This window comes from Cetorhinus maximus, chromosome 32 (assembly GCF_964194155.1).
Source record: "Cetorhinus maximus chromosome 32, sCetMax3.hap1.1, whole genome shotgun sequence".
In the NCBI taxonomy this organism is placed as follows: domain Eukaryota; kingdom Metazoa; phylum Chordata; class Chondrichthyes; order Lamniformes; family Cetorhinidae; genus Cetorhinus; species Cetorhinus maximus.
The window spans coordinates 2,415,754-2,487,842 of record NC_135910.1 but is presented as its reverse complement, the minus strand read 5'-3'; the positions used below and the strand labels follow the sequence as shown (position 1 = coordinate 2,487,842).

Below are 72,089 nucleotides of genomic sequence, written 5' to 3'. Positions count from 1 at the left end.
ACTCAGTACCTGCCTGCTGCTGTCTGTGGTGTACATCACATTGTCCCACCTGTCAACATCTGCAGGAGAGGAATGGCAGGTTGCGGTGGGGGAGTATCTGCTGATTTTAAATGTTCAGATACTGGTTTCAGTGTTTATGGGAGTTGTGGGTGGGGTGGGTTGGGGTGGGAACCAATTCAAGCTCACTTCTGTAGTAAGCAGTGCCACCTTGTTGGGTTTTACATGAATAACACTCCACTGATTGTACCTGAGAATCAGACCATGTCTGGCTTGTCAACCGACCTGTCCGAAATCAGTCTGGAGATGCTTGAATAATCATCCCTCTGAACTCTCCTAATCGGCAACGCTAAAACAGTGACAATATTTTTCCCAACAGATACACTGACCTCTACTATATTAAAAAATCAATGTAATTTAGTTGATAGCAGAACAGGGGATGCAAAAACTTGAATAATGGTTTCCCCACATGGTATATTCTATTGCATATTTACTTCCTTTAGTTAATGGAATATGTCATATCAATTTGAATCATAAATTTCAGCACAGCTGTGCTACCCGAGTCACAGCTCTGTGAGTTCAAGTCCCACTCCAGGGATTTGAGCACAAAATCTAGGCTAACATTCCAGTGAGGGAGCTCCCCCCAGTGTCCAGACAAATTTAATCCTCCACCAGCCAAAAGACAGATTATCTGATCATTGTCACATCACTGTTTGTGGGGTCTTGCTGTGCACAAGTTGCTTTCCAACATCGCACAGGAACAGGGAGAGGCCGTTTAACCCCTTGAGCCTGTTCCACCATTCAACGAGATCTGTGACCTAACTCCACATACCTGCCTTTGCCCCCATATCCCTTAATACCTCTGGACAACAAAAATCTAACAATCTCAGGTTTAAAGTTAACAGTTGATCGAGAATCCATTGCCATTTGAGGCAGAGAGTTGCACATTTCTACCATTCGTTGGGTGGGATTTTCTGCACTCGCCCGCCACTGGGATTCTCCGGTCCCACTGCAAGTCACTGGACTTCTGGCTGGGGCACCGCCTCACCCACTGCGGGTCCCACCCACAACGGGGCTGGAGAATCCTGGCCATTGAGTGTGCATGTATTTCCTGACTTCATTCCTGAAAGGTCTGGTTCTAATTTTTAGACTAAGCCCCCCAACCCCTGGGTTCCTCAACCAGCAGAAACAGTTTCTCTCTATCTATCCCATCAGCCACCACCCCCCATAATATCCTGAGAACTTTGATCAAATCACCCCCTAAAAATCCAGGGAATACAGCCCTATTTTGTGTAATCTCTCCTCATAACTTAATCCTTGAAGTCCAGGTATAATTTTAGTAAATCTACACCGCATTCGTTCCAAGGCTAATATATCCTTCCTAAAGCATAGTGTCACGATCCACAGCTGAGGTTACCCCTGGACAAGCCTGATCCCAGGGTGGAACCCAGCTTGATAGATCCTAACTTTTATTTGTTTAGATACGCAGAAAGTCACCAGAGTCAGCTAATGAACTTTTAACAAAAACATAAAACATTTATTAAACAAGAAAAGATGAACTATATTACAATACTCCTTAACCCACAACTATATCCTTATAGATATACATAGATTTGTAAGGATAACACAAGTTACAAAAGCTACCTCGTACTTTAATGTTCACAGTAAGTACAGTCCATGTAAACCAATTAGCAACCTGTGGTCAGACACACCACACTCTGAAACCAAGTGACAGATGCCACCCCAGACAGATGCTATGGATCTCTCATCAATTCCCCCCAGATGCTTGTCCCACCATGAGCCAACCAGTGTCACCAAACTCCATCTTTCACACAAGGGTTTCCGATCTCCACTGTCCAAGAACTCGCTTTGGAATTTTCTCCCAAACCAACGCTGTCTCTCAGATGCCTTCCACAAGGGTTCACCTCCAGCGTTTCGAACACTCCTTCCAATGTTCCTCTCCCCTGGGTCATGCATTCAAACTTTCTTCCATGTACTCTCTCTCACTGACTCAGCTGTCAACAGGACACATTGCTTCACATGACCATAGCAAAGAGTTACAGACCTCCAGTTGTCTCTTTGGACCTTCTGGCCTCTTGCAAGCTGTTATCGCTTTAAATCTACTTTCTGCAGCTTTTGTCTCTTTAAATCTGAAGCTTGGAGCCTTTCTTTCTGTCCCTCACTATTAACTTCACATAGCACGACCTTTTCCAAGTTCCTGCCCTTCCCTTTGACTAGAAGGTCTTCTTTGGACTTTCTCCTGTTCCACTCCCCTAGATTTTAGAGTCTTTTCTCTTGCTTTGAACTAGCTATCTGACCCCTTTTCTCCAGTCTCTCCTGGCAGCTACTTTCAAAACCAACTGAACTGTGTGAGTGGATGTGTGAGTCTGTGTGAGTGTTCGTGTATGAGACTGTGTGAGTGAGTGGGTGAGTCCGTGTGGGTGGGTGAGTCCGTGTGTGTGTGTGTGGGTGAGTCTGTGTGTGTGGGTGAGTCTGTGTGTGTGGGTGAGTCTGTGTATGTGGGTGAGTCTGTGTATGTGGGTAAGTCTGTGTATGTGGGTAAGTCTGTGTGTGTGGGTGAGTCTGTGTGTGTGGGTGAGTCTGTATATGAGTGTATGTGAGTGGGTGAGTGAGTCTGAGTGGGTGAGTCAGTGTGTGTGTGGGTGAGTCTGTGTGGGTGGGTGAGTCTGTGTATGTGGGTGAGTCTGTGTGTGTGGGTGAGTCTGTGTGAGTGGGTGAGTCTGTATGTGAGTGGGTGAGTGAGTCTGAGTGGGTGAGTCGGTGTGTGTGTAGGTGAGTCGGTGTAGGTGAATGAGTCTGTGTGAGTGAGTGGGTCTTATAATCCTTCCACATCTCGTTCGCCGTTCTATCGGGAAAGTGATAGGCTTTGGTGTTGCTTGTTCTTGTCATTGTCTTGGAGATTGGATTGTGTTTGGGCAGCTTGATCAATATTTCTCCATTGTGCAATGGAGGGAGCCTGTCTAGGGAGAGGGTAGAGACACCTCCTGTTGTATCTGACTGTGCCCTCTGGCGTGCCAATCTGGTAGGAGCAGGATTGATCCTTATTCTGGCAGAGGACTGCCCCTTGTCCCCCGAGGCCCACGATCCAAACCTTGCCACCCTGCTGCAGCTATGGCACATGTCTGGTGTGGTGCCTTTAGCTTCTGCCTGGCGGGTGGGGGTCTGCTCTTTTGCTTGTACAGTCTGGTAGTCTTTGGCTACCAACCCTGGCAGGAGTTTCTTTGGCAGGGTCAGGAGTTGTATATTTCCTGTCTATCAGGAGCTCAGACGGGGACAGGCCACACTGTAAGGGGGTGGACCTGTAAGTGAGCAGTGTGGTGAGGAGGGCCTTCACTGCACTCCTCGTTACAGCTCACCGTTTGACTGCGGGCATCTTGGGGAGCTGGTGCAGTGGCAGAAACCGGCTACAGCTGCAAAGTGTGTAAAGCATGTGCAAGAAACCGTGGACTGTTATCTGATATGAGCTCTTACAGAGCGTCATGGTTTGCAAACATCTCCATGATGGGCTTTTTTAAATTAATTTATGGGATGTGGGTGTCACTGGCCAGTCCAGCATTTATTACCCATCCCTAGTTGCCATGGTTCAGAGGGCATTTTTTTTTTGAGTCAACCACATTGCTGTGGGTTTGGAGTCACATGTAGGCCAGACCAGGTAAGGACGGCAGATTTCCTTCCCAAAGGGCATTAGTGAACCAGATGGGTTTTATGATCTTTAAATTCCAGATTTTTATTGAATTCAAATTTCACTCTCTGCCGTGATGGGATTCGAACCCGGGTCCCCAGAACTTTACCCTGAGTTGCTGGATTACTAACCAGCGACAATGCCACCATCGTTGTTGTAGTTCCATTTTTTTATTGGAAAAACTTAGTTCAACTTGACCTCAATATATCTCAATACTTCCTGGAACCACAATTCTTAGTGTTCAGTAAAAACTATAGTCTGTGTATTCTGACCTGAAGTCTATAATTGGCAAATATATATTTGTGTTCATTTTTGCAGTTAAGTTGTGATTCATTTAAATTTTATCTTATTTTTAACTCATTTTATGCCCTGTCCCAAATATTACCAAACTCCCCAGGCCCTTTCTCCATCCATTTTAATTTATGTACTCAAGTTTTGGCCATTACTAATACAGCACAAAACAACATGTTTTGAAAAATATTTTCATCCAGAAATACAATTCCTGTAAAACGCCTCAAAGTTTTAGTTAACAACCCTAGAGATGAAAAGCATTAGAAATAAAAAATCGTGTGGCTGGATGCCATCCGGTTGCAAATTTCATCACTGCATCCCTCTATAACGTATTCATCACGCAGATGGAAGTTTTAATTTCTGATTGAATATGCCTCCACCCTCTCTCAGTCTCTCATCCATTATAGTGTGCTTGGTAGCCTTAATGTTGTGTACGTGGTTCCAGTTCTCCAGTACCTTCAGTCTAAGGTAGCATTCACTGATCCTCATACCTGCCACCCCCACTGTTTGGACCTTAAGTCTCTAAACTACCTTCAGCCAGTGGAGGTTCTCCTTCCATTCTTGGCGATGGCTCTTCGACTGTACTCAGTTACGTTTTGTGTGGGCCGGTGATCATCTTGGTTTGTGTGGGGCGGTGATCGTCTTGGTTTGTGTGGGGCGGTGATCACCTTGGTTTGTGTGGGGCGGTGATCATCTTGGTCTGTGTGGGTCGGTGATCATCTTTGTTTGTGTGGGTCTGTGATCTCCTTGGTTTGTGTGGGGCGGTGATCGTCTTGGTTTGTGTGGGTCTGTGATCGTCTTGGTTTGTGTGGGCCGGTGATCATCTCGGTTTGTGTGGGCCGGTGATTGCCTCTGTTTTGTTGGGTCTGCTGTGATAACTTTGTTGCTGATGACATGGCGCAGAAACCGGATGGAGGTTTTGGCAAACTCACATCTATTGTTCTACGTCAGACCTGCTTCTTGCAGTCATTACAGAACTGTTGTGTGCCTGTGATCATGTTCTTCCACCGTGACTCATTCACCAGGACATCGTCCACGTGCTAAATGACCCCCTGAAGGCCCTGCAGGATGTCTGACATCGTGCGTCAGAATATCTCTGGTGCCAACGTAATCCCAAAGGGCAGATGGTTGAACAAATCTGCCAAAGTGGGTAATAAGTGTAGTTAGGTCCAGGAGTCCTCATCAAGGGGTAGCTGCCAGAAACCGCTGTTCGCATCTAGTTTGAAAAATACGGTGTTCACTGAAAACTTGGTCAGTCTCTCGTCCACTGAGGACATGGGGTGGACCTCCCTGGCCATGGCCTTGTTAAGGTTTATGAGGTCTACGCAGATGCAGAGAGACCCAGTCGGTGTCTGGACCGGGACCATCCCCAAGCACCATGTGGAAGGTTGCTTGTCTCGGGAAATGTCTCCCACGTTGACCGTGTCAGCCAGCTGCTACCGTTCCTCCACGAGGGGTCGGAACACTTTCACAGAGTGAAGAGGCACACTGGCTTGGCGTCACTCTGGTGCATATCCAGTAGGCATTTTTAAGGAAGCCCAGTCCCATGGAGAGCTTTGGGAACTCTCATCTGAACTTGGAGCCGGGCCCTTGCTGGTTGACTTCGCCGGTCTGTTGCAGGAGGTTAAATTAGATGCAGGCGTTGCAACTTAACAGAGAGTAGTCCTGATTGTGAGCCGCGAAGAGGGTTGCTTGGATTGTTTTGTTCTTGTACCTCAGAATGGCCCACAGGGTGCCCTTCACTGGAAGACGGAGTTCTCCTGCTGCATGGAGTGAAGTGTCCGTTGTTTGAAGTTTGACATCTTTCACCTAGTGAAACATAGAAACTAGGAACAGGAGTAGGCCATTCGGCCCTTCAAGCCTGCTCCGCCATTCATTATGATCATGGCTGATGATCCAACTCAATAGCCTGCTCCCACTTTCTCTCCATATCCTTTGATCCCTTTCGCCCCAAGAGCTATATCTAACTCCTTCTTGAAAACATAAAATGTTTTGGTCTCAACTACTTTCTGTGGTAACGAATTCCACAGGCTCACTACTCTTTGGGTGAAGAAATTTCTCCTCATCTCAGTCCTAAATGGTCTACCCCATATCCTCAGCCTGTGATCCCTGGTTCTGGACTCCCCCACCATCGGGAACATCCTTCCTGCATCTACCCTGTCTAGTCCTGTTAGAATTTTATAGGTTTCTATGAGATCCCCCCCTCATTCTTCTGAACTCCAGCGAATATAATACTAATCGACTCAATCTCTCCTCATACGTCAGTCCCGCCATCCCAGGAATCTATGGTTCCTTGTCTGGCAGGGACTGTGACACCAGCCCCTGAGTCTAATTTAAATTTGTTAGATGACCGTTTACCAGGATGTCAGCTGTAGTAATTATGGTTTTATTTAGTGTGTCATGTACCTTTAAGAATAATACTTGTTAGGGAAGATCACATGATCTGTAGTAACCAATGGGAGAGTAGCGCGGGCTACTTCTGCAGTCAGTGTAGAGATAGAGTTGGAGTTGAAAGCACACGTGTAGTTGCTGCTAAGCATATTGTAAATAAACTTAATGTTTCCACTCAAGAAGTGTCTGCAGTTCAACTCTATTACAAATAGGCAACTTGGCCACCCAACAACAAATTGGCAACAAGGATAAAAACAGGATTGAACAGAAGAAATCAAGTTAGAAAGAAATCAGCACTGTACCTCACCCAGTGATTGTAAGTAGTAAGCTCCGTTAGAATTGAGGAAGTTATCCTCTCTCAAAATGCCACATTTTGGGAGAATTGATCCTTTTGAACCAGCCACAGATGATTGGTCTCATTACATGGAACGCCTCACATTCTTTTTTCAGGCAAATGAGATTACGGGGGAAGAGAAGAGGCGAGCAATCCTCTTGAGTACTTGTGGGAGCAAAACATACAGTTTGATTCGAAGTTTGACAGCTTCCAGTGCCCCAGAGTTGAAGAATTTCGATGAATTGGTGGACCTCACGAAGGGACACTTTCAACCCAATCCCTCAGTCACGATGCAGAGGTTCAGGTTTAATTCACAAAATAGAGCCCCAGGTGAGACAATTGCATGCTAAATGGCAAATCTGAAGCAGCTAACAGAACATTGTGAGTTTGGTACGACTCTGAATGACATGCTCAGAGATCGTTTAATGTGTAGTGTGAAAGAGGACCCTATTCAGAAAAGATTATTGTCCAAAGTGAATCTGGATTTCAAGAAAGTGCTAGAGATTGCGCTGGCCATGGAAAGTGCAGTAAGAGATTCACTAGCAATAAAGGGTGCACAAAATAGTGCCGTCCTCCACATTGTGCAGGAAACCTCAGCCGAAAGTGGTGCAAAATAGCGAGACTCCGCCGAGAAGCGGGAAATAGCCCCCACTAGCCGAAGAATAAAGAAAAATAACTTAGCAGCGAAATCAAAGAATAATTTTAATAGAGGTGGAAACAATCAGCCTTTTTGATTGGCAGTTGAAAAAAATCGAATGCTACTATTGTCACAGAAATGGACATATGATGAGGCAGCGCAAGGAAAGATTCAAGCAAGCTTGTAAACAAAAGAAGAAGCCCAATGAAATCTACAATGTGGAAGAGCCCGAAACAACAAATTCTGGCATTTACTCGTTGTTTAATCTGGAAGTTGGAAAGACAGAACCAATATTTGTCACAGTGAAAGTAAATGGCCAACCTGTTAGAATGGCAGTGGACACGGGAGCTTCCACTACAGTAATTGGGGAACATACCTTCAGATATTTGAATTATGGTGAACATCAATTAAGCTTGGAACAAACAACTGCCAAGCTAATAACGTACACAGGTGAAGACATTCAAGTAAAAGGCATAAGCAGAGTAACTGTTCATTATGAAAGCCAGTCAGTACAGCTACCCATGATGGTGGTAGCAGGTGAATGACCAAGCCTCCTTGGGTAAGATTGGTTAGAGGAAATTAATTTAGACTGGTCCAAAATCTTCCAGTTGAGAGCAAGTGGGCTACCAGAGCTACTTAGAAAATATGCCACCATCTTCAAGGACGAACTGGGAAAATCCGGGGCCTGCAGGCCAAGATTCACGTGGATCTGGAAACAACCCCTCGATTCATGAAGGCGAGACCAGTGCCATTTGACCTGAGGGAAAAAGTCGACGCTGAGCTGAACAGACTGGAGAAACTGAGCGTTATACAACCTGTTCAGTTCTCAGAATGGGCAGCGCCCATAGTCCCTGTCCTTAAACCCAACCAAAGCGTCTGATTTTGTGGGGTCTACAAACTGACGGTTAATAACGTAGCTAAGCTAGACAGACACCCCATTCCAAAAATCTGTATGAAGACCTGTATGCCAAGCTGGCAGGAGGGACAACGTACACAAAGCTTGACATGAGTCATGCTCATCAACAACTAGAATTGGATAATTTGTCACAATTAATACCCACAAAGGGTTGTACCAATATACACCATTGCCTTTCGGTGTCTCCTCAGCTTGCACCATCTTTCAGAGAACAATGGAAAGCTTACTGCAGGGACTGCCCCAGGTTGTAGTCTATTTAGACGATGTATTGGTGACAGGATTCACTGAAAATGAGCATTTGGCAAACTTAGAAGAAGTCTTAAAACGTTTCTTGCAAGCTGGAGTGTGCCTAAAAAAAGAAAAGTGCACGTTCCAAGCGAGGGAGGTAATCTATTTGGGTCACTGGGTAGATTCACAGAGCCTCCACCCATTGAGGAGAAAGTGAGAGCCATAAGAGAGGCACCTGCACTAAAGAACGCCTTAGAGCTCAGATCATTCCCAGGAATGATCAGCTATTATGGGTGGTTGTTACCCAATTTGTCTACAGTGCTGCCCCCCCCTGCATTCTCTACTCAAAAAGAACCAACGTTGGTCTTGGGAGGCGCCCCAGAAAGAAGCTTTCATAAAGGTGAAGCAATTGTTGCACTCGTCCAATCTATTAATGCATTAGGACCAGACGAAGGAATTGGTGCTGACATGTGACGCATCCCCCTATGGAGTGGGAGTAGTGCTCGCCCATTGGATGGACGACGGCACAGAACGGCCAATAGGATACGTATCAATAACATTCACCACAGCAGAAAAGGGAAACTCACAGATAGAAAAAGAGGGCCTGTCCATCATCTTTGGTGTCAAGAAATTTCACCAGTACGCACACGGCCGCCATTTCACAATCATTTCAGACCACAAATCACTGTTAGGATTGTTTAGTGAGGACAAGGCTATACCACCCATAGCCTCAGCAAGAATACAATGATGGGCCTTAATTCTGGCAGCGTATGAATACACTTTTGCACATAGGCCTGGCGATCAAATCAAACGCCGTTGCCCTTAGTCTTTTGCCTTTACAAGAAAATGATGAGCATGTCCCAGTTCCACAGGGCCTTGTTTTACTGTTAAATTTCTTAGATTCCTCGCCGGTATGTGCTCGACAGATCAGAGACTGGACAAGTCGGGACCCAGTCCTATCTCAGGTACGAGAACAAGTGCTACATGGTTGGTCCCAGGAGCCGGTATCTGACGGAATGAAACCGCACTGAAACAGAAGACATGAAATAACCAGTCAGGATGGCATCTTATTGTGGGGAGCACGAGTGATAGTTCCTCCAAAGGGAAGGGAGCCACTTTTAATTGAACTACACAGTGTCCATCCAGGAATTTCCCAAATGAAGACCATAGCACACAGCTATCTATGGTGGCCTGGGATGGATGGTGAAATAGAGAGTTTAGTAAAGCATTGTGGGCAATGTCAGCAACTGTAAAAGTTGCCAGTGACAGCTCCATTACACCCATGGGAGTGGCCGGGTAGATCCTGGGTGCGGTTACACATTGACTATGTTGGACCTTTCCTGGGAACAATGTTTCTGCTCATTGTTGATGCCCATTCAAAACGGTTGGATGTATATGAGGTGAAGTCACTAACATCGGCTGCTACAATTGAGAAACTACGTCAGAGTTTTGCCATTCACGGGCTACCAGAAGTAGTTGTTTTCGATAATGACCCGGCATTTACGAATGCTGAGTTTCAACAGTTTATCAGCCTCAGTGGTGTCACTCATGTGAAAACTGCACCGTACTCACCCTCCCTCAAACAGACTGGCCGAAAGGATGGTTCAAACGTTCAAGACAGGCATGGAAAAGCTAACTGGCGACTCCTTGGTAACCAGGCCAGCACACTTTCATTTTCATTACAGGACCACCCCTCACACAACAACAGGTGTCACACCCGCGGAGTTATTGTTGAAACGCTGTCTCAGGAGGAGATTGAGCTTAATAATACCGAATTTAGAGAGGAAGGTGGGAAGGAGTCAGGGAAGCCAGAAAACTAGACACGACTGGCATAGTCGGGAGAGGAAATTTACCGTGGGAGAGTCGGTATGCGTGAACATTTTCGGGCAAGGACCAAAGTGGTTATCGGGTGAAATAAGTGCAGTGACTGGATCTCTATCTTACCACGTGGAGGTGAAAGGCCAGATCATCCTTAAACATGTGGACTATTTAAGGAAGAGAGAGACAAATCATCAAGATATGGTTCCACCAGTGATCATGACCGGGTCTGTGTTTCTTGTTGAGGCTGCTCAACCCAGGACTGACATGCCTGATGTTCCTGTAAGAGTTGAGGATACAGAACTGAAAGTGTCACCGAAGCACCTGATATTCAGGCAACTCCGGAAAAGGAGGTTCCTGACAAAGAATCTGAAGTTGTGGAGCTCCGACATTCCACACGTACTAGGAAACCACCTGAAAGACTGAACTTGTAAATATTATGTTGTCTTGAAAAATTTGTACTTGTAAATATATGTGTAGCCAAGTTAAAAGGGGAGGAATGTAGTAATTATGGATTTATTTAGTGTGTAATGTACCTTTAAAAATAATACTTGTTAGGGAAGATCACATGATCTGTAGTAACCAATAGGAGAGTAGCGCGGGCTACCTCTGCAGTCAGTGTAGAGATAGAGTTGGAGTTGAAAGCACACGTGTAGTTGCTGCTGAGTATATTGTAAATAAACTTAATGTTTCCACCCAAGAAGTGTCTGCAGTTCAACTTTCTCATTGATAGCACAACTCAGCCACCCTACAACATCAGTATTCCAAAACAAAGATGCACTCTCTTTGACCTCACCCAGGAAGCATGGTTGTGTGCCTTCTGGATTTTCAGTCTTGACCTAATGGATGACCTTTGGGCTTTCTGTGCGATGCTGGGGTTTTAACCTGCACAGTTTACCAAAGTGTCCCTGTCTATTGCAGTGGAAGAATTGGGCCATACTCGCAGGACACTGATCTCGCCTGTGAGAGCCTTTCGTAACGCAGCGCAGGCAAGATCTCTCTGCTGGGCAGTTCAGGGGTTGCTTTCCGTGAATTGAGCAGTCCCTGCATTTTTGTGACGATCTGTTGGACTGGCGTTTGGTTTCTGCCACATGAAGTGCTCTCTCCCCTTGGGATGGTGCTGTGTTGCTCATGTAGCTCAGACAATCTAAGTAGCTGGATAAAAAACAGAAAATGCTGGAAAATCTCAGCAGGTCTGACAGCATCTGTGGAGAGAGAAACAGAGTTAATGTTTATTTTTATTTATTTATTTTTATTCATTTATTCATTGTTTTATCCCCTTTTTTTGTTCCAGGCTGTTCTTTCACAGAGCACTGACCCTTATTCTGCTATTAACACATTTTGCTATCTTATCTTTATGCCACTATCAGCACCTTCTTTAGCCCTTACCGCTACCATTAACATTCCCTTTGTCTTTTTGTCCATGTCCATCTTTGTCAATCTCTCCTTTGCCTCCACCTATCGCTGGCCTTCTATCCAGCTTCACCTGCTCCATCCACCTTAAACAGTATAAATTTCATCACATTTCTACTTCTACTTAGCTCTGAAGAAGGGTCAGATGGACTCAAAACGTTAACTCCGTTTCTCTCTCCACAGATGCTGTCAAACCTGCTGAGTTTTTCCACCATTTTCTGTTTTTATTTCAGGTTTCCAACATCTGCAGTATTTTGCTTTTATCTAAGTAGCTGAATTGCCTAGTCTAGGGTAACACAGCCTCTAGTTTGCAGGTCTGCAGAATTTTGCCTGAAGTGTGGAGCAACGCTACATCTTAAAACTCTTCTCCAAAGAGTCTAGTTCTGGGCAATTTTCCGTGCTCGCTGGCGTCGGGTGTCTTTGGTGGCATGAGCGGACAATATGGCGAGAAGGCCAAAAATCGGTTTCACGACGTCATGACACCATTTTGCGGTCATCCGCTCAGCCCGTCAATGGCCTGCCATCGGACGTCAGGAATCTCGTTGTAATGCACCTGCAAATCATTATAAGGCCAGCCGACTGGAATCATGCCCCCATGCTGGATCATCTGCCCACATTGGCGGGAAAATACACGGGTACAGAACACGTCTTGATAAGTGTGACATGCAGAGTTCGGGACTTACCGCCAAGGGCTTACTCACATCGTGGACATCTGAGGAGCAGAAGATGCTGGAACCCGACAGCAACGGGATCCTGGAGGAACATCCATGGCATGCTGGGTGGATTCTCATGGACATGGCTCCGCCACGAAGCAGCTCATGGAAGTTGGACCATAAGACATAGGAACAGAAATTAGGCCAATCGGCCCATCAAGTCTGCTCCGCCATTCATTCATGGCTGATAAGTTTCTCAACCTCATTCTCCCGCCTTCTCCCTGTAACCTTTGATCCCCTTACCAATCAAGAACCTATCTATCTCGATCTTAAATACACTCAATGACCTGGCCTCCACAGCATTCTGTGGCAATGAATTCCATAGATTCACCACTCTCTGGCTAAAGAAGTTTTTCCTCATCTCTGTTCTAAAAGGTCTTCCCTTTACTCTGAGGCTGTGCCCTCGGGTCCTAGTCTCTCCTACTCATGGAAACATCTTCCCCATGTCTACTCTATCCAGGCCTTTCAGTATTCTGTAAGTTTCAATCAGATCCCCCCTCATCCTTCTAAACTCCATCGAGTATAGACCGAGAGTCCTTAAACGTTCCTCATATGTTAAGCCTTTCATTCCTGGGATCATTCTCATGAACCTCCTCTGGACCCTCTCCAGGGCCAGCACATCCTTCCTGAGATACAGGGCCCAAAATTGCTCACAATATTCTAAATGTGGTCTGACCAGAGCCTTATAAAGCCTCAGCAGCACATCCCTGCTTTTATATTCTAGTCCTCTCGAAATAAATGCCAACATTGCATTTGCCTTCCTAACTACCGACTCAACCTGCAAATAGAGGTTGGAGAAAAGGGATTCCATTCCATGAGACACTGAGTACTGTGTACTCTTAAGGTTAAGAGAATCCTGAACTAGGACTCCCAAGTCCCTTTGCACTCCAAATTTCTGAATTCTCTCCTCATTTAGAAAATAGTCCATGCCTCTATTCTTCCGACCAAAGTGCATGACCTCACACTTCCCCACGTTGTATTCCATCTGCCACTTCTTTGCCCATTCTCCAAACCTGTCCAAATCCTTCTGCAGCCTCCCCACCTCCTCAATACTACCTGTCTCTCCACCTATCTTTGTATCATCTGCAAACTTAGCCAGGATGCCCTCAGTTCCTTCATCTAGATCATTAATGTATAAAGTGAAAAGTTGTGGTCCCAACACTGACCCCTGCGGAACTCCACCAGTCACCGGCCGCCATCCTGAGAAGGACTCCCTTATCCCCACTCTCTGCCTCCTGCCAGACAGCCAATCTTCTATCCATGCTAATACCTTGCCTCTAACACCATGGGCTCTTATCTTACTGAGCAGCCTCCTGTGCGGCACCTTGTCAAAGGCCTTCTGGAAGTCCAAGTAGATAACATCCATTGGCTCTCCTTTGTCTAACCTACTTGTTACCTCCTCAAAGAATTCTAACAGATTTGTCAGGCATGACCTCCCCTTGATGAAACCATGCTGACTTTGCCCGATTTTACCATGCACTTCCAAGTATTCTGAAATCTCACCCTTAATAATGGACTCTAAAATCTTACCAACAACCGAGGTCAGGCTAATCGGCCTGTAATTTCCCGTCTTTTGCCTCACTCCCTTCTTAAACAGGGGGATTACATTAGCGATTTTCCAGTCCTCTGGGACCCTCCCTGACTCCAGTGATTCCTGAAAGATCACCACTAACGCCTCCACTATCTCTTCAGCTATCTCCTTCAGAACTCTGGGGTGTAATCCATCTGGTCCAGGTGATTTATCCACCTTCAGACCTTTCAGTTTTCCAAGCACCTTCTCCTTGGTAATGGCCATCATACTCACCTCTGCCCCCCGACTCTCTTGAACTTTGAGGATGTCACTCGTGTCTTCCACTGTGAAGACTGACGCAAAGTACCTATTCAGTTCCTCCGTCATTTCTTTGTTTCCCACTACTACTTCTCCAGCATCATTTTCCAGCGGCCCAATATCCACTTTTGCCTCTCTCTTACCCTTTACATATCTAAAAAAAACTCTTGCAATCTTCTTTTATATTACTGGCTAGTTTACCCTCATATTTACTCTTCTCCCTCCTTATTTCTTTTTCAGTTGTCCTCTGTTGGTCTTTGTAGGCTTCCCAATCCCCTGGTTTCCCACTGCTCTTCGCCGCATTGTATGCTTTCTCTTTAGCTTTTATGCTGTTCCTGACTTCCCTTGTCAGCCATGGTTGCCTCGTCCTCCCTTTAGTATGCTTCTTCTTCCTAGGGATGAATTTTTGCTGTGTCTCCCAAATTACTCCCAGAAACTCCTGCCATTGCTGTTCCACTGTCTTTCCTGCTAGGGTCATCTCCCAGTCAATTCTGGCCAGCTCCTCCCTCATGCCTCTGTAGTTGCCTTTATTCAACTGTAATACCGTTACATCTGATTCCAGCTTTTCCCTCTCAAATTGCAATCAATCTGCAAATTGCAGATACAAATTAGTGGCTTGCTCGGCCATTTCAGAGGGCATTTAAGAGTCAACTACATTGCTATGGGTCTGGAGTCACATGTAGGCCAGACCAGGTCAGGACGGTAGATTTCCTTCTCTAAAGGACATTAGCGAGCCAGATGGGTTTTTACAACAATCAATGATAGTTTCATGATCACCATTACTGAGACTAGCTTTATATTCTAGATTTGCCGTGGTGAGATTTGAACCCATGTCCCCAGAGCATTTGAAACAAAAACAGAAAATGCTGGAAAAGCTCAGCAGGTCTGACAGCATCTGTGGAGGGAGAAAGAGTTGACGTTTTGTGTCCGTTTGATTCTTCTTCACGCAGACACGAAACATTAACTCTGTTTCTCTCTCCACAGAGGCTGTCAGACCTGCTGAGTTTTTCCAGCATTTTCTGTTTTTGTTTCAGATTTCCAGCATCTGCAGTACTTTATTTTTATCCCCAAAGCATTGGCCTAGGTCTCTGGAATACTAATCCAGTGACATTACTACTGCACCGCCACCTCCCTGTCAATTTGTCGAGGTGTACCTTTGTGTGATAATTGGGTCTGGAAAACTCAGGTGAGTGAAACAATTGTCGAAGGACACAGGAATGTGACGGGGAGTGGTGAACCTCCGCTGGAGAGCTAGGAGTGACTTTGAGACCGTCCCTTTAATGTTACATATCCACCACCAACATGACATACAGTAAGAACATTTTATAAGGCATTAGTTAGTTAACACCATAACTTATCTTTTTCTTTAGCTTGATATATTAGTTGTTGTTAATGTTTGATTTACGTTAATCTTAGTTTTCTTGTTGTGCTAAAAGTCTTAAAAAGTGAAATCTTGTCCTTTGGTTATTTCTGTTGGCATCACAGGGACTCCTTTCTCTTTGAAAGTCATCGGTCTCTATGGGGAACGTGGCACCACCACTTCTCAGCTGTTACTAGGGGATCCATACACAACTTCTACTAGTCTTCAATTTTTTTCTATTTCATCATTCCACCCATACTGTCTCCAACGCTGGCTTACCTTGTTATATCCTCTATCATTGAAGTCCCTTCATTCTTAATCACCAAGGCTACTCCTCCCCTAGCTTCATTTTCCACATCTTTCCTTGCCTTATAACCTTACCATTTAGTTCCCAATCTGCAACCATGGCTTCCACAGCTATACCCTGCAAGTTGAATTGGCATCTGCAATTCATTCAATTTGTTCTTGCTCTGTATGTGTGTACAAAGAACACCTCTGGGCCATACACCCTAACTTATTCTTCTGTTCTAATGACTTACTCCCATTTATTTCTTTCCTGGTTTAAGCACTTTATATCTTTTAAGTTTTCCCTTTACCTATATTGCCTAAAGCGCAATTTCACTTCTGCTACTCTCTTCCCTTTTGTTCCTTTTTCAAACTATTATTTATACTACCTATCCCCACTACCCCATTTTCTAAGTGGAAGTCCTCGCAACTTCCCTATTTATCCTTTCTACTAGGAACCTGGTTCCAGAGTGATTCAGGTGGAGCCTATCCCAACAGTATTATTCTATTCCTGTCCCAGTACTGTGCTCAGTGTCTCATGGAATGGAATCCCTTTTCCCCATCACTGCTTCATCCACGTGTTCACTTTCCTAATCATCTTATCCCGATGCCAATTTTCACCCGGCTCGGGCAATAATCCAAAGCCTTAACCCTTCTTCTGCCTAGTACAACACCACAAACTACTCATTGGCTATAAAATGCTTGGGATATTGAGGTTTGGAAAGTCACCTTAGTTAAAGAACAAGCAACAGTCTAATGTTAAAGTAGTAACATACATCTGTTACTGCTCTCTCCTCATTCCATTCATACCTGTCCCAAGATAATACAACCACTTGTGTTGATATACTTTAGGTTAAGGAGAAAATTTTGTTTGAGAAATTGCGGAGGACTCCCTGTTCTTTGGATAGTGCCATGGAATCTTTTAAGTTCATCTGAGAGGATAGACAGGTGAAACATCATATCTGAAAGATGGCGCCTCTGACAGTGCAGCACACTAGAATCTCACCCTACATTATTGCCTCTGGGGTGGGACATGAACACTCAACATTGAGGCCATGAAAGGCGCTATATAAATACAAACCTTTCTGACTCAGAGGGAAAAGAGTGCAACTAATTCAGCCATGGCCAATTGTCTATGGCCTCCTTGTCCATTATTGTCGTTACTGTTTATACTCCTGAAAGGCAGCTCCCAACTACTCTTCTCCAGTCCCATCCCTCCTCCTTTTTAGGTTCTTGTTTACACTATCAATACAGCGTGACCAAATCCTCAACTGTCAGTTGGAGGCTCTTCAGAAGAGCAAGCGGAGAAGATTAATTTTCCTCTCTCTGGTCAGAGGGACCCTAAACCATAAAGGGCCCACTAGAAAATGAAGCATAGATAACTCCAGCTTTAATCTCATAACTCAATGCAGCATCAGGGTGGGGAACTAATCCACCATAACAAATATCTATCCTTCCTGAAATAACCTGTTATCTCTCGACACCGAGTTCCTTTGATCTATTTTACATGTAGAACTGTACAAAAATAATTCCTCATTTGCTATTCTCCTCATTTTTCCCCAGACCTGATGCAAAACAGCCATGTAATACGGTCATATATTGTACAATATCTATTAAAAATGTCCCATCTACACAACAGTATTTCCTATTGTGGCTTTAGTTACATTTTTATTTTTATTTTTAACATTATGAACACTATGTAAAGTTGTCTGTGGTAATCTGAGGTGCAATACACCTTTCAGAGAAGGTGAGCAGGTTGACCACGTGACTGTGTTTCCCAATTGCTGTGTAGCACGGGCTACATTGTTAATCAGTAGCTCAGAATAGGGTCTGGTTGGAGAAGAACACATTGTGTTAGTGCTCTGTGTAAATAAACAGCATGTGCTTCATCTTACATTGGTCTCTGAGTCTGCAGTATATTGATTGCCAACTCACCCACCAGCAGAAGGCGTGCAACTGTGTTCGCAAGCAAAGCGACCTGACAGAAGGAACTTAACAACTGGCGACAAGGCAAAACACGACCAGTCGATGACTCCAAGGAAAGCCATGAAAATTCCACCAAAGTGAATCAGCCGCACCTTGCAGGCCGATTGTAAGTACAGCCCTCACCATAGCCGTCGAAGTTATCTCCCTCCAGTATGCCACAGTTTGGCCGTATCAAACCGTTGGACCAAACCACCGATGACTGGTTGCATTATATTACGTTCTTTTTGGCCAACGACAATATCGGGGGAGGAGAAGAAGCGAGCAATCCCCTTATCGACATGTGGCAGTAAAACATATGACCTAATTTGTAGTCTAAGGGCACCCAGCACCCCAGATTCCAAGAGCTTTGATGAGCTGGTAAATCTTGTCAAAAGCCACTTTCAGCCAAAATGCTCCGTAAAACTGCGGCATTTTAGATTTAATTCGAGGTGTCACGCCCCTGGAGAGACAGTTGCTTGTTATGTAGCAGCCTAGAAACAATTGACAGTGCACTGGGAATCTGGGACGTTGATTAACTACATGTTAAGAGACCGATTCATGTGTGGGATTGACAAAGACGCCATTCAATAAAGATTGTTGTCAGGAACGAATTTAGACTTCAGCAAGGTGCTGGAGTTGGCGCTCGCAGTGGAGACGCAGTCAGGGATTCAGAAGCAATCAAGGGAGCACAAAATGGGGCCGTCTTTCACGTTGGGAGGGAAGCACTGGTTAGAAATGGCGCGAAAGCGCAGGGTTTCGCGGAAAGGTGGGAAACAACCACCATTAACAGACCAGCGAAAAGCAATGAGTTAACAGAGAAAAGCAACATTAGTAATGGCAGAAATGGAACCAGACAGCCTGCAAATGAACAACAATTTAAAAGAACCGAGTGTTTTTACTGCCATCGTAATGGGCACATTGTGTGACATTGTAAAGACAGATTGAGACAAAATTTTAAACAAGAAGGTAGAAATCGTGAAATCCACATAATTGAGGAACCAGAAGAAACGGAGTCAGATATTTACTCACTATACAACTTAAAAATGGGTAAAACAGAGCCAATCTACGTGGCAGTGGAAGTCAACAGAAAACCCATCAGAATGGAGGTGGATACAGAGACATCCATGACAGTTATAGGGGAACATACGTTCAAATATCTGAATGGAGGAGACCACTCACTAAATCTGGAAAATTCAGACGCTAAATTAAAGACGTATTCTGGTGAAGATATACGAGTAAGAGTTATATGCAAGGTTCCAGTACAGTATGGAAATCAGTCTGTTAATTTAGCCCTGACAGTGGTAGCAGGGGAGGGTCCAAGTCCTCATGGTCAGAACTGGCTTAAAGAAATAAAGTTGAAGTGGACTGAGATTTTTCAACTCAGAATGAAAGATCTGCAAGAATTATTATAGAAATATGCTTCCGTTTTCAGAGAAGAGCTCAGGAAGGTTCAGGGGCTGCAAGTGAAAATCCACTTGGATCCTGGGGCAACCCCCAGATACTTGAAGACGAGGCCAGTCCCCTATGCATTGCGAGAAAAAGTTGATGTTGAATTAGACAGGCTGGAAAGGTTGGGGAGTCTTACAACAAGAGGCTTTTACAACAGTAAAGCAGTTGCTACATTCATCGGCCCTGTTGGTACATTTGACCCAAAGAAAGAATTAATTTTAACCCGTGATGCATCCCCTTAAGGAGTAGGGGCAGGACCCTTCCACTGGATGGCAGATGGCACTGAACAGCCCATTGGTTACATCTCAAGAACACTCAGTGTGGCAGAACGAAGATACTCACAAATAGGGAAAGAAGGCTTATCTGTTGTATTTGCCATGAAGAAGTTCACCATTGTATCCGATCACAAGCTACTACTATGCTTGTTTGGGGAAGATAAGGCAATACCCCCTATTGCCTCAGCGCGTATCTAAAAGGTGGGCACTGATTCCAGCTGCTTACGAATATACTTTTATCCACAGGCCAGGGAGCCAGATTGCAAACGCCGACACACTGAGCCGATTACCTCTAAAAGAAATGTGATGCCCCCATTCCTGGATTCATCACCAGTACATGCCAAACAAACCAGAGAATGGACAGACCGCGATCTAGTTTGTCTCACGTTAGGGAACAAGTCTTGCAGGGATGGTCTAACGAGCCAAAGTTGGATGAAATGAAGCCCTATTTTAATAGGAGATGCAAGCTCACCTGCCAGGATGGCATCTTGCTGTGGGCAGTAAACAGTATGCATAAATGGGTCTTTTTCTAATTGGGAAGATGTGACGAGTGGAGTCCTACACGGGTCTGCACTGGGGCTTCAACTTTTTACAATTTATAGCAATGCCTTAGATGAGGGGAGTGAAGGCATGGCAGCTAAATTTGTACACGACACAAAGATAGGTAGGAAAGTATATTGTGAAGAGGGCATGAGGAGGTTGCAAACAAGTTGAGGAGGTTGAGCAAGTAGGCAAAAATATGGCAGATGGAGTATAATGTAGGAAAATATGAAGTTGTTCACTTTGGCAGGAAGAATAAAAAAGCAGGGTGTTACTTAAGCAAAGAACGGCTGCAGAATTCCGAGGTGCAGAGGGATCTAGGTATTCTAGTGCATGAGTCACAAAAGTTAGTATGCAGGTACAGCAAGTAATTAAGGCTAATAGAATGCTATCCTTTATTGCAAGAGGAATTGGACATAAAAGTACACAGTTATACAGGTCATTGGTGAGACTACATCTCGAATACTGTGTGCAGTTTTGGTCTCCTTGTATAAGGAAGGATGTAAATGCGTTGGAGGCAGTTCAGAGGAGGTTTACTAGATTGATACCTGGAATGAGTGGGCTGTCTTATGAGGAACAGTTGGACAGACTGGGCTTGTTTCCACTGGAACTTGGAAGAGCAAGGGGTGATTTGATTGAAGTATATAAGGTCCTGAACAGTCTTGACAAGGTGGATGTGGAAATAATGTTTCTTCTTGTGGGTGAGTCCAGAACTAGGAGGCACTGTTTTAAAATTAGGGGTTGCCCTTTTGGTACAGAGATGAGGAGAAATTTTTTCTGAGGGTTGTGAGACTTTGGAATTCTGACCCCACCTCTGCCACCTTGAGGCGTTGAATATTTTTAAGGCCGAGGTAGATAGATTCTTGTTAGACAAGGGAATAAAAGGTTATCGGAGGTAGATTGGAATGTGGAATTCAAAAAAACAATCAGATCAGCCATGATCTTATTCAATGGCAGAGCAGGCTCAAGAGGCAAAATGGCCTACTTTTATATGTTCAAAAAAACACTAGAAATAAGAGGCAGCGGCAGCCATTCAGCCCTTGCCCCTGATCCACCATTCATTAAGATCATCTATTTCAAACTTCACTTTCCCAGCCTATCCCTCCATTGAAAAACCTATTGATCTTTCAATGTACTCAACCCATGAGCCTCCACAGCACTCTGGAGTAGAGAATTTCAAAGATTCACAAACCCGAGTGAATAAATTTCACACCCGAGTCCTAAATGGCCAACGCCTTATCCTGAGACGATGGACCGGATTTTCCCTTTCCGGGTGGAAATGTAGTGAGTCGGGAGATTTCTCGATGTTGCGATCCCACCTCCTGATCGTCAGTGCCCACTCACACTTTCCATCGTGGGGTGGTGGGACAGGATGATCAGGCGCAGAGGCCAGGAGGTGAAAAAACTAGTAGTTCTGTACTGGAGTGTTAGGCCCCGAGCTCTCACCCCTTGCTCATACAAATTAGGAGTAGGCGTAGGCCACTCAGCCCCTCAAGCCTGCTGCACCATTCAATGAGATCATGGCTGATCTGACTGTAACCGCAACTCCATGTTCTAGCCAATAACCTTTCGCCTCCTTGCTTACCAAGAGCCTATCTACCTCTGCCTTGAAGATATTCAAAGATTCTGCCTCAACCACCTTTTGAGGGAGAGAATTCCAAAGTGTTTCAACCCTCAGAAAAAGTTTTTCCTTATCTGTCTTAAATGGGCGACACCTTACTTTTAAATAGTGACCTCTAGTTCTAGATTCTTCCACAAGAGGAAACATCCTCTCCACATCCACCCTGTCAAGACCCCTCAGGATCTTATATGTTTCAATCAAGTCACCTCTTACTCTTCTAAACTCGTGGGTACAAACCTAACCTGTCCAACCTTTCCTCATAAGGCAACCCGCCCATTCCTGCTCTCAGTTTAGTAAACCTTCACTGAACTGCTTCCAACACTTTTACATCTTTCCTTAAATAACGAGACCAATACTGTACTCAGTACTCCAGATGTGCGGCCTCACCAATGCCCTGTATAACTGAAGCATAACTTCCCTATTCTTGTATTCAATTCCCCATTTCAATAAACAATAACATTATATTAGCTTAGCTAATTGCTTGCTACATCTGCATGCTAACCTTTTGCAAATCGCGCATTTAGACACCCAGATCGCTCTGCATCTGACCTCTGCAATCTCTCACCGTTTAGATAAGATGCTGTTTTATTCGTCCCTTCGGTCCTCTTCACAACTTACTTTCCTACTTACCTTTGTGTCATCAGCAAATTTAGTAACCATACTATTGGTCCCTTCATCCAAATCATTTATATAAATTGTAAAGAGTTAAGCTATCTGGCCTACAGTTTCCTGCTTTGTGTCTCCTTTATTCAAAAAGGGAGTTATATTTGCTGTTTTCCAATCTAATGGAACCTTCCCTGAATCTAGGGAATTTTGGAAAATTAAAACCAACACATCAACTATCTCACTAGCCACTTCTTTTCAAGGCCCTAGGATGAAATCCATCAAGACCCAGGGACTTGTCAACCTGCAGTTCCAACAATTTGCTCAGTGCCACTTCCCTGGTGATTGTGATTTTCGAGTTCCCACCTTCCTTCCAATTCCTGATTTACAGATATTTCTGGGATGTTACTGGTGTCCTCTATTGTGAAGACCTGTTCAATTCATCTGCCAGCTCTTTATTTTCCATTATTAATTCCCCAGACTCGCTTTCTATAGGACCAACGCTCACTTCATTAACTTTTTTTAAAAATCTATAGAAACTCTTACCATCTGTCTTTATAGTTCTAGCCATCTTTCTTTCTTTCGTATTGTAATTTTTCTCTCCTTAATCTTTTAGTCATTTTGCTGCTTTTCATATTGTGTTCAATCTTCTGACATGCTACCCATCTTTGTGCAATTATATGCTTTTTCTTTAAGTTTGACACCATCTTTAACATTTTTAGTTGACCACAGATAGTGGGACCACCCCTTGGAATTTTTCTTCCCCATTGGAATGTATCTATTCGGCGCATTCTGAAATATCCCCTTAAATGTCTGCCACTGCATCTCGATTGACCTATCCCTTAACCAAATTGCCAGTTCACTTTAGCTAGCTCTGCTTTCATGCCCTCATGATTGCCTTTATTCAAGTTTAAGATACTAGTCTTAGATCCACTCTCCCTCCCTCAAACTGAATGCAAAATTCAATCATATTACAATTGCTGCTACCTAGGGGTGCCTTCACTATGAAGTCATTATTTAATCCTCTCATTGTACAATACAAGGTCTAGTATAGCCTACTTCATGGTTGGCTCCAAAATGTCATCTAAGAAATTATCCCAAAAATGTTCTATGAATTCGTCATCTACGCTACCTTTGTCCATCTGGTTTTTCCAGTCTATGTAGATTAAAATCGCCCCATCATAATCACTGTAGCTTTCTGACAAGCTCCCACCTTTTCTTACTATGTTATTACTGCTTAGGGACCTTTACACCACTCCCACAAGTGACTTTTTGCCTTTATCATTCATCTCCATCCAAACCGCTTCTATATCTGGTTTCCTGAACTTAGGTCATCCCCCTCTAACGTGCTAATGCCGTCTTTAATTAACAGAACCACCCTTCCACATTTTCTTAACTCCCTATCGTCCCTAAATGTTACATATCTTTCAATATTCAATCTATGCCATCCTGGAGCCATGTCTCTTTAATGGCCATTAGTGCAAATAAATACAATCAGTTCATCTGTATCTGAATGCACGTATCATTTGAAACAAAGCAGAGCCTTAAGTTTTGTAACCTCTCGCCTTATCTGTTGATTTACTCTTAGATTTCTACTCTGTCCTTTGTCACGGTCTGTTTATCATTTCCCATATTAATACCTGCCTCTCTTACCTTGTCTCTACTCTTTGATTTACCACATCTTCCCACATTTGATCCCTTGCCCTCAATATTTAGTTTAAAACCCTCTCTACTTACCTAGTTATGCAGTTCGCAAGAACGCTGGTCCCAGCATGGTTCAAGTGTAGACCTTCCCAATGGTACAGCCCCCACTTTCCCCAGTACTTGTACCAGTGCCCCACAAACCAGAACTCACTTCTCCCAAATCAGTCTGAGCCACACATTAATCTCTCTAATCTTATTTGCCCCATGTCAATTTGCACACAGCTCAGAAATTATTACCTTTGAGGTTCTGCTTAATTTGGTGCCATCTCCTCATAACAACTATGCAGAACCTCTTTGTCCTGCCTGTCATTGGTACCTACATGGACCACGACTACTGGATCCACCCCCTCCCACTACCAAGTTCCTCTCCAGCCCCAAGCAGTTATACTGAACCCTGGCACTGGGCAGGCAACAAAGCTGCTTGGACTCTCGCTCTTTGCTCCAGAGAACAGTGTCAATCCCCCTCACTATAATGTCCCCTACTACTACTGCATTACTTTTTGTTACCCCCGCTTGAACGGCTTCCTGTGCCATGGCCAGTCTGCTCATCCATCTTGCAGACCTTGCTTTCGCCCACACAAGTTGCAAGCTCAAACTGAGGCTGCCGTCTGCTCAGTCCCATTACCTGCCTCACTCACGGTCACATCCTCCTGTCCCACACCGCTGACCAAAGCAGACGACTGTATCCTAAGAGGTGCAACCATTTCCTGGAACAAAGTGTCCAGGTATTTCTTCCCCCCACCTCCCCCATATGTTGTGCAATGTCTGCAGTTCAGCTTCCAGACCAATATCCCTGATCTGGAATTCCTCCAGCTGCTCACACTTTCTGCAGATGTGTTTGCCCTGGATCGCCTTGCATACAAAAGCTCCCATGTTCCACAGCTGTAACATAAGTAATAATGGCAGGATAGCTGTTATTTAGTTAACTTGATTTAATTACTCAATTAACTTAGAATAATGTCTATGTATATTAGAATTTACTGTGTTTGTTAAAGACTAGTACCACTGACTACTAAAAAGTTATACATTTCTTAATTACAAAGGTGTGTTTTAGGTAATAAGTTCAATTATTTTATTTATTGTATTCTAAAGTTTTAGTTTTTTTTTTACATAGGTCTACCTCAACTCTGGCATCCTAAGCTAGCTATTAATATACTGCGCCCTTTACACCAAGCACTTATGTTGATCCTCTACATTGACTGCTCAGCTATATCTGTTAAGATCAAAGCACAGGGTCTGTCTAATTGACACATTAAAATCTGAATCTCAATGCAGTTGAATGTACGGGAATACTTATCCACTGGATAATGTACGCTTAACATATGCATTTGAATACTTTCACAATGCTGACCAATTTAATGGTCACTTACCTTTTAAAAACAAAGCCCCAATCACTGCATTAAAAACATAATTAGATGCTGAACGATAATTTAAGTGTGATATGTGAAGTTGGCAACAACTTTTAAACGAACCGATCAAAATGTATGACTCCGGAACAGACCCATGGTTCATAACCCCCCCATGACCTGACGTGATTCAGAGGCTTCAGAAACCCACCCAGCCTCACTGAAAATCTTAAACTCGATGAAATACAAGATTGAGGTAGGCAGCAACATGGCTTTCCCGACATCAGTTTGCTTTTGTGTCAGGTCACAACCTATGTTTCTGCGCCAGTCAAAGCGTTGACCGGTGGGAATGCGATCGTAATTTTGGTTTTTCGATCCCCCACCCACCCCCTCCATTGGTGTCCTCCTGACCTGGGTTTGCCCTGCGTTGGGAAGGCAAAACCTGGCCCTATGAACCCATTTCTAGACTCTTCATCCATGGGAAGCAGTCCCATAGCATCTACACTGTCAAGCCTTCAAGAGAATTTTATATGTTTCAATGAGATCACCTCTCATTCTTCTAATTTTGAGAGTTTATAGGCTCATTATACTCCAGGTTTCCTCACAGAGTAACTCCCATCCAGTTATTTAGACCAGTCAGTTTAATTTCAGTGGTGGGGAAACTTCTAGAAACAATTATTCGAGATAGAATTAATAGTCATATGGAAAAACGTGGATTAATTCGGAAGAGTCAGCATGGATTTGTTGAAGGAAAATCGTGCCTAACTAACTTGGAGTTTTTTTTGAAGAGGTAACAGAGATGGTTGGTGAGGGCAAGGCCATTGATGTGGTGCATATGGACTTCCAAAAGGCATTCGATATAGTGCCACACAACAGACTTGAGGAAAGTTATAGATCATGGAATAAAAGGGACAGTAGCAACGTGGATACAAAATTAGCTGGGGGATAGGAAACAGTAATGGTTAAATGGGTATTTTTCAGGCTGGAAGAAGGTTTATAGTGGAGTTCCCCAGGGGTTAGTATTGGGACCATTGCTTTTCTTGATTTATATAAATGATCTAGATCTTGGCGTGCAGGGAACAATTTCAAAGTTTGCAGACGAGACAAAACTTGGGAGAATTGTAAACTGTGAGGACAGTTTAGAACTTCAAAAAGACATTGACACATTGGTGGAGTGGGCAGATAGGTGGCAGATAAAGCTCAATGCAGAGAAGTGTGAGGTGATACACTTTGGTACAAAGGACATGGAGAGCCAATATAAAATAAAGGACACTATTCTAATTGGTGTGCAGAAGCAGAGACACCTGGGTGTATATGTACTTAAGCCATTAAAAGGTGGCAGGACAGGAAGAGCGCGCCATTTCCAAAGCATACAATATTCTAAGCTTCATTAATAGGGGCATAGAGTATAAAAGCAGGGAGGTTATGATGAACTTATATAAGACACTGTTTAGACCTCAACTGGGGTATTGTGTACAGTTCTGGGTGCCATACTATAGGAAGGTTGAGAATGTATTGGAGAGAGTGCAGAAGAGGTTTACAAGAATGGTTCCAGGGATTCAGATATGAGGAAAGATTGGAGAAGTTGGGGCTGTTTTCCTTGGAGGGGAGAAGGCTAAAAGGAGACTTGATAAAAGTTTTTAAAATCATGAGGGGTCTGGACAAAGTAGATAGGGAGAAACTGTTCCCGCTCGTAAACAGATCGAGAATCAAAGGGCACGGTTTGAAAGTGTTTTCCAAAAGAAGCAAATGTGAGGTGAGAAAAAACTCTTTACACAGCGAGTAGTTAGGGTTTGGAATGCACTGCCTGGAAACATGGAAGAAGCAGGTTCAACTGAGGCAATCAAGAGGGCATTAGATGATTATTTAAATAGAAACAATGTGCAGGGGTACAGGGAAAAGGCAGGAGATTGGCACTAAGTTAAAATGCTCAGAGAGCCAGTGCAGACACGATGGGCTGAATGGCCTCCTTCTACACCATAACAATTCTGTGATTCTGATCGCGTGAACCTTCGCTGGACCGCATTCAAATATCTCCTTCCTTCGGCAAAGCCAAAACCATACACAGCCATGATCTCAATTTAGTGTTTGTTTAATACATGTACATTTGGTAAAATATACACTTTTTTTTTTAAAAAAAGGTTAATAGATTTTCTTTTATTAAAAACCAGAGCATGGCCATTGAAATGAGAACAACACAAAACAGGTTAACAGCACCAAGTGCAGGTTAGCAATTTTGAATCTATTTATTATTACCCCACTAGTCTCACTGTTGTCTGTTACACATTGGCAGGTACAATCACTCAATGTCCAACAAGACCTCAGCATTAAAAGAGCCGATAGCTTTCCTCAAGTGCGATTTTGGCAAAACAGCAATTGGGACTTGATGTTCCCAGTTCAACAATCAGCAGTTCTGATTCATCTTTGATACACTCCAGCAGACATTCCAGTGAACCACACACTTTGGCAATGCTCCAAGAACAGGTAACAGAAGGACTAATTCACCAATGATCCAGAAGCCTCAGGTAAGAAAAAGCATGGCCCATTTTAGTGGCTAAAAGGGTCAACTAGCTAAATATGCTCAACAACTTCCATTGCAAGACAATGGGATTATCTTATTCCCTTCAGATGAAATTAAAAGGAGGGATGGAGTATGGGTTTTCATACAGATCGAGTGAAAACTAAACAGAAAACCGTTGGCATGGACATCTCATGGTACTGAACAGTTGGATTCCAGCTGTGTAAAGAGAAAGACTGACCAGACTGACCAGACCGCTCCACAGTGAGCCATAATGGCTGTATGATCAGCTCCATGTTGGATGGGTCTCTGGAAACGAGAAGGGTATAAGCGCAGTCTGGCTTAGGGCATATCCTTCAAAACCTCACACAGTGAAGGAAATGCATTTTCAAATTCCTGATTCTGGGACCATTGCACCTTTTGCAACACCACCCGATCTTTGCCGGGTCCCATGTTTTAGGTAATGGAAAAAGGCTGCAAAGAAGTCATGGGAAGCGATACTGGCTATTGGTGCCATGGGATCATAAATTTGTTTATACATAAGAAATAAACCAGCAAGATCCAATAGCATTCAAACAGATGACAGCATTCCATAGATCAGTTCAGAAGGATGACAGCAGTTAAAGCACCTTTACAATTCCCCCAGAGCACAGGATTGCAAAAATAAACTTGACCTTTCCAAAGCTCCAATTACTAGAGGGAGAGACCTGGTCTCAAACAATTTTGCTCTTCCCCTTCATTAATGCTGCTTGGCACACAACATCCCCCCACCAGGTTAAAAGAGATACGCAGCAATGCTTCAAGATTGGCTTCCCCACAAAGAGTGAGCAACAAATGTTCAAATGCGACAGTGGGCCTTAAAACTACAACTTTGCTTATGACAAGTGACCTTTACATTGTTTAAAAAGGTTGATTTCCTCAAAAAGGCATCGCCTTTTAGGCACGCACACAGAAACGTTGAGGGTAGCAGATTCAAACAAGACGAGATAAACTACTGCAGTCGCTGGAATCAGAAACCGGAGGAGAAAAAGAAACAGCAGGTCTACCAGTGTCCGTGGAGGGAACAGAGGGGACCTGATCTGTGTTTGCAGCATTCCTTTCACCTGTTCCTTCACCTCCCATTTTCAAAGCTCTCACAGAAGGACCTTTCCCCTCAAACATGGTTTCTTTTTTTTTTTAAATTTTGGCAATCACAGCCATCAGGAAGGAAGCAGTGCGGAATTTCAGAATGGTCAAGATTAGCCACCACCTTCCCAACAAGCTGACATTCGCAGATATCTCCCTAACTATAAAAAGCCGACATGCAGAAAAATATATTTTCACCCCCCACCCACCACCCACCCAGCCAAACAAAGGACCGTTTCTCCAGCTCTGATAGATGAGTAGCAAATGAGGTCTTCCATTCTCTTTGAAGGGCTGATCCGGAGACGAGTGCTTTAGGAATACATGGTGAGCTGCAGCCACTGGAACATAGAATGGGAAAAGTTATTTGCCACCAATGTCTATTTGTAACATCCTCAATGCTCATTTTTCATTAATCATGGTGGAAGACCATGATTATGCATTTTTGCTGAATAGTGTGGGTTATATTTACCAGATTAGCAATCAAGAGGCCAGAACAAAAATAAATGCAGAGATTCCCACTGTGGTAACTAGAGAATCTCCAACTCAATTTAAAATAAAAACCGGGAAATAAAATTCAAAACCTGGCAGAAGTGACCAAAGCTTTTGGATTGTTAAAGAACTAACTGGTTCACTCATTCCCTTTGGGAAGGAAATCCGATTTCCCCATGAGACTCCAGTCCCACCCCCCAACCAAGTGGATGACTCTCATCTGTCCTCCAAAGTGCCTCACAAGCCACTCAGTTCTATCCAGGGTGAACTAGGGGGGGGGAAAAATAAATCCCAGCCTTACCCACATTCAGAAAAGTAAATTAAAAATATAAAAACAAACTCCCATCCCTGAAGGAACAATCTCAATGTTATGGACAATTCGACACAAACTTCCTTCTGTCACACCCTAGTTTATCTTGGTCAGGTGTCTGACTGACAGCAAACCCATCACCATGTTTGAGCCTTCAAACAGAGTTACCAAGAATTTTGTGTTTGACAATGTGGAATGCACACACTCCCCTATAGAGAGGTTCCCTGTTTACCCTCCTATACAGTTTGATAAAGCCACAGATTAGCAGCCCTTAATGCAGGAGGATCAAAGTTTGGAGCTGTAATAGGACAGTGAACAGACCAGTCAAATTCTATTGGTTGTAGATCAAGCACCTACACCAATGACGGCTGTGACAGTCCAAACTCAGTCTCCAATGGGTGACATTGAGTCAAGGACGATCCATAGAAACTCTACACTTGATTGGGCAACATTCTCTTTGACTCCAGTGACTAAACACGCCAGCCAACATAGCATTTGCATGGGCTAAGCCAAGGTCCCACAGCAAGTTTACAAAGAATCAGAGAATGGTTACAGCACAGAAGGTGGCTATTCGGCCTGTGATGTCTGTGCCAGTTCTCCGAAAAAGTAACTCATTTAGTTCCACTCCGTGTTATTCAGTAGCCCTGAAAATATTTTCTCATCAGATAATTAACCAGCTTTTTTTCGAACCCATGGTCGAATCTGCCTTCACCACACATATGCAGTGAATTCCAGATCCTAACCACACGCTGCGTGAAAAAGATTTTCCTCATTTTGTCAAATCACCTTAAATCTGTGCCTCTCGTTCTTTCCGCCAACGAGATCTGTTTCTCCCTATCTGCCCAGAACCCTCATGCTTTTGAATACCTCTAGCAAATCTCATTTCAACCTTCTCTTCACCCAGGAGAACAATACAATGTGAAGGAGTCTAGTCGGGGTAAAATAGAACCAAAAACTGACAGGAAAATCTGTAACAGAACAATGAGTGATCTTTAAGGAAGAGATGCTTCAGATACAGACTAGGTACGTTCCAACAAGGACAAAAGGTAGGGATACCGAAACCAGAGGTTTCTTGAATGATCAGGGAGGCAGAGATTAAGATGAAACAAAAAAAAGAGGGTGCATGGTGCATGTCAAGTGAGCTCTTCAAATGAAAGCCAGGTCAGAGGAAAATGAGCACAACAAAGAGTAGGAGAATAGAATGGCAGTCAACATAAAATGGAACCCAAAAGTTCTCTACTAGCATGTAAATTGTAAGCGGATACTAAGTGAGTGGAGTGGGTCCCATTAGAGACAAAGAGGCTGATATACTTAGAGGCGCAGGGCAAGGCTAGAATACTTACTGAATTCTTTATATCCATGTTTACTAAGTGAAGGAATTGATGTAGAAGGAGCGATAGTGGAGGCAATAGATAGTATGAAAATTGGAAAGAGGTAGTACTGGAAAAGCTGGCTATGCTTATAAGTTACCTGGCCCAGATGGCTGCATCCCAGGTTGTGGGGTTGGAAATAGCAGAAGGGTTTGCCACCTTCTTTCAATCTTCCCTAGATATGGGGGAGGGGCCAGACGATTGGAGAATGGTAAATGTGACACCCTTATTCAAGGAAGGGTGTGAGGGAGTCCTTGCAGCCACGGGCCAGTTAGTCTAACATCTCCCCCTCTGGAGTCTCTCATATTTCAGTCTGTTTCAATTGTAATATCCGTCCGAAAGCTTTATTTTTCACTTTTCTCTGCTTTCATCTTGCATTCTCTTTCGTCATCCAGGGAGCTTTGGATTAGTTTGTCCTACCTTGGCCCCCTCATGTGAACTGTACTCGAGCTCTCTTCCTTTAAAAGGTAGCCCACAGCACCTTTAATGGTTTTGCCTGTCAATCTTTGACTCTAATTTATCCTGAGTCAGATCAGTTCTCAACCCAATTCATTATTTTTACCCTGAATTGCTCCTTGTCCTTTTCCATATTACCTTATGACTATTCTCCTGGAAATGTTCCCCTTCACACTTTGACCCACCTCATTCCCCAGAACCCTTTCTCATTGAACTGGAAACACACTGGATGCTGAAAATTCTCCTGAACACACTCTAGGAACTCCTTACTCTCTTCCCTTTTGTCTTATTAATATCCCAGTCTATATTAGGATAAGTCCCCCATTGTGACTACTCTAATTTTTGGATCTTTCTGTAATTTTCACTGCCGATTAGTTCCTCCAGATCTTTCCCATTAGTTGGTGGAATAAGCAAAGATCAGCTCAAACAGGTGCTAGGTGGTTGAATTGTAACACAGTAAAGGATGACCTTACCTCCACTATGTTAACTTTGATGGAGCCATTGTTGTCCTTATCCAAAGTTTTGAATGATCCTGCAAGTGAAACATAAGAAGTGAAGCCCAACCAGCTCTTCCCAACAGTGACTCACATTTAAGCAGCATCTTTAATGGAATAAGATGTCTCAAGGTACTTCACAGGAGCAATCATCAAACAAACCTGACACCGAGCCACATAAGGAGATGACCAAAGAGGTAGATTATAAAGAGCTTAAAAAGGAGGAAAGAGGGGTGGAGAGGTTGAGTGAGGGAGTTCCAGAGCTTAGGGCCCAGACTGCTGAATGCAAGGCCACCAATAATGGAGCAAAGAAAACCAGAGGCCAGAATTGGAAGGGCACAGAGATCCCGAGGTTGCTGGGCCGGTGAAGGTTACAGAATCTCTTAAGGAGCGAGATCACGGAGGAATTTGAAAACAAGGGGTGAATTTTAAAAATCAAGGCACTGCCTAAGAGTTGATGTCGGAGTCTATGTCTGTCTGTTAGTGAGGACAGGGGCGATATGAGAACTGGACTTTTGGTGTGAATTAGGTCAGACAGACAAAGTTTTGAATGAAACAAAAACAGAAAATGCTGGCAAAACTCAGCAGGCCCAACAGCATCTGTGGAGAGAAAAACAGAGTTAACGTTTCAAGTCCGTATGACTCTTCTTCAGCTCTGAAGAGTCATACTGACTCGAAACATTATCTTGTTTTTCTCTCCACAGACGCTGTTAGACCTGCTGAGTTTTCTTCCAGCATTTTCTGTTTGTGTTTCAGATTTCCAGCATCTGCAGTATTTTGCTTTTATCTTAAAAGTTTAGAATGAGCTCAAGCTTATATTTTTATTTTAAATACAGGGGCTAATTAGTGCTGTTCAGAGGCTTCTAAAGCTGAAAGGTACAGTGATTTAAAAACTTTTAAATGACCAGACTGGGGAGGGAAACGGGCAGAGGGGAGTGAAATAGACAAAGAATTGTAGCTTAGTTTAAAAAATCTTTAAATTAATCATTGTGGAATGCACTGTTTGAAATGGAAGCAGATTCAATGATAGCATTCATAAGAAAATTGAATAAATACTCAAAAATGGCAAATTTTGCAAAGAGCGAGCAGAGAGACTGGGACTAACTGGAAAGCTCGTTCAAAGAGGCACAGATACTATGAACCGAATGGCCCCCCTCCCGTGTTCCAGGATTAATAACTCAATTATTTTTTAAAAAGCGACTGAACACAGCAGCTTGGACTGCTGCTGTTTGCAGATTTTAGAAGTTCCATCCTTCCTCTCGAAACAAATTTACACAAAAAAAAAGTTTGAAAAAAAAAGTCAACTCGAGGTTGCAATTAAGAGTACAGCTCACTGCAGAAAAATGTGTCTTTTTAACCACATACTTCCAGTAGGTTGGATAAAACCCAGAGCAGATGTGAAACAAAGGCTCTGCTAACAAAAACAAAAACACACAACTCATTCCCATTTGGGGAAATCACATGCTTTGGATCTCAATCAGCCCCTAAAAAAACTCAACAAACAGGCAGGGTCCGTCACACAGCTTTCCCTCCCTTTGAACCGGGTCCCCAACCTTCAACCTATAAGTCCTACTAGACCCTCTGAACCCTGACACCAGCCAAGGAATCCTATTTATGATAGGGCTCTGTCCGATTTACAAGAGGAAAACTGGCTATTCGGCCCAACTGGTTTATAATCCACATGGTTCCTTCGATCCCTCCACATTTAACCCCATCAAAGCATCACAAACACAAAAGCAAAACACTGCCGATGCTGGAAATCTGTAACAAAAGCATAAAATGCTAGAAATGCTCAGGAGGTCAGACAGCATCTGCGGAGAGAGAAACAGAATTAGCGCTCCAGGTCGATGACCTTTCATCAGAACTCAGACCCGAGCCGGTGGGGCAGAATCTTCTGCTCCTGGAGGTGGTGAGCTCGGAGGCAGGAGGGGCACTTAATTAGGCGGGATGGTGGCGTACCATCAGAATTAAGTTCAGAGCTAACACAGTGGAGGTAAGGTCATCCTTTACTGTGTCACAATTCAACCACCTAGCATGGCGGTGGGGCGAGAAGGTCGACCGAGTCTCAAGTGGCCAGTTAGTGACCACTTAAATGGCCTTTTCCAGCTGCTGCTGGGGTTAACCCAGCTCCGAGCAGCTCTGCCGACGTGCAGTCTGGACAACTGGCAAGAGAGTGTGCAACACCTGCCACCTGGACTGGGGGCTTCCCTCGATCAAAGGCACTCAATGCCTAACTGAGGGCAAGGGCATCAGGCAGGGAGCTAGCTGCAAGTGCACCTGCACAACCCCCCCACACCCCCACACCAACCCCACATCACTTACCTTTCTCCTGGGACTCCAGCAGCAGGGGGCAGGGGGATGCTGTTCCAGCAGTGACCACAGCCACCTCTGTGGCGCTGTTGATCACAAGTTGCCAGTTTCTGACTTACCTACTGTTCTGGGTGAACAGCACTTCCACCTCTGGGGACAGGATTCTGGAGGAAGGCCCAGTGGTGTCCCCAGATCTGCCCAATTAGCATAAGATCCAAGAGGCCTTCCAATGAAGAGTCAGCGAGTGTAGGTCTCCCACTGGCTCTCCAGCTGGCAGGCGGGACCCTCGCCACCAACAGAAGATTTAACAGAGCCTGTTAAAACTCTGTTTCTTTCCAAAAATGCCACCTGACCTGCTGAATGTCTCCAGCGCTTTTCTTTCTGTTTCCATCAACAAATCCTTCTATTCTTTACTCTCTCATGTACGTATCTAGCTTCTCCTTAAATGCATCTATTCTATTCACCTCAGCCTGTTCCATGGTAGCAAGTTCCACATCCTCACCATTCTCTGGGGTAAAGATATTTCTATAGAATTCCCCATTGGGAATATTAGTGAGTGTCTCGTATTTAAGAGGGTGCAAGGGGTGCTTTGGACACCTGTACAAATAGAAACTTGCTCAATAACTTTCAAAGACCTCTTTCAGGTCACCCTGTCTTCCCTTATTAGTAAAAAAGAGCACCAGTCTGGTGACTATAATATCCCAGCTTTGGAATTATCCATGTCAATCTATTTTGCACTGAGACTAGCATGCACAGTACCTGAAACAAAACAAACTAAAATACATGTTTCGAACACAGCAATAACCCACAAATAGCTTCAATAATGCTGCCCTACAGAATCCAAAGACAAGTTCACAAGACTTATTTCAGTCAGGTTTGCCCAGCGCCCTTATAATTACCAAATATTCAATAGGTGACGGAATCCCACTTACTAAGCATTGCGTCCAATCGGACTAAGCAGGCAATGTAGTTGTCAAAGTCCATGTCGCCAGATTCATTGGCATATCGGCGATACAGCAATCGGTAAAGTTGATCATTCAGACAATATCCTGAGAGGAGACAAAGAGATAAAGGTTAACTGTCAAACCCACTTCAGAGTTACAACCTGCAGTCATGATATATAAAGACACTTCTAAACCACATAGGTATATTTGTCAGGTTAGTCTTCACTGTTGACTGCACTCCTCTGAGGATCCATGCTAGGGTACACTGTCCTCCCAAACCTTATCCAAGCACAAGTTCTTTGTTTAGAAGTTGACAGTGTGCAGACAAATACGAGTGGCATATTTTCCATTTCGGTTCGAAGGGCCGAATGGCCTAATCCTGCTCCTAGTTTCTATGTTTCTATTCACCTGAAGACACACCAACACCCTTTCCAATAGCAGTCATGATTGCAAGAACCTTGGCCATCAACTCTTCTCTGAACAGAACAACACAGATCATTAACTAGTCGGCAACCCAAGGTCCAACATCCTGCTTGGGTGGAGGTGGGGGGGGGGGGTTCAGCTTTTTGTTTAAAAAATTCTATTCTCAGGATGTGGGATTCTATAGCGAGACAAGCATTTATTGCTCATCCCTAGGTTCCCTTGACAAGATGGTGATGAAAGTATGCCCACACAGTGCTGCTACGGGGAGGAACTTCCAAGATTTTTGACCCAGCAAGAAGGAATAGCGATATGTTTCCTAGTCAGGATGGTCAGCGTCTGCTGCCCTCTAGGTAGAGATTACAGATCTGAGGGGTTGGGGGGTGTTGTTGAAGAAGCCGTTGAGAGTTTGGTACTAAAACAGCCAGATGGCCTTGGGGAAGTTTTTAATAGAATCCACTAATTTATCAAATGGCTATTATAAACACCTATGTTTATCTTAAGGGCAGAGGATAGGAGGCATTCAGAATGGTCGCAAAGCAGTTATGTTGAATCTCAAATACTGCTGAGACATTTCAATTAGTAGAGGTGGGCTGCCTGTTTGATAATGTTTCAATTTACAGAAATCACTTAAGGTTCCACTTGAAAGACTTTTAAAGGATTAGGGTGCAGAGACATAATAAACTAGCTGGATAAAGGATCATTTGCAATTGAGGGTAGAGGATTCATTCATGTTACGTAGGGAAGTGTTGAAAAATGCTGCAAAATGTGCCCTTGGCACCACCTTCTCCCCAATGCTCCATCGTGGAGCTGCTGACCAGCCGGTCGGTCGCCTTCTATCACACATCTTACCTGCAGCTTCGAATGCCCCAGGCAGCTCCTGGCTGTTAATTGTTCCCGATTTGTCGGCGTCGAATCTTTTGTAGATAGCCTAGGGAGGTGAATTACGCAGTTAGTTTAAACACCACAAGTGGCCAGAGTAGCTCGTCAGGGCACAGATTCAGTGGAGAAACAATTACATTATTCACCCTAAACCATACCTCCACCCAAACGTCTACACTTTACACGTGTGCAAATACTGAGGTAGAACGCGTCACGTGGCGTTTGATTAGGGGATGTGCATATCTCAGCAGGGCTCAGTGGACAGTCAGTCATAGAAATGCAGCTCCAATCCTACCATTCAAAAATGCCTGGAAACATTTCTTTACAAAAGGGAAATGGAAATCTGGAACTCTTTCCACCCAAAGTTGCTGGGACTGGGGGTAGTTGAAAATGTCAAAAACAAGGCAGAGATTTTTGTTGGAAGAGGGTTTTCATGAGATTTGGAACCAATGGAGTCAAGGTACAGATCAGCCAAGACAAAAGGTAAATTGCAGAGCAGTCCAGAGGGGCTAAATGATCTCCTATTTCCGTGCTTTCTTTGTAAAAATTGTGATGTTAATTTTTCTTATCAGAAACATGGTGCAGCTTTGAAATAGTTAATTCATGTGAAATTTGAAAAATGGCACATTAAATTTAATGCAGAGGAGTGAGAAATGATTCATTTGGGAGGAAGAATGAGGAAAAGCAATATAAAACGAAGGGTACAATTGTAAAGGGAACACAGGAGCAGAGGGACTGGAGGTATATCTGCACAAGTCATTTAAAGGCGGTAGGGTAGGTTGACAGAATGGTTAGTAAAGTACAAGGGATCCTGGGCTTTATAAATAGGAGCACACAGTACAAAAACGTTATGGTGAATTAAAACAGAAAACGCTGGAATAACTCAGCAGGTCCGGCAACATCTGTGGGGAGAAAAACAGAGTGAAAGTCACAAATCTGTACAACTTCTTCAGAAGTAATGGCGAATCTTTATAAAACACTAAGTTTCAGCCTCAACTGGAGTAGTGTGTTCAATTGTGGGCAGTACACTTTAGGAAGAATGAGAAAGCATTAGTGTGTGCGCAAAAGATTCACAAGAATGTTTCTAGGCATGAGGAGCTTCAGTTTTTCAAAATAACAACCCAGTGAATACACTGCCCGAGGATGTGATGGAGACAGATTCAATTGAGGCCTTCAAAACAGAATTGGATCATTGTCAGAAAAGAAAAAAAAAATTGCAGCACTATGGGTAAAGGCAGGGGAGTAGCACTGGGCGAGCTGCTTTTGCAGAGTGGGCCCAACAGTCTCCTTCTCTGCTGTAACCATTGTACGATTCCAAGTCTAGAACATTTAGGTGATGGCACTTGAGCAGGAAGCCCATGGAGACAAAGATCAAGTGCAAGTAACCTGGTGGGAAGCACTGAGGTGGATACATGAAAGGGGTCCGGGGACCTGCACGTTGAAAGAATCTCAAAGTCAGATAGTTGTCAGAGGGAGAGAATGTGCTGAGAGATAGTTCAAGCTTTCGGGCGCTAATTGCAGGGATACCAGTGTATTGTTAGAGAGCTGCTGACCAAATAAATTTAGCAAGATTCATGTAGACCATGAGGGATTCGCAATGAAGCTGTAAAACAGAAGTGATGAGAAAGGGTATGAAAGAAGTGCTACAGCTAGATAGAAAACTGCAGCAAGTCCTCCACACAAGAAAGTTTGTGTATTGCACTGTTTAAACTAACACATGCTCAACTGCAGGCAGCCATTACTGAATAACTATTTACAGAAAGAAACCCGCTTGACATGGTGCCCGTACAATATCTGTGTCCCGAGTACTTTCTCCTACTGCCAGGGTCAAGCTTTGCTGATATATTTGAAATCAGCCTTTAAGATTCACTTAATTTAATTTTATGCCAATTGTGCACAATTAAGTGAGCCTGAGCCTAAATTATATTTAAAAGCAAGGTGATTGTTTTGGTTACCCATCAAACATGGAGCTTTCTAATCCACATGGTTTAGCAACACAATGGCCACAATCACAGTATAACCAGGGCACAATGAGCCCGAGAGAAGCAATTGCCCAGCATATACTGAGCCAGATATAGACACAGGTACATGGCCTTAGTTACTTACACATTCTGCTGACATATACATACCTGCCACATCTTAATCTTGTTCCAAAGGAACTTAAATTCTTCAAATCCCAGCCTCCCAGTGCTGTCAGCCTAAAACATTTTGTTAAGGCAAGCGTAACAAACTCAATCAGACACTCAAACAAAGTTCAAACAGGCCTTGAGCTGGAGTTCTCCTGAACTTCAGTACAAAAGACAGGCTTGCATTTATATTGTGCTTTTCACAACCACCGGACATCTCAAAACATTTTACAGCCAGTGCTGTACTTTTGGAAATGTAGTCACGATTGTAATGTTGGAAATACAGATGCAAGCATATTCATACTTTAATAATACTAGCCCGGCCCCTTTCAGCACTCAATCTCCCTAGTCCCTAGTCAGCAGTTCAAGAAGCGGATTTCTGAGAAGGTCTGTTCGGGAGGCTCAATCACGGTTCTGAATGGATACCCAATACCTTACCCATAGAAGCATTTACAGGTAGAACTGGACATCAAGTGTCAGCAAGCTATTTGATAAAGGGAGCACCGACTGCAAAGGGGTCAAGCTAATCACTGTCAAGTCCAATTCAGTCCCGGCGTCTGGATGCAAGTTCAGCAGAAATCATTACACAGAACTTGCATTTACATAGCAACTTTAATGGAGAAGGTACCAAGGTGAAAAGTGAGATAGAGAAGCAAAGAGGTTAACAGAGAATTCCAGAGCTTAGGGCCCAGGCAGCTGAAGACACAGCCACCAGTGGAGGAGTGATTAAAATTCTGGATGCTCAGGAGTACATTAGAAACACACAACAGAAAGTTGTGGGTTCAGAGGAGATTACGAGGCCATGAAGGGATTTGAAAACAAGGATGATTTTAAATTAGAGGCATTGCTTAACCAGGAGCTAGTGTAGGTCAGCAAGCAAGGGCTGATGGGTGAATGGGATTTGGTGCAAGTTTAAGACATAGATAAGGGAGTTTTGGATGACCTAAAGGTTCGAACATGGAAGTATCAAAGACATGGATAGGGGTTTGAACAGTAGGTTAATGGAGGCATGGCAGAATTGGGTGATTTTAGAGATTGAAATAGGCAGTCTTGGTGACAGCACGGATATGTGGGCAGAAGCTCATCAGCAAGGTCAAACATAACACCAAAGATAGCAAACAGACTGATTAGTCTTGCACTATTCCCAGGGAGAGAGATGGAGTTGCTAGGTAGGGAATGGAGTTTGGACCAGGAAACCTAAACAATAGCTTCAGGCTATCCAATATTTAATTGGAGGAAATATCCGCTCATCCTAAACGGTCTGATAATTTAGCAACAGTGGAGGAGCAGAGAGAGGTGGCGGCGAGGTAGAGCTGGGTGTTGTCAGCACACGTGAGAACCAACGGTGTTTCTGGATAACGTTGCCAAAGGGCAGCACGTAGATGAGAAATAGGAGGGAGCACCAGAGGTAACGGTTCAGGATCAGGAAGAGAAATTTAAAAATCGAGGTGTTGCTCAACCAGGAACCAGTGTAGGTCAGTGAGCACAGGGGTGATGGGCAAGTAGGATTTGGTAGGTTAGCACCTCTCCAGCTACAATGAGAGAAGAATGGAATCGGGCGGGTGCAATTCCACCAGCTGGACAGTGGTGAAGAGGTGTCAAAGGAGGATGGTGTAAACAACTGTATTAAAAGCTGCAGGAAGCTCAAAGAGGAGATGGGTTAGCTTACTTTTGTCACATATGGTATCATTTATGGCTTTGGTTTATCCTAGTTAAACTCCTCTAACCTAAACCAGCTTTGATTCTCTCTCAAGGAAAAATTTGTATCCATTCCACCCCCCCTTACCCACTCCCATCCCCCCCACCGTCCACAACCCCCCCTCCCCCTACTTCCCCTGACGAAAATCAACTGGCTCAGGGCAGGCCAGCAATGAAACATGGAATCATACGTCAGCATTCAGCCCCTCAGGGGAATAAAAAAACTGGGATGTTAGGAACAGGTGAGACTCTCGGCTCATGTTCTGGAGCTGAAAGTTAGTTTTGCTTTTTGCAGGAGGATACATCCATAACAGCAACCATGCTGCGGCAGGACTCCAGGCTGAAGCCATCAGTCTTTAGGTCAGCATCTGTGGCAGAGAACAAAGCAGTCAACATCAAAATTAAAACCAGGAATCTGTTCCATCCAAAAAAAACAATTGGGCCAACAGGAAAGGAGGAAACCAGAGATCTGGCCAGATCAAAGATTGGCATCTCTGAATACTGCATTGTTCAAAATTAAACTCTGTTTATCACTTTCCTTTTAATGAATCCTTTTCCAAAATAACCATTATTTAAATTCGTCAGTTGGGCTTGTAGTGTGGCTCAGTTACACTTGTTGGAAGCTACATATACTCATTGGCTGTGCTCCATAGGTAAAAGAAACACATCAGTCATTGTGTCTTTTTTTGAACTAAACAAATGCACGGGGTTGGGGGGGTAATAATTCCCTGGTGGATTCTTCATGGCAACATCTCGACCAGAGTCAACTTGCCAGCCAATCAGTACCCTTCTCATGCAGTCTCAGTTGTTGTTCCCTTTGAAATTTGGCATTCTTGCATCTGTCCCGATGAGCGCAAGACAGAAAGTTTCGCCAGCAAGTCTCTTTTTTCAGAATCTTATTGTTCCAAGCTTTGGAGTAGCCTCCCTAAACCTCTCCACCCTCCTTTAAGACACTCTTAAATTTACATCTTCAGCTAAGCTTTCAGTCTTCTGAACTAATATCTCCTTCTGTGGCCCGGCATTACGCGTAGCTTTATGATGAGCCTGTGTACATTTCATTACATTAAAGGTGCTGTGAAATACAAGTTGTTCTTGTTGTTACTCACGTCCACTATTCACTCCAGTCTCCGCATTGAGAGGCTGAGTAAACTGGGTCTGTATTCTCTGGAGTTTAGAAGAATGAGAGGTTCTCTCATTGAAACATACAAGATTCTGAAGGGGCTTGACAAGGTAGACGCTGAGAGGTTGTTTCCCCCTGGCTGGGGAGTCTAGAACATGGGAGGGGGGTGGGGGGGGGGGTGCAGTGTCTCGGGATGAGGAACCAATCATTTAGGACCGAGATGAGGAAAAATGTCTTCACTCAAAGGGTTGTGAATTTTGGAATTCTCAACCCCAGCAGGTTGTGGATGCTCCACCGTTAAATATATATAAGGCTGGGATAGATAGGTTTTTGGGAGCTGAAGCCCAAGATCAGCCACGATCGTACTGAATGGCAGAGCAGGCTCAACAGGCTATATGGTCTTCTCCTACTTCTATCTCGTGTTCTTGCAGAGGATATCTAGTTCATGGTCATGCGTTTTAGAATACACCTTGGCGTTTTAGAATATAACTTGCAGTCAAAGAAATTGTAAGTAAGGGATAATTAATTAGTCTAAGGTCAGTTCAAGGAAATCCCAGAGCAGGCTGTGTCATTTGGAGGTGAACGGCACTTTGGAAGGTTCTCTGGTTTCAGTTTATCTGGGTGTTTGCTTTTAGTTGCAGCTTGGAACTGGTGCATGCAGTTTGCAGCTCACAGAAGAGGGTAGTCAAAGGAAACGACAGTTAGTCAGACATGCATTGTAAGCAGAATAAAACACTAACTTTCTCATTAAGCCTCGCCTGCCTTCAACACAGTCAGTCAATCTCAGTTTGAATCTTGAGGGGACAGAAGCTGGAAGATTGCCCAGTTTGAAATTAGTGGAAGAATCTACAGTGGTCCTCAGTGTATTTTTACTTTTTTTTTTGCAATCAGCTGAATTAGCTTGCAAGTAGTGAAAGATAAACAGAATAAGGGACTGAGGCTTCCACAGTCGAGTGAGGGTAAATGAAAGTTTTGCTTGCGAGAATAGCTGGAGTGGAGGAGAATTCTCCAGAGAACTATGGCATGCTTGTGGGTGGTCCCTACAGAAGTAAATAAATTTAAGATTGATGTGTCTTAAGAGAATTCTTGGGGAATGTAAGAAGTAAACCTGAGTGCATAACCTATATAGTTATAAGCCATATTAAGTTAAGTGCTTGTTTAGTTTAACTATTTTATATAAAATTTGCTGGGTTTTTTTCATCTAAAAAGTGAAATTTTGTGGCATAGTTCTATTGGTTAAAACAAGCTATTTGAATTCCTTTTAAATGTTAATCGTCCCTAACCGGTTTGTAACATTATGTTCATTGGCCACTAGTTGCAAAAGGTGAACACTATTACACCTGCTATTCTCGGGCAATCTCCTGGCCAAGTATTAGCCAAACTCTTACCCTGCTTAGCTTCAGATCAGGTTCTTTAAACATTGGATTTATTCAACACAAAACACATTGACACCACTGTGATCATTTCTCTGTACCAGGCAAATCACTATTTTATAGTGTTTAGCTACTGAAATTAAAAGCACATTCTATCATGCCAGACAATCTGTTACCATTAATTAGCTTTAGAAATTAAAGAAATTTAGAAATTTAATTTATTGCCCATGACAATAATCTATTGAACTTCAAACACTGGCCAGAGTCCTATCCTTAAATTGTTTTCTGAATAGTAATAGGTTATTCAACAATAATAGGCAGTGGGTTCTGAATAGTCCACAGTGCTCTTTTAGTCTACATATGAAAAGTCTTCAGGTTTGTCCTTCTTCGCTTATTAATTAGTGTTTCTTCATCAAACAGGCTACACTGAACATTTAATAGCCTGTCAGATTCAGGCTGACAAGCCCCATTTTCTTTCTTTTATTATTTTCATGGGATCTGGGGGGTATCATTGGCTAGGCTGGCATTTGCTGCCCATCCCGAATTGCCCTTGAACTGAGTGACTTGTTAGGCCATTTCAGAGGCCAGCATCAACCAGTGTGGGTTTAGTGTCACATGTAGGCCAGACCTTGTAAGGATGGCAGATTTCCTTCCTTCAAAAGGACATTAATGTCATGAAAGTATAATAATTTTCATAACATTTTTCTGGTTTATTGTAAAGTAGGTTTATGGGGGTAAGTATGGTTGGGTCTGTGTGTGATTTAATTACATTTGGAGTCAAGTAAACTGCAAGCTTTAACTCAAAAGAAGCTAGGTGCTTGACATGCTGAGCAAACATGGATGCTGGCTTAGCATGTAAGGTGTGAAGGGAATTTGTATTTTTAGATAGATGAAGGGAGATTTGGATTTCAAAGGGATCTCAGTCTGTTTACAACTAGCCAGATAAGCAAGGCTAAGGAATGTATTTATTTTCCTCCAAAGGCCATTGACAATAAATAGCAGTAACATGAAAGTTTTCATATTGTGAGAAAGATACAGTTTCAAAGACATATGAAACAATAGAATTTACATATTAAAAGAGAAATGTATATAAAAGGAGAATGAGGCAGTGTCAGGAGAGGGCCATGTGAGATCAAACAGAAGTGCATGAAATAGCCTTAACGAAGCCTCCAGTATTTGTGCAGAAGTCTGCTGTTTACTGAAACTGAAGCTGGAGAAAAGCTATTTGGAATTCCACTGTCCAGGGTAATGCGTTAATTTGCTGGATCTGTTTAAAATATAAAATCTATGTTTCGACTGTTGGCTTAAAGTGGGTGTAACTGGGAGTCAGGTTAATTAGCAATTGTAGTCTTATGTATATGCTTGACACCTTTTGTTAATAAATATTTTAATTTATTTTTTTTAAATCGCAAGTCTTGGTGGACCTATTTAGTTCTGAATTCAGTGCACACATCTCAAAATAAATACAAATTACAAAACCATTGTGATAGCACAACCAAGTTTCCCTCGTGGATTTGGTCTGCCTGGCACACATCATTTAGTAAACTCAGTGGATTTTAAAACAACAATCAATGACAGTTTCATGGTCACTATTACTGAGACTAGCTTTCAATTCCACCTTTTCTTAAAAAATTAATTGTATTTAAATTCCACCAGATGCCGTGGTTGGATTTGAACCTGTGTTCCCAAAGTATTAGCCTGGGCCTCTACATTATTAGTCCAGTGACATTACCACTATCTCCCTTGAGCATCACAGAAGTCAATTAGCTTTAGTGAAGCAAGCAGACACACAACCTTATGGGTATGTTAATATGCTGGTCACGTAACTGGACCTGGAATGCAAAGATCTGGACTAATGATCTGGAGGCAGGGGCTAAAATCCCACCATGGCAGAGGGCAAATTGAATTAAATCTAAAATAAAAAGCTAGGTATCAGTGAACCAGATGGGTTTACTAACACCCTTTAGAAAAGGATAGCCATCATCCTCGTCCAGTCTGACCTACATGCAACTCCAGACCCGCAGCAGTGTGGCTGATTTCAGGATCGGATGGAGCAATGGCGTAACTAGCCAGATGTAATTAAAAACCACTATCAGCCAACCATTCAAGGCTGCAGCTCATCACCACCTTCTCAATTAGGGATTGGCGATAAATGCTGGCCTTGCCAGTGACACCCACATCCAGCGAATGAATTAGAAGAAACCTGCTTCCAGAATAACTACCCTTTTAAAGCAGTGATAATTAAACACAAACTTCCCCCCAGAGACAGGGCTGTGAAGATCAGAGACTCCAACAGGGTGATGTACTGTGTACCCTATTCCCCACTCTTCCTCCACCCTAACCAATAAAAACCCTCTTAACCTTTTGAATATTGTAATTCTCGAACATGTCTAAATACTTAATTATTGCACACTTAGGGTTGCCAACTGTGATTAAATGTATAACAAAAACAGAATTACCTGGAAAAACTCAGCAGGTCTGGCAGCATCGGTGGAGAAGAAATCAGCTAACGTTTCGAGTCTTCATGACCCTTCTGCAGAAGGGTCATGAAGACTCGAAACGTTAGCTGATTTCTTCTCCACCGATGCTGCCAGACCTGCTGAGTTTTTCCAGGTAATTCTGTTTTTGTTTTGGATTTCCAGCATCCGCAGTAGCTTTTAGCTTTTTGTTTTTATCTCTGTGATTAAATGTATCCCTGGAGGTTTCATCACACGATGAGGGGGAGGTGGTGACATAGTGTATTGTCACTGGACTAGTATCCCAGAGACCCAGGGTTGTGCTCTGGGGACCAGGGTTCAAATCCCACCCAATTTATTGAATTTGAATTCAATAAATATCTGGAATTAAAAGTCTGATGATGACCAATAAACCATAAGTGATTGTCATAAAAACCCATCTGGTTCAGTAATGTCCTTTAGGGAAGGAAATCTGCCGTCCTTAGCTGGTCTGGCCTACATGTGACTCCAGACCCACGGCAATGTGGTTGACCCTTTAAAATGCCCTCTGAACAAGGGCAATTAGGGATGGGCAATAAATGCTGGCCTAGCCAGCGACCCCCACATCCCATAAGTGAATTTTTAAAAATTGCCCCCATGCTCTAACACATCGATCTGTGTGACATACTGCCTTCCTATGCCAATTGGAAAATAAAACATTCATTATGCAATCGAATGATGCTTGACTGTCAGCCAAACAGACTTCCCCCCTCCATTTTCATATTTGGTAAAGGAGAAATGCTCAAAAGAAAATTGAAAAGTCTTTTTGAATCTCCGGATGATTTTTCTCCAGGATTACACACAGCGGTGTCCTGGAGATTGATCTTCAATCCTGGAGGGTCGGCAACCTGTAGTAGTTGTAGCTACAGTCACCACATTCCTTAGAGCTACAATTACTACACAACCCTATGCACAATAATGAGAATATTCATTACAATGAAAGCAACAGGTTTGCACTGAACTGCAGAGGTCAACAGCCTCTGCCCATGACTAATTTACTCAGCCAAGGTTTCAAACAGGATTTCAATTTTGTTTCTACAGAAAATCGCACTTTTAGAACATTTTCAGCTAATGAATTTGAACCACAGTCACTGTGGGCAAACAGTCAATCAAAACTGATCAAATTCCCACCATAAGCAATCACCAGTGGTTCTGTTTGAAGCTGGTTCGGGAACAAGCGTTGGTCAGGATGCCAAAGGGGCATTTGACATCTGATCTGAAAGACAACACCTCCAAAAATGCAGCACTCCAAATGTAGTGTAGTTTTACTAGAATTATACCTGGACTCGAAGGGTTAAGCTATGGGAAGAGATTAAACAGACCACAGTTGTTTTCCATTTAGGTTAATGGGTGATTTGATCAAAGTTTAAGATATTAAGGGGAACGTATTGTGAGAAATTATTTCTGCTTGCTGGGGAGTCTAAGGCTAGAACAAAGAACAAAGTACAGCACAGGAACAGGCCCTTTGGCCCTCCAAGCCTGCGCCGATCATATTGCCTGTCAAACTAAAACATTTTGCACTTCCGGGGTCTGTATCCCTCTATTCATGTATTTGTCAAGCTGCCTCTTAAACACCACTATCGTACCTGCTTCCACCACCTCCTCTGGCAGCGAATTCCAGACACTCACTACCCTCTGCGTAAAAAACTTGCCCCGCACATCTCCTCTAAAGTTTTCTCCTCTCACCTTAAATTTACGTCCCCTAGTAATTGACTCTTCCACCCTGGGAAAATGCTTCTGACTATCTACTCTGTCCATGCCACTCATAATTTTGTAAACTTTTATCAAGTCGCCCCTCAATCTCCGTCACTCTAGTGAGAACAATCCAAATTTCTCCAACCTCTCCTCATAGCTAATAACCTCCAGACCAGGCAGCATCCTGGTAAACCTCTGCATCCTCTCCAACACCTCATATCCTTCTGGTAATGTGGTGACCAGAATTGCACGCAATATTCCAAGTGTGGCCTAACCAAGGTTCTATACAGCTGCAGCATGACTTCCCAGCTTTTATACTCAATACCCCTGCCGATGAAGGCAAGCATGCCATATGCCTTCCTGACTACCTTATCCACCTGCGTTGCCACTTTCAGTGACCTGTGGACCTGTACACCCAGATCCCTCTGCCCGTCGATGCACTTAAGGGTTCTGCCATTTACTGTATAGTTCTTACCTGTATTAGACCTTCCAAAATGCATTACCTCGCATTTGTCCGGATTAAACTCCTTCTGCCAATTCTCCGCCCAAGTCTCCAACTGATCTATATCCCGTCGTATCCTTTGACAATCCTCTTCACTATCTGCAACTCCTCCAACCTTAGTGTCGTCTGCAAACTTACTAATTAGCCCAGTTACATTTTCCACCAAATCATTTACGTATACTACAAACAGCAAAGGTCCCAGCACTGATCCCTGCGGAACACCACTAGTCACAGCTCTCCATTCAGAAAAGCACCCTTCCACCGCTACCCTCTGTCTTCTATGACCAAGCTAATTCTGTATCCATCTTGCCAGCTCACTTCTGATCCCGTGCGACTTTACCTTCTGTACCAGTCTGCCATGAGGGACCTTGTCAAAGGCCTTATTGAAATCCATGTAGATAACATCCACTGCCCTCCCATCATCGATCATCTTTGTCACTTCCTCGAAAAACTCGATCAAATTAGTGAGACACGACCTCCCCTTCACAAAACCATGCTGCCTCTCACTAATACGCCCATTTGCTTCCAAATGGTAGTAAATCCTGTCACAAAGAATCTTCTCCAATAATTTCCCTACCACTGACGTAAGGCTTACCGGCCTGTAATTTCCTGGATTATCCCTGCTACCCTTCATAAACAATGGAACAACATTGGCCATTCTCCAGTCCTCTGGGACCTGGTCTGTAGCCAGTGAGGATACAAAGATTTCTGTCAAGGCCCCAGCAATCTCCTCCCTTGCCTCCCTCAGTACTCTGGGGTAGATCCCATCTGGCCCTGGGGACTTATCCACCTTAATATTCTTCAAGACGCCTAACACCTCTTTTTTGATCTCAACATGATCCAGGCTATCTACACACTCTTCCCTAGACAAATCGAATGCTAAGTCCTTCTCTTTGGTGAATACTGATGAGAAGTATTCATTCAGTATCTCTCCCATTTCTTCTGGCTCCAAACACAGATTCCCATCTCTGTCCCTGAGTGGGCCTACCCTTTCCCTGGCTACCCTCTTGCTTTTTACATATGTATAAAAGGCCTTGGGATTTTCCTTAATCCTAGTTGCCAGTGACTTTTCATGACCCCTTTTAGCCCTCCTGACTCCTTGCTTAAGCTTCTTCCTACTTTCTTTATATTCTCCACAGCTAGGGGGCAGTCGTCTTATAAAATAAGAGTCAGACTTTTTAGGAATGAAATTAGGAAACAATTCTTGGAAAAGGGTGGTAGAAGTTTGGAACTCTTTTCCATAAATGATACTAGATTAATTGTTAATTTTAAAGGTAGATTTGTGTTAGCCCTAGATAACAAAGAATAACGAGTATGTGGAATTAGGTCACAGTTCTGGAGTAGCACTTAAACCCATAAATTTCTGTTGAAAGGGCTACCACCTGAGCCATGCTGATACCTACAAGGCCGATTTGGTATGGCCACATCATACAGAGAAGCAGCCGCGAAAAACAAAACCACTACTTACGTCTGCATACAATTTTGTTGAGGATGTTCTTCAGCTCTACTGGACTCACCTCCATGTCCTGCAAAGAACCAGATCCTTCTTAGATCACAGCAGACACGATTTATTCCAAGAGAATATTTCGACTCCCATCGCTTTACAGGAGGGACACAAGGACCAGTTGGCCAGAATTTCTCCTAACCCCAGAACATTGCATTTCCAACACTAAATAAAGATGAATATCCATATTGAGATATCTTGCTCTCTCTTCACCTCCCTACTCCCAGTAATGTCTTAATGAGAAGTTACCGCTTAACTGGAAAAACTGAACAGGATTATTTCTCCTAGGCCTACAAATTTATGGGTTTCTTGTAATGAGATGTAGAATTAGTCCAGACACTGCTATTGGATGTCATCTCGATACGATAACTGAAATTCAACCCTACAGAAATCAGAAGTCTGGTTCCCTATTCCCTCAGGTTAGCTCCCTTACTAGTCAACCCTGACCACCGCTCACCATCAGCAACTTTCTCTCAGGCATAAATCTTCTAACTTTGTTGAGTCACTAGGATGTGCAAAGAGAGTCCAGTTTCCTCCCCACCCCCTAATCCCAACCAAAAGGAGCTGGGCCTCAGCTTAGTATCTTCGTGCAGTAATGCACGAGCAGCAAGGAACCCAGGCAGTGAGGGGGGCAAATAGAAGCCACTGAATTCATGGTAAATTATTGTTTGGGAAAAATGAGAAGTGGAAGCAAATGGAGGTAGCCTGGGGGAGGAGATGTTCCTCACACACAGCCCCATGTGACTGTTCTCCAGACCTGCCAACACGAGAATTGACCACAAGTTGTGATTTCAATCAAACTCACTATCACATGAAGGGCTGCGAAAACTCAGGACTTCATCCCAGACATTGATTGGATCTCTCTCTTTCTACCCACCCCACACCATCCCAGGAACACAGCAAGTATGCTGTAGCAGGGTTGGTTCATTGGATATGCAGCGCACCGGGAGGAGAATGAGATGGTCAGCTATACCACCACCGGCTCTTTCATTCCTTGCCCTTTGGGTTATATTGATAAAGCAGCTCTAGCTACACTCCCACCCCCACCACCTCCTTCCTTCAGCAACAGAGAGCAGAATTCCAAATCTGACATACGACGATGCCCAAAGTCTCACGCCTGGCGTCAGCAGGAGAAAAATGCTGCTTAACCCTATATATGCCAGGCCCATGAAAACCCAAAGGCTGTTGCACCAACGTTGAAACCATAAATTACAGCATCTATGTTAATGCAGGTCTAGAGTTTCTAGTAGGTTGGCAATTCTGGTAGGAAGTGTTGCTGGAGGTCAGATGGTGCGATGTCTAATCATGTGATACATATTACACGACACTTACAAATATTATTCTAAAAGGGTGTTTTAGTACTCCAGTGCCTTTGCTCATAGATTTCAGTTGTCTATGGAAAGAAACAGTCTGCTGATAAGCAACTTGGTTACAGAGTTGCTGCCAGAGCTAACACTGGTTCTTATTTCTGAAAGAGCCAAGCATCTCACAGGGGGAAGGCTAGAGGTGGTGAGCCGAGGGTCAGAGGGCTGGCACTGCATGCCTCTCTCTCTTCAGCTCAATCTGGGAATGTCCTGCAGCATTAACTGAAGTTTCTGGCCTAATTTTCAAGTTTCTGCACGCCTCGAACACCAAGCTTAGGAGGTTTTTTTCCCTACTTCACTATCAATGGTGCCACATTTAGTCACTATAGTCCTGCCCTCCCTTCAGTTTTCACCACACTCGCCTTTAAAAGATACTCTAAAACACTTCCCTATTGTGCCTTTCATTGCCCTGCTCCAATTTTAAAATGTTCCCCACCTGCTTAGTGTGCAATGTTTTGTACTCCTCAAAGTAAAGCTCTTTGAGGTGCATCCCTGCATTGGGAGCACTGTTGAATTGCAACTTGTCTACTGGTGAACAGTTCTGCTGCTCCTTTGGTTATCAAGTATTTATTGTTCTACATTACCACGTCCATTTGTTAAATTATTTTGAGATATCACAAATGAGAATAATGATTAAAACTGATCATTGAAATTTATAAGTGTGAAGCACAGTGATACACTGGGTATCACAAGTGTGAGAGAGAGGTGGCTGGACCAGCCAGTTATCATTCACAGGCATGTATTCACTTGACTGCCTTCATATTTTGATGAACTCCAGTTTGGAGGCAGTTACAGTACAAATAAAATGTATTTTTAATGCATTAAGCTGGGCCACGTGGGTTAGGTTGCATAAGGAGACAATGTTTCAGCCAGTAGTGAATGTGGGAGGGTGGCAGATGCCCATGTTAAAGGAAGATAACAGGTATATTTTGAGGTTATTTTTGTGTAAGGCATTGCCAGATGCAACAATAGGTTTTTTGAAAAGAGCTCTATAACCCACCATTGAGATTTATGAAAACACTGTTAATCTATATTGGTTGATGTTTGAAAACAAAAAGCAACTTCATTTAAAAAAAAATCAAATCTCTTCATTTTTAAACAGTTTGTCCCTCAATGTGAGGCATTGGCATATTTAATTCTCTCAAATCACAGGAAAGTGATCCAAAACTAGGATCAGACAACTCTTTCAGCAGCTGCACATCAATGGGTTTGTGACCACACCTTAGTGAGTAGATATTTAGGGTGGACCTGGTGGCGAGTCACACACACACACACACACACACACACACACACACACACTTCCAAAATGCTTACAAGTCAACTATTGCTGCACTCCAGCAACATTCACCCCTCCCTCTTGAAGTCGATGCCCTAACTGTTGTTGAATATCTCAATGAATTTTGTAACATATGTAAAAAGTGAGGGGAAGGCACTGACTGGGTCAACTGCAATGGTCGACAGGTCCCCCTGAGGTCTCTACCTTCTAACAGGAGAAAAGAGACATGCAATTGGAGCCCAGCAGTTCCTCTCCATTCTGCTGCCCCTCACCCTCACTAACACGAATAAGAATCGGACCAGAAGTCTGGCAGCTCAACGCAAAAATAGTTGAGATGGAGCCCCGAGATGATGGGCGTGGAGGGGTTTGCTGAATGCCATCACTACCCCCTCCTCCACCACCCCACAAAAACTGTCAACATGTCTAACAGCAGCCAACATTCCCCTTTTTAAACACCAGGACTCAACCCTCCTAATCTGGGAACCAATACTCCAAAAGGTATAGGTTTGAGATTTTTTTTAAACACAAAAACTTTATACAGATACATTTAACATAAGAGAACTTGCAAAAGACAACTCCTAGAGTGACTTCAAAGTGAAATTACATCTCACTGCTGCAAAGCCAGCCCAAGTGACCGGAAACTCAGGTCAAGATCAGTACAAATGTGCATATATTTCCATATTGTTTGATGCACTGCAGTCAAAAAAAAAAGAGTCCTGACAATCTAAAAAGAAAAGAATTGAACAAGGAAATATCTAATTTTAAAGGTGGATCCTTTGAGAGAAAGCCAGCACAAGAGAACCCAGGGCATACTCTAGAAGAGGCAGGGATTAATACTTGTTCAGAAGCACACCAGCAGGTCTGGGTGGGGCTTCTAAGCAAACACACAATTGGTTCAATCACAACTGTGGATAATGGGCGAGGCCTCAATTCTCTACCTCGAGAGAGAACAAGAAACAGAAGAGGAGAGAGAGAGAGAGAGAGAGAAAAAAAAAAGAGAGAAGGTGCTTTCATTTACACAAGGAGACCAATAAATTAATTCTTCAATGTCATAGGTCAAGGTGCCAAGACTTAATTGCCACCACTCCCTCTCCTTAAAGCAGACCATTCATAGATAAAATCCACCCCTGCTTTAGACTGGCACACAAACTCAAGGTATGAAATTGAAAGGCACATAAACCCTGGTATCTTGCACAGGGGGTCATTATTCATGCTTAAGCCTCAGTAAGTGCTGGCAACTTGCTGCACCGTTCAGGGGAAGCAGAGTTATCACAGCTGGCCCCAGTGTGCCCCACACACCTTTTGAGCAATGGTGATTGGACAATTATGAACCCTATCCAATTTCTCTCCCCTCTAAACCTTTGGGGAGTACCACTAGACCAATATCTCCCCATGCCTATCCTGGTCCATGCAGTTCAAGTGAAGAGACTGGCTGAGTCTCCCAGGTGTTAAGAGTTTTGTAACAGAAACTTAGTATCCAAAACTTTCAGTTAACTGCAGAAAGTTAATTTGGGAGAAACCTCCAAATGCACAAATAGTTCACAAATATTGTAACACGCTTTTAACGCTTACGTCTCCAGCCAGACTTTTGAAGATCTGGCGAAACTTCCGTTCTTCATCGCTCTCATAGGCCTCGACCTGGGAAACATGGCGGGGCTGCTCAGCCTGTAACAAGGTCAACAAATTGTCAGAAAGGTCAGAGCCCAAATCACAGGCCCTTTACATAATGTCAAAAAATTCCAGACTAGAGTGTCATTACAAGAAACTTAGTTCCCCACTGTCAATACTCACAAGGTACAGTTATAGTTTTTTTTTAAAAAAAAAACCTTGAGAAATTTACTTAGGCCCAAGGCCAGCTCTGATTCGATCTCTTCCTGGAGACTATCACATGACCTGCCCACATGCACCCAGTTAAACCTTTTTTTTATTTTACCCATCTATAGTATTTTGATAACAAGTGTTCAAAAATTAAAAAAAATGAATGGTCCACCATGGGTTTTGCAGATTAATCTTTAATTCTTGGACAATCCTAGAGTGTTGGCAGCCTTAAATGCAGGACAGGACAAGAACTGAATTACCAGCATCAGTCAATGGAAAACAGATTCTCCCTCGCTTTATCAAAACCATTCATAGTTTTGAACATCTTTATGAAATCTCAAGCTTCCCTGCTTCAAAAGCAATCCCAGCTTCTTCAAGTAACTAATGTCCTTCATCCCGGGCGTTATTCCCAGAAGGAAGAAAAGTCCTTCCAGGGTTGCTGACCGGCTCTCCAAACATGGGGCACGGTTGGCAGGGATGGGGCGATGAAGAGGATTGGCCATCAGTGCTTCTCATTTCTCACTGTTCTTGAAGATAATTGAATGTGTTTCCAGGCATCTTGCCTGCAGGCCACTAACCAAGCCAACAAAAGTAATCATTGAGGACCCCATCCGGTCTGGCTTTCACTATCTGTGGTAGGATTCACGTAAACCTTTCCTGGAACAGGACAGACAAGTGAACCACGGGCACAAGTGTGGGTAGTGGCACTGAACAACACTGACACTGTGCCCTCCATTGCACATAAACCCTTTGAAGACTGATATTCACTGCAGCTGTTCCACATGCATTTATACAATTCCAGGTGCTGTCCCCACTTCTCAGCATCACAGATTTCCTGATGGCACTAACTCACATCGAGACGAGTTCATAGCACCAGTTGTTCTCTAAACAGCTCAACCAGGGGGTTGTTCTTCATATCTGAGCATGGACAGTGAAATGTTGGTGACATCAGTCAATATTTGAACTTTAAAAAAGGGACACTGGACAAAAGGCAATGGAACAATCCTGGCTGTAATAGCAGCGTAGACAATTATTTTTTAAAGCTCTGATCAGAAGCAGAACCCAAGGCTACAGCAAACTTCTGAACACAAGTAAAATATTTAACATTTAATTTGTGTACAAACAGCCTCATTCAACTTAAAACAGTTAAGGAAGATTCAAGTTACTTACCGGACCAGTTGCCATTTGGCTGAAGGCAGAGCATGGGAAAGAAAAAGGAATATATATTTAAATGCTGCAAACATTAAACACATTTAAATATGTAAATTTAACAGGTTTACATAGAATGTACAGCACAGAATCAGGTCATTCAATCCTGTGTTTATGCTGCCTCCCCCCACTCTCTTTACTTCATCTCACCCTGTTGAGATATCCTCCAGTACCTTCTCCCCCATGTATTTAATATCTCAAAGCACTGAAGTGCATCAAGTTCTGGAGGCAAACACCCTGCACAACGAAGATGACAGACCCCTTAAATCACCAGCTTGCCCAAATAGTCGAATCGTACCAATTGTATTTGTGGGGGGGGGGGGGGTGGAAAGATGCATGAATGCTAGCTTTTTGTGATTCATTCAAGTTCAGCAGGTAATAGGGAAGGCAAATGGAGTGTTGGCCTTTATTTCAAAGGGAATGGAGTATAAAAATAGGGAAGTTTTGCTAAAACTATACAAGGCACTAGTTAGACCACACCTAGAATACTGTGAACAATTTTGATCCCCTTATCTAAGGAAAGATATACTGGCATTGGAAGCAGTCCAGAGAAAGTTCACTAGGTTGATCCCAGATATGGAGGGATTTTCTTATGAGGAGAGGTTGTGTAAGTTGGGCCTGTACTCACTGGAGTTTAGAAGAATGAGAGGCAACTTTATTGAAACAAAAGATTCTGAGGGGGCTTGACAGGGTAGATGCTGAGAGGTTGTTTCCCCTTGTGGGAGAGTCTAGGACCAGAGGGCATAATCTCAGAGTAAGGAGTCACCCATTTAAGGCAGAGATGAGGAGGAATTTCTTCTCTCAGAGGGAAGTGAATCTGTGGAATTCTTGAGAGAGAGCTGTAGAGGCTGGGTCATTAAGTATATTCCAGGCTGAGATAGACAGATTTTTAATCAGTAAGGGAATGAAGGGTTATGGGGAAAAGGCAGGAAAGTGGAGTTGAGGATTATCAGATCAGCCATGATCTCATTGAATGGCAGAGCAGACTCAATGGGCCGTATGGCCTACTTCTGCTCCTACATCTTATGCTCTTATAGGTACTGGCCAATGTGTTTATTGCTCGAGATGGTCTGGACAAGTAATCATTGGGAGAAGGGGAGGGGAGAGGTTGTGATGGAAGCAAAAGGGATGAAAGAGAAGATTGAAATTCAACTCTGTTATTTATGTTAAGATATATAGGTGAAGGGCATTGTTTAATTAAGTACTTATGAAGAGAAGAGATACTGAGGCTATCACTTTTATTTAACTCTGTAATTGATTAATTAATTTGTTTTATTTACTGATTTAGCCAAAAGAGTATAAAGATTGATTGCTGGGACACAGGTGTAGTAGGTCAGATGCAGACATGTAATGCTGCATTCTGTAAATCAACCTATTATCAAGAAAAGTGTTAGTGTCCAGTTTCATACTTAACTGGAGGTGTCAGCTGTGGCTCAGTTCATAGCACCCTCGCCTTTGAATCAGAGGGTTGTGGGTTTGTGTCCCACTCCCGGAAACCAAGAACTGTGATTGTACTCGAAAGAGTTACAATCTGTGACTGTTGATAACTCGAAAGAGTTTCATACTTAACTGGCTTGGGGTCAAATTAACAAACCCTCCTTTCAAACAATTGTGCACACTCCAGAGATTCTACCTCAGGGTCAACCAGTCAAAACTAAAATTTTACACCTACTTGAATCAGTTCTGTAGAAACCTAACACAAGTAGTAAATTTCCAGGGTGCAAAATGAAGGAGATGAGAGAAAAAAGAACTTTAGAAAGTTGTTCAGTCACTCCTCCAGTTCCACAGCAGAACCTTAACCTCAATTGTGTTCAGGTCTCTGGAATGGACCTTAAACCGAGACGCTGCAAATGCAGCCACCAAGCCCAACACCTCAAGGTGTGATTACTATGGTCTTCCAACCGCCTTTAACAGGGCTGTGGCTCTGTGGTAGAGGTTGTGGGTTGAAGTCGCACTCAAAAGCTTTAGTACGCCAGCTAGACTGACACTTCACTGCAGCGCCGAGGGAGTGCTGCACTGGGCGGTGCACCAAAACTGGGGCCCTGTCTGTTCTTAGTTGCTCAGAAATGAGGCAATGAGAGTATTTTGAAGAGCAGGGCGGTCTCTGTGGTGTCTTAGCCAACATTCATCCCTCAGCCAGCATCACTAACAGATTCCATATTGCTTTGCATTGTCTGTGACATTCACTTATCAAGGGACTTACACTTTGACAGTAACCCATAGGGTGACTCACTGGAGACTGCAAAAGGCAGTCTTATTCATTCTTTCATAACCTCAAAATGAAGTTTGTATCAGCAGCATGCAGTATCTAGAGCTGGATCGTTAGGCAATGGTTTATTACACCTCCGAGGTTCAGGCAGAAAAAAAAACTTCCAGTTACTTAAAGCCGGGCACTGCCTGAAGTTTACAAATATTTTCCAAACCTGCACATTTCCCTCACAAAGCTAAACTGATTAGACAAATGAAGCCGTGGTCACTTAAAAGGATGCACATCCATCACATGGTATAAAGTTCCAGTTTATTAAAACAATGGGTTCTTTGCCTTATTGTGGACAATGGAGACAATTTGACTAGTGCTGCCCAAAACTCCCAGTGGCAAGGCTGTCAGAACTTGTTCTCCATGAGGTGTGATGTAACTAACCTGAGGGAAGGGCTAGGCAGCTAGTGACAATGTAATGCAGGAGAACCAACCCTGGTAATAGCCACAAAAACAAAAATAGCTGGAAAAACTCAACTGGTAATAGCCACACCTGCTGATAAGGGGCTCACACACTTATTTAATGCACACACCTTCAAAATTGAGATTCAGGTATTCCCAGGGAGGAAACTCTTTCGAGTTATCAACAGTCACAGATTGCAACTCTTTCGAGTACAATCACAGTTCTTGGTTTCCGGGAGTGGGACATGAACCCACAACCCTCTGATTCAAAGGCGAGGGTGCTATGAACTGAGCCGCAGCTGACACCTCTCTCCCAGGGAGGAAACTCTTTCGAGTTATCAACAGTCACAGATTGCAACTCTTTCGAGTACAATCACAGTTCTTGGTTTCCGGGAGTGGGACGTGAACCCACAACCCTCTGATTCAAAGGCGAGGGTGCTATGAACTGAGCCACAGCTGACACCTCTCCCAGGGAGGAAACTCTTTCGAGTTACCAACAGTCACAGATTGCAACTCTTTCGAGTACAATCACAGTTCTTGGTTTCCGGGAGTGGGACGTGAACCCAAAACCCTCTGATTCAAAGGCGAGGGTGCTATGAACTGAGCCACAGCTGACACCTCTCTCCCAGGGAGGAAGATGCACAAGACAACAACTTTCCTGCCAATTTCCTCACTTCCTATCATTAAGCCTACCCATACGCACCAGCACAATCCTCCAGTCCTCTGTTCAAGTATCTAATTTCCAATCATGGAACCCAAAATGTAGCAGCTGGATTTTGTCAGAGCCCCTCCCCCACCAACGGAACAAGTTTACTTCCCAATGGAAGCAGATGGCCAGGAGCTGTCAGGAGACAGTGAGCAGGAACCTTGGCTAAATTTCCACCCCTCTATTCTGGGGACCTGAAACAGTATAAGATTAGGAATTAGTCCTGGGAGAACTACCCACTGAGCCACAGGGAATGCTATTTTCTCCTTCACTGGATTTCACCCTACAATGTATTATTCCGTCAGGTAGCAGCCTCCAACATTCCTAAAGCTCTTTAGCTCTGAAGAAGAGTCATAGAGACTCGAAACATTATCTCTTTCTCTCTCTCCACAGATTCTGCCAGACCTGCTAAGTTTTTCCAGCATTGGTAGTATTTGGCTTTTATTCCACATTCCTTCTCTAGTGCAAGCTCTGTATCCAATCATTGGGGAGTATTGAAATAGCCCAAATTTTACTGTAACAAAAAACTAAAAGCAATATTGTCCAAACACTATTCAGTAGGCAACTTATACACTGAACTACATAAAAGAAATTCCCCATTTAGCTTTAAATATGACCAAAACTCTCCTGCTATGGTTGTACTTTACACTGTCCCTTAAGTCTATTTCATTCTCCAGGAACCAGTCCCAAGCCACTCCCGACTCCAAAGAGCTTGCTTCCTTTCTTTTTCCAGCTGGGTGACTTCTAATCCCAAACTGACTTTTAATGCAAGGGTTACACTAAAGATTCCTTCTCTCTAGCCTAAGCTAGGTAAATCTTCCAGCCTCCTTTAAATTGTCAGGAACTTGGTCTCTTGAATCTGAGCATGAGCTCCCACCCACATTCTAATGGTGAATTTTCTCTGCTTCAGGTACAGGACTGGCTGCCTCTGCCTCCTTTTCTCAGATTGCTGCAGATGGGTGGACCTGTGCCTGAGTTTCAGGGATATCTTAGAAACTCTATAACCCAATATTACAATGGCTTCCTTATTGACTTTTCCCTTCCCAAAACCTATCTCCATGGCAACATGAATCACATGGGGCTTGTATCCAGGTAGAAATGCTAATTAGCTATATTCTAGATTCCCCCACCTCCATTCTATCTTGGAATTAAACAGACAGCTTAAAGTTTAAATGTGACATTCCTAACACCTCCCTGCAAGACTAGGAGACTACCAGTCTACCCACAGTCAGCACAACTGCTCCTGCTATTGTCTACAAGTGTGAACATCTTGTGCCTTCTTCCCAATAAATCAACCTCCCAGCCACCCAGACTTCATGTCAGGCAGAGGTCACATGACCCCCTTTCACTCCATTTTACCTTAACTGGCAAACCTCACTGTGTGCAAATTGGTTGCTGCATTTCTCAGATTTTAAATAAATCTGTAAAATGCTTTGGGATGACTGCTATATAAATGCAGGCCTCTCTTTTTAAGGAGACTGTGGATATAAATCTGCATTGAATCACAACACATTCAGTGAACAGTTCACAGCAGCAAATGATCTGGCGAATCCTGTCTAATGGCCTCCATTCATAATTAATCAGGAATAGTATGTTACCATACTGGAGGCATCTCCCACACTGCTGCTACCCCAGCTGGCCCAAGCCATAATGACAACATGAAGGTTACATAAAACACATTTCACTGACAAACTACAGCTCCAGTTTCTTACCTACCTACCCAAACAAACTTGGCCAAACCGACCTTCCAAGCCCATCCTACTAATAATGTATTTTGATTTGTGTGCAGCAAGGGGTTAATCAGAAATGAACAATCTGTAAAATGTAACAAGAAGCTGACGCCTGCTGTTTGCTAAAGTCCTCAATTCAGTGGATCAACTGATTGGACTAATGATAGTAAATCATCTTTAGAATGATTGACCTAATCGGAGTTGGTGTATTTGGTGACCGCTTTCGTGCCTTTGGAGACGGCGTGTTTGGCCAGTTTCCCTGGCAGCAGAGGCGGGCGGCACTCTGGATCTCCCTGGCCGAGATGGCATGACACTTGTAGTGAATCAAGGGCGAGGCCTCAGAGTTGATGCGCTCGAAAATGTCGACAATGAAGGAATTTATAACACCCATAACCTTGTACAAGATCCTGGTGGAAGGGTGGATTTGGGTTAGCCCCCTGCAAACGCTCTGCTTGCCAGATTTTCTCCGCTTCTTGGTGACTTTGGTCACTGACTGACTGCTTCAAAATCTTGCACGGCCCTTAACTGCAGCCACCACCTCGGGCACTCCACTCAACTTGGACCCACTCCAGTCAGCTCAAATGATAGTTAATGGTGAGGGTCTTAACCGGGCACCCACCATTGACACATGGCCCAGTGTAATTCAAGGCAATTGGGCCTTTGCAGGAGTTTGAACTTCAACAATATTTTTTAATCTCCCTGTCAGGTTAAGGTTTAGTTTGTAAGGTTTTCATTTGTACACAATCTACACGGGGGGGGGAAATGCTATGGAGGTGGCTTATACTTCACACAACTGGCTGTTATAATCTTTAGAATGATGGACCCAAACAGAGTTGGTATTCTTGGTGACCGCACTCTAAACTGGGAGGGACCAAGTGTTCAGATACACTCAGTACAACAATCTGCCAAATGAAAACTATCTTAGTTTAAACCCCGTGATCCCAGGATGGAACCTGCAGGGCCGGTGATTAAAAATGTCCTTGGGAGTTGAGCCACTGACGGATCTGGATATTTTAACAAACTTGTTCAGCAACCCTTTCACACTATTGGGTGATGGAGCCATAGTTTTGAGAGTTGGCGAACCGCGCCCATTGAGCACAAACAGAGGGAGTGAAACTCGGAGTCTAATGGATACAAATGAGTTGGAACAGGATGTGGACAAGTTAACACCAAGTGAATGAATCTTAACGAGACATTAAGTACAGACTTAATTCTGTTGAACTTATTTTACAAGATAATCTTCACAAAATGGAGGGGAGAAATGAAACAGCTCGGGAGAGGCGCTTTCATTTCTTTTTTAAATCCCAACCCTAACTAAGCAAGGCGTTTAATGAAGTAATTTACCTGATAACGCCGGACAGTCCCTGCATTAGTAGGCCAGCCAAGCCGCCACCGCCGCCGCCTCCACCCAAGATGTTCTTCATGTTAAACATGGTGAAATGTAGAGATTCAAACAAATAGAAGGAAAAAGCTGCGAGAGAGAGAAAAAGGTTGGATCAATTGCAGACCAGGTCAGACCAGAGGCCAGAGACCAGCTCTTCGTCAGTTTCCCCCAGTTAACTCGATACAATGTTACAATCGCGTCAGTTTCAGGCCGAGTTAACTCGATACAATGTTACAATCGCGTCAGTTTCAGGCCGAGTTAACTCGATACAATGTTACAATCGCGTCAGTTTCAGGCCGAGTTAACTCGATACAATGTTACAATCGCGTCAGTTTCAGGCCGAGTTAACTCGATACAATGTTACAAATGCGAGTTACAATGTTTCAGAGGATTCTAAAAACAATTCCCCACCCCCCCCCCAAACGTTCAGAATATTGCACAGGAGAAAAAGTCACCAAAGGATTTCCTCCTTACCGATATGGATCCAGCTGGAGATAAATGGCGCAGTCTCTCCGCTTCTGCAACCGGATTTGTGCGTGGAAAGCTGTCAATCCGGCTCTGCTGCTTGTGTCCACTCCCTTACTGCGCAGGCATATCCGCCACTGGGTCCTAACGCACCCTCTCAGTTGGTTGAACTGCACTCATCCAGGCAAGTGCAGAGTATGCCCTCACACTCCTGACTTGAGTCTTGTAGGCTTTGTAGCATTCTTTGTAACAGTGATACAGCTGAGTGGGGCTTGCTAAGACATTTCAGTCAACCACATTGCTGTGGGTGTGGAGTCACATGTAGGCCAAACAAGGTAAGGATGGCAGATTTCCTGCCCTAAAGGGGCACGAGTGAATCTGGTGGGTTTTTACTGAGACTAGCTTCCAATTCCAGATTTTATTTGCTGATTTTTAAATTCCACCAGATGCGATGGGATTTGGACCCATGTCTCCACAGCATTAGCCCAGACCACTGGGCCAGCGATGTTACCACTATGCCACCAGCTCCCCAAAAAATTGCTAGATGATACCGGAACTGAGAGCTTATAGCCGTCAGGCTAGGTTAAAGAGGCTGGAACTCTTTAGAGAAGGGAAGACTGAGGGGTGACCTAATGTTGGTCTTTAAGATTATTAAAGGGTTTGATAGGGTAGACAGAGAAGATGTCTCCAACTGTGGGGCTGGGGGGGTGGAGAGACCAAAACTAGAGGCTATAACTATAAGACAGTCACTAATAAATCTAATTGGAAATTCAGGAGACACCTCTTTACTGAGAAAGTGGTGAGAATGTGGAATTAACAACCACAAGAACTGGTTTGAGGTGAAGCTTCAATACATTTAAGAAGTAATTAGACAAACATGAGGGAGAAAGGAATAGAAAGATATGTTTATTGAGTGAGACAAAGAGGGGTGAGAGAAGACTCAGGTGGAACATAAACACTGACATGGACCTGTTAAACCAAATGGTGTGTTTCTGGACTAAAAATGCTATGTAATATTATGTTATGTAGGCAGATGCAGTATCCATTCTGCAGACACCAATCAGATGACTGGATAGGGAAAGCTTTGGTTGAGGGAGGCCAAGATATGAGAGTCAACTCTCTGCTCCTGAAAAGGTGAAATGGAATAGTTAATATCAAAGTGAAGCATCTAACAGACAGACATCAGTTTGAGGTGTGATCCATAGGATGGTAACTCTTACTGTGATCTTGCTTACTCACACCAGTTCCTAACACCAAGTGCTGTTCATCCATTTCACCCTGTGCTTACTGACTTACATTGTCTTCCAGTTCAGCAAAGCCTCAATTTTAAAATTTTATTTCTGTGTTCAAATCCCTCCTTGGCCTCACCCCTCCCTAACTCTGAAAACTCCTTATGATCTGAGATCTCTGCGCTCTTCCAATTCCATCCTCTTGTACATCCCCAAGTTTCAACACACCACAATTGTTGGCCAAGCCTTCACAAGAACATAACAAATAGGAGCAGGAGTAAACTATATGGCTCATCGAGCCTGCTCCACCCTTCAATACCATCATGACTGATCTTCAGCCTCAATTCTACTTTCCCGCCCACTCCCCATATCCCTCGATTCCGAGAGATCGGGAATCTGTCTATCCCAGCCTTAAATGCATTCGATGATGGAGCATCCACAACCCTCTGTGTAGGGAATTCCAAAGATTCACAATCCTTTGAGTGAAGTAATTTCTCCTCATCTCAATCCTAAATGATCGGCCCCTTATCCTGAGACTGTGCCCCCCACCCCCGTGTTTTAGAATCCCTGATCAGCAGAAACAATCTCTCAGCGTCCACCCTATCGAGCCCCTTCAGAATTTTGTAGGTTTCAATGAGATCACCTCTCATTCTTATAAACCCAAGAGAATATAAACCCAGTTTACTCAGCTTCTCATCATAGAACAACCCCCTTCATGCCTGGGAGCAATTTAGTGAAACTTTGCTGTACCATCTCCACTGCAAATATAGCCTTTCTTAAATGTGGAGACCAAAACCGCACACAATACTCCAGCTGCTATCTCACCACAACCCTGTACAACTGTAGCAAGACTTCTTTAATCTTGTACTCTAATCTCCTTGCAATAAAGACCAACATTCATACAAAAAATTCATACATAGGCTAAGTAATCAGGTTAAAAACATGTAAACTTGTGACAATAACGTATTCACAGCCCTTTGAGTGAAGTAATTTCTCCTCATCTCCATCCTAAATGATTGGCCCCTTATCCTGACACTGAGCCCCTGTGTTCTAGAGTCCCCAAACAAGGGAAACAATCTCTCGGGATCTACCCTGTCAAGCGGTCTGCAGAATCTTGTGTGTTTCGATTAGATCATCTCTTCTTCTAAACTCCCCGGAATATGGACCCAATTTACTCAGCTTCACATCACAGGAATCAATCTAGTGAATCTTTGCTGTACCACCTTGTAAGATTTTCGATTCAGGGGCCACAGATACCCAAGACAGGCAGTCAACTATTAGTAAGTTATGTTAAGATAGTTTATTAAGAAGCAACAGTTTAGATATGATACATTAATTAATTAGACAGAAAAAGTATATGGCCCATGACAGTTGAGTGGTTTACTGATCTTAGAGGATTAACGGGCATTGGCACAGAGTGTGTTGACCTCAGTAGCTTGTGATAGCAGCATGTTACTCTCTAGTCACAATGTTAGGGAACTCTTCCCTTGGCCTTCCTCTTCCTCCTCCTCCTCTTCCTCTTCCAACTGAATAAGCAGCTGCTTGACGAGCACTGCCACCTCACAAGGACCCGAGGACTTGTTAATATACCCTTTTTCTGGGAGCTGGTAGCTTACCTAGTGTCACCCTGCTCAAGGTCAGCTTTTTAGTTTATGTCATGCTGAGGGTCATTTCCTGGCCCTTTCTAAACACTTGCATAGAGAAGTGGGGTACACAAGATACCATCCTACCAACTTAGGAATGTCAACATGGGAGCCTGAACCAAGTGATCCTGATGTTTCCAGAGACTGTTAGAATTCTTGCTTGTTAAGAAATTGCCTTTCCAAATATAGAATCAATGCTGTTGAGCTAATCTCATGAGTTCTTTACTATGCGGAAAATACCAGTTTATTAGGAGCCTTAATTTCTTACAGCCTCCAATGCAAGTATATCCTCCCCTAAATATGGAGGCCAAAACTGTGCACAGCATTCCAGGTGTGGTCTCACCAAAGCCATACACAATTGTAGCAAGACTTCATTATTCTTGTACTCTAATCCCTTTGCAATAAAGGTCAACATGCCATTTGCTTCCCTAATTGCTTGTTGTACCAGCATGTGTGTGTTCCTTGTATGAACATAACTAAGTCCCTCTGAACATCAACATTTACAAGTTTCACATCTTTTAAAAAAATTCAGCTTCTCTATTCTTATCTGTTCTTTGTCTGTTTTTGTTACTTCATTATTGTCACAAGTTTACATGTTTTTAACCTGATTACTTAGCCTATGTATGAATTTTTTATATGAATGTTGGTCTCTATTGCAAGGGAATTGGGAGAACAAGAATAAAGAAGTCTTGCTACAGTTGTACAGGGTTGTGGTGAGACCGCACCTGGAGTATTGTGTGCAGTTTTGGTCTCCACATTTAAGAAAGGCTATATTTGCAGTGGAGATGGTACAGCAAAGTTTCACTAAGTTGCTCCCTGAGAGGAGGGGGGTTGTTCTATGATGAGAAGCTGAGTAAACTGGGTTTATATTCTCTTGAGTTTATAAGAATGAGAGGTGATCTCATTGAAACCTACAAAATTCTGAAGGGGCTCGATAGGGTGGACGCTGAGAGGTGGTCAGGGAATCTAAAACATGGGGTTGGGGCCAAAGTCTCAGGATAAGGGACCGATCATTTAGGACTGAGATGAGGAGAAATTACTTCACTCAAAGAATCTTTGGAATTCTCCACCCGAGGGTTGTGGATACTTCACTATAGAATACATTTAAGGCTGGGATAGACAGATTTTTGGTCTCTCAGGGAATTGAGGGATATAGGGAGTGGGCAGGAAAATGTAGTTGAAGCCCAAGATCAGCCCAGATCGTATTGAATAGTGGAACTAGCCCGATGGGCCGTATGGTCTATATCCCTCTATTTCTTGTGTTCTTTTCCATGCAAGCTACATTGCAATACAGCCTTGGGGCTGTGGCCATGTTTCTTGAATAAAATACCTTTACTATTACTACCAAAGTAAATAACCTTATACTTCCCCACATTATATTTCATTTTCCATCTTATTGCCCAATCGTTTGACCTGTCTATATCTCTTTGCAGCCTCTCTGTCCTCCTCATTCTCACGCAGTTTTTATCATCAGCAAACATGGATACATTACTCTCAGTCTCTTCATTTAAGTCATTAATATAGATTGTAAATAGCCGAGGCCCCAGCACTGATCCTTGCACCACTCCATAAGGTACAGCCTACCAACTTGAAAATATTCCATTTATCCCTACCCTCTACTTGCTATCTGTTAACCAATCCTCTATCCATGTTAATATGTTATCCTCCACTCCATGAGCCATTATCTTACCTATTAACCTTTTGTGTGCTACCTTCTCAAGGTCTTTTCAAGGCCACTTGGGATGAGCAACAAACATTGGCCTTGCCAGTGATACTCACATCCCAGGAAAGAATTTTAAAAACCCTTGGAGTGTCTCTTGGAAACCCAAATTTACTAAATTTTCTGTGTCCCCTTTATCTACCCTACCAGTTACATCCTCAAAAAAGTCCAATAAATTTGTCATACACAATTTCCCCTTTGTAAAACCTTGTTGACTTTGCCTGATGATGCTATCAATTTCTAAGTGCATTGTTGAGACTTCCTTAACAATAGATTCCAGCATTTTCCCGATGACAGATATCAGGCCTGCTTTCTTTCTTGAATAGCAGGGTTAAATTTTCTAATTTCCAATCTGCTGGGACCATTCCAGAATCCTGGAATTTTGGAAAATCATAACAAGTGCATCTTCTAGCTCTGCAGCTACCTCTTTTCGAAGCGATGATGTAGGTCACAAGGTGCTGGAGATTTGTTGGGTTTTCACCCCTTAAGTTTCTCCAAGACTTTCTGTGCTCATATTAATTACCTTCAGTTCCTCGCTTTTATTATCCCCTTGGTTATCCTCTAATTCCGGTATGTAATTTGTGTCTTCTACTGTGAAGACAGACAAAATATTTGTTCAGCATCTCTGCTATCTCTGCTCATTCTCCATGATAATTTCCCCTCTCTCTGCCTCTAAGCACTAACATTTACATGTTTTCCCTTTTTGGTCACCCTTTGCTGGTTTCTAAAACTCTGCCAATCCTAAAGCTTACTAGGATGCTTCATAACATCATAAGCTTCATCATTTATTCTAATCCTATTGTCAATTTCCCTTGTAATGGATGGATCTTGCTTGCTATTTTTTTAATGGAATGTATTTTTGTTGAACATTTTAAATTTTTCCTTAAATGCTTCTGGTTATTTATTTACCACCACACCTTTTAGTCTATTTATCCAATTAACCTTAACCAACTCTGCCCTCATATCTGTATATTTTTGTTTAAGTTTAAAATTTTTGTTTGGGATTGGAGTACGTTGCTCTCAAACCTAATATGGAATTCAATTGTATCACTTTTTTCCAATGGATCTTTTACTATTAGGTTACTATTCACCCTGGCCCATTGCACAATACTAGATCTAAGATAGCATTATCTCTTCTGGGTTCCACAATGTTGGTTCTGGTAAATTGTTGCGAAAGCATTCAACAAACATCTTCCAGACTAACTTTGCTATTGATTTACCTAGTCTATGAAGATTGAAGTCCCCACAATTATTACATTGCCCTTGCTCCAGCTCCAATTATTTATTGCTTAACATATGAGGAACGTTTGAGGGCTCTGGGTCTATACTCGATGGAGTTTAGAAGGATGAGGGGGGATCTGATTGAAACTTACAGAATACTGAAAGGCCTGGATAGAGTGGACGTGGGGAAGATGTTTCCATTAGTAGGAGAGACTAGGACCCGAGGGCACAGCCTCAGAGTAAAGGGAAGACCTTTTAGAACAGAGATGAGGAGAAACTTCTTTAGCCAGAGAGTGGTGAATCTATGGAATTCATTGCCACGGAAGGCTGTGGAGGCCAGGTCATTGAGTGTATTTAAGACCGAGATAGATAAGTTTTTGATTGGTAAGGGTATCAAAGATTATGGGGAGAAGGCGGGAGAATGGGGTTGAGAAACTTATCAGCCATGATTGAATGGCGGAGCAGACTCGATGGGCCGAATGGCTTAATTTCTGCTCCTATGTCTTATGGTCTTATGCTGTGTCTAGCAAGATAACCACAATTAGTGGCCTACATCCTACTCTCACTAGTGTTTTCTGGCTCTTGTCATTTCTAATCTCAACCCATACTGATCTGACTTCATGATCTTCTGAGCCAAGATCCTTTCTCACTGGTCCCCTTTTGTTGTCCTTTATCATCAGGGAAACTCCTCCCCCTCCTCCATTCTGACTGTCTTTTCAAAATGTTGAGTACCCTGGAATATTTATTTTCATACCCTGGTCATCTTGTAACCACAGGGTTGATTTTGCCATCCTCCAGGTGGTGGGAATGGAGCTGTGTTGGGTCGACTTCCCAATGCTGTCCTGCCACCAGGGAAGTTTCCCCAACAGTGGGCAGGGGGCAGACTCAAGTGCAGATAGGCTGCACGCTCTATGGAGGCAGGTAGCCAATTTCCATATTGAAGGGGCTGCCAGCATTTACTGGGCCACTGTATGGGGAGGCCACCAGCTACATGGAGGGGCCTCCCTGTGACATTATGGGTCCATTGGCGCTATAGGGTCCATGGACAATGAAGGGGGTTGTGGGTAGGGAAGGCTACCCCATCCCCCACCCAGGTGGGCCATCCGGAAAGGATTGCCTGATAGGTGTCTCTAGTTTTAAATTTTCAACTTACCTCTCCATCCTCGTGTTCTCTGACTTGCATCAGCAGCGCCCCCTCTCCTGGTGAGACTGCTGAGGGTCCAGAGCTACAGGTCCTTTCAACGGGCTGGGAGCATCCACATCCCACCCTCCTAACTGGCTGCCTCCAGGAAAAGAGCTAAGCCGGTCCCATTGCTGGAAAGCGTGGGCTTGGCACCGCCATTCTGTCCTGATATCAGTGTCCCAAAGCCCACAGGGAAATCCTATCCCTTTCTCTATATTCAGGATTAGATCCAAACTATTTTCTCCTCTCTAGGCTGCTGTTCATCTGCCTTATTGTGAATGCTTTGTGCATTCAGATAGATCTTTATCTTTTTCCTTCTTTTCTTTTATTCTTATCTTCTTTGCATAGCGCTGATGCACTATTACCATTAAACTCTGTCACCTCCTGTCCCACTCTGCCTCTCTTCCCCCACATTGCTACACTGCTCTATTGCCTCCACTTTTCTCTCTAAATTTCTAAATCTCCCTTCACCTGACCCCTTCCCTCCCTTTTATTTAAAAGCCCTATCCACAAGCCTAGTTATGCAATTGACCAGAACACTGATCCCAGCCTGGTTTAAATGAAGGCCATCCCAGTGGAGCAGCTCCCTCTTTCATGGTGTCACTGGCCCATGAATTGAAACCCCCTTCTTCCCACATCCCACTTTGAGCTATGCATTTAATTCCTTAATCTGCTTGACTTGATGCCAATTGGCATGTGGTTCAAGTAATAATCCGGAGATTATTAACTCTGAAGGTCTGTGTTTTAAATTATAACCGAACTCTTTCAAATTCTTCCAGCAGAATGTCATTCCTGGTTCTACCTATGTCGTTGTTTCCCACTTGGACTATGACAACTGGATCGTCCCCCTCCAACTCCATGTCTGACTCCTCTGTGAGGAGGTGTCCTTAACCCCGGCACCGGGCAGGCAACACAACCTTTGGAATTCCCTGTCATGGCTGCAGAGAACTGCATCTATCCCCTTGACTATACTGTTCCAAATCACTGCCACATTCCTTTTCATTCCCTCCACTTGAATGGCATCCTACACCATGTGCTATGGTCGGTTTGATCACCTATCTACCCTGCAGTCCTTGTTCTCATCCACTCAGGTAACACATATCTCACAACAAAAACAGAATTACCTGGAAAAACTCAGCAGGTCTGGCAGCATCGGTGGAGAAGAAAAGAGTTGACGTTTCGGGTCCACACGACCCTTCAACAGATATCTCATATATCTATATTCATATATCTCACACCTGTTGGTCAAAGTCAGGTGCCGAGGCTCCTCCATCACTACATGTCGACCTGACTCAGTCACACCCTGTCACAAACATGTCATTTTGATATTTTAAGGACAACTGTTTTAAAGGCACATTTCTGTTTTTCAAACCTATACATTGAGTTTCAAATGGAAGTATGGACAGATATAATGACACCTTTCAGTGTTTATTCAAACCTTGTCAGACTCCAATCTCTTGAGCTGGCTACAAAGAGTCATTAAAAATGCAAAACACCCCTCCAGGATGACCATTGAATTCTAAAAGGTGTGAAAAACCCTTTACTTCTGAGGGAACAGGAGACAGGAAGGGACTTCAAAGGACCTCAACATAATTAACGTATTTGCCTGTTGGAACACTGCGTCATCGAAATTAACATAACAGCCATTATAAATTTTGGAACTGTGTGAAGTCTGTTTGAGAACAGCCGTTTTACATGCTAAACCCCAAGAAGAACTCTGAGAAACAATATCCGAGAGGGTTCTTGGCCAAGGGAGGACAAAGAGGAAGGTATATATATAAAAAAAAATCAACTGCTGTTCTGCCAAAAGGGTCCAGGCAATCCACCAGTGCAGTAGCCTCAGAATTAGTGAGAAATAGGAAACACCTCTCCCCCCTCAAAAACCTGCTGAGTCAACCTGAAAAGGCGAACCTCTGAATATTCAACTGCTATACAGGACCTCAAGTTTCAATCCCTTCACTTCGTAAAGAAGGAATTCAAGTAACAGGCCTGCAATGGAATCTCAGAAACTGATTTAAAATCCCATTTTTAAGTTTTTCCTTTATCTGCATTTTTGATCTTTGTGTCTGTATTTTGGTTAATAACTTACTCACATTTACCTAGGTAACTTTCAGCAGCAGTTTTTGTAAGAAACTAGCCTTTATCTTGTTTAAGATTAAAGTTTGTCTGTTGGATTATTTTTAAATTGAACCATTCATTAATTAAAATGGACACACACACACTTTACTTTAAGGAAAAGCCTTTTACGTGGTCTTGACTCTGGCCATTGATCAACTCCGAAGTTCTGGTGTGACTGCCTCCTGAAACAAATTGTCCAGATAACTTGTACCTTTGTCTAGTTTCTCTCCTATCTCCTGCATGACCTTTGAGCTCAGCTTTCCCACAAGATCCAACCCCTGTTCTCTCCCAACTCTACTTCCGCTAACACAAAAATAAAAATACCTGGATAAACTCAGCAGGTCTGGCAGCATCTGCGGAGATCCGCAGATGCTGCCAGACCTGCTGAGTTTTTCCAGGTATTTTTATTTTGGATTTCCAGCATCCGCAGTTTTTTTGCTTTTATCAACTTCCACCAACCTCTGGTCACCCAATTTTGCCTCCTTGTCCAAATGTCAGCTGACATTCTTAACAGTTTTCTCCCTTCAGGTGTTTGTACTTGCATTTTAATTGTATTTAATTGTACATGCAATGGGCATTAACTGGGGTTTCACTTGAGCACATATAAAGAGACACTTATTGAAACTGTATTGTGGTTAGGAGTTAGGAGGTATATGCTTGTAATGCTTAACTCTGTAAATAATTGTAAGTCTGATGAAGATTGGCTCCAGTACTACCCTTCACCGATTGGGTGTCGAGTAAGTAACAGTGTTATCCCTCTCTCCTTCAAATCTGACCTCTCCTCAAAAGAAACAGCCCTTCACCCTCTATCCTCGCAAACTGACATCCTATGTGACTGAGAAAAAGGTAAACTTTCCCTCCTGGTCCTCTTGACCTGTCTACAGCCTTTGAAACTTGCTCACATCCCTCTCCTCCAAAGCCTCTCCACCATCACCCAGGTGGGTGGGACAGCACCCTCTCTGTCTAATCATAGCCAGAATATTGCCATCAATGGCATCTCTTTCCATTCCCTTAACAGTTACATCTGGTGTCCCTGGTATCTAAACTTGGGCTCCTCCTCTTTCTCATCTACATGATGCTGCTCTGGGATATCATTAGAAAACACAGCAGTTTCCA

The 72,089-nt window shown here is 43.4% G+C and overlaps 1 protein-coding gene across 1 annotated transcript; it reads right to left on the bottom strand.

The window, feature by feature from the left end:
- Nucleotides 1-27,488: 27,488 nt before the first annotated feature.
- capns1b (calpain, small subunit 1 b) lies at nt 27,489-62,008 on the bottom strand. Its single transcript, XM_078533384.1, has 11 exons — nt 61,869-62,008; nt 61,355-61,481; nt 54,877-54,895; nt 53,461-53,553; nt 49,213-49,270; nt 40,863-40,927; nt 38,865-38,933; nt 36,706-36,784; nt 35,422-35,538; nt 32,159-32,217; nt 27,489-29,398 (listed from the first exon to the last, which is right to left on the bottom strand). Exons 2-11 carry the CDS (start codon nt 61,441-61,443, stop codon nt 29,372-29,374), a joined length of 675 nt encoding a protein of 224 aa, XP_078389510.1. The 5' UTR covers nt 61,444-61,481; nt 61,869-62,008; the 3' UTR covers nt 27,489-29,371.
- Nucleotides 62,009-72,089: the final 10,081 nt, after the last annotated feature.

What these genes read in the sequence shown, in the direction of transcription:
- capns1b (XM_078533384.1), bottom strand. Translation starts at nt 61,443, where the DNA reads ATGTTTAACATGAAGAACATCTTGGGTGGAGGCGGCGGCGGTGGCGGC. An exon ending in GCATGGTTGCTGTTATGGAT is followed by an intron (nt 38,934 to 40,862) that starts GTATCCTCCTGC and finishes AAAATGTTTTAG; the next exon opens with GCTGACAGCACTGGGAGGCT. An exon ending in TGGGGCATTCGAAGCTGCAG is followed by an intron (nt 35,539 to 36,705) that starts GTAAGATGTGTG and finishes GTCTCCTCTCAG; the next exon opens with GATATTGTCTGAATGATCAA.